General features: G+C 34.7%; 1 protein-coding gene across 1 annotated transcript; it reads left to right on the top strand.

The window, feature by feature from the left end:
• Positions 1-48779: 48779 nt before the first annotated feature.
• Positions 48780-52012, top strand: LOC149774251 (E3 SUMO-protein ligase ZBED1-like). The gene is made up of 2 exons (XM_089945558.1): positions 48780-50123; positions 50790-52012. Exons 1-2 carry the CDS (start codon positions 48780-48782, stop codon positions 51285-51287), a joined length of 1842 nt encoding a protein of 613 aa, XP_089801684.1. The 3' UTR covers positions 51288-52012.
• The last annotated feature ends 20077 nt before the right edge of the window (positions 52013-72089 follow it).

Genomic DNA, 72089 nt, shown 5'->3' with positions numbered 1-72089 from the left:
GGAAAATAGAAAAGATAAATCGGACATTGGTAATATTGCATTTCGAGGAGTAGAATCTAATACTTTGGATGAATGTGTCAATCTATGGAAACTATATTTTTCTGAATTAAGTGGTACAACAGATGAGGAACATAATGATTGTGTCAAAATGAAGAATATGTACGAAGAAAGCAAACTAGAGACTGATAACATAAAATGTAATAATATTACAGAGGAAGAAGTGTTGCAGCATATCAAGTCTCTAAAAACAAAAAAATCACCAGGCATTGATTGCATATCGAATGAACACTTAAAGTATGGTGGAAAATATTTAATCAGACATTTAACTGCCCTTTTTAATTACATGATCCAGTATGAGTATTTGCCTAATGTATATAGATGTGGGATGATTATACCGATATACAAACAAAATGGTAAAGATAAAAAGGATCCAGTGAATTATCGTGGTATAACATTGACATCTTGTCTGGGAAAATTGTTTGAAAAAATATTGATGACTAGAATTCAAAAGTATTTAGACAAAATAAGCTTTCCACATCCTTATCAATTTGGATTTCGTAAGGAGGCTGGATCTATCTCCGCTGCTTTTACTCTTCAAGAATGTTTGATGTACTTCAATAATCATAACTCTAATGTATATGCTGTTTTTCTGGATAACGAAAAGGCATTCGATAGACTGTGGCATTGTGGACTATTAAAAAAACTAAAAATATTAGGAATTCATGCAAAAATATGGAGAATAATCGCCCATTCCTACACACAGTCAAGTGCCTGTGTAGCGTGTAGAGGATGTATATCTAACACATTTCCATTACGGAGAGGCCTTGGTCAAGGGCGTGTAATGTCGGCTTTTTTATTTCTCGTGTACATAAATGACCTATTGAATGAGCTAGTAATGACTAATTGCGGGATAACAGTGAATCAGATGAACATACCTGGCATGCTTTTGGCAGACGACACTACTCTACTAAGCTCTACGCTGAATGGATTGCAAATACTCGTGAATACAGCTTATCAGTATGCACAGAAGTGGAAATTGAAATATAACTCTAACAAATGAATTACTCTGGGATCACAGAATATTCCTAGAGCAAAAAAAGTGAAATATGCAGGAGTTACCTTTTCGCAATCAATGAAAACTAATGATCGTATAATCTATTCCTACGATAAAGCTAAACGTGTAACAAACTCACTATACTCAACTGGATTAAATGCAAATGGAATGAATCCTATAGTCTCTGTGAAAGTCTGGGAAAGAGTTATATTGCCATCTGCTTTGTATGGCTCAGAACTCTGGTTTAATATGTCATATCAAGGCATTGAATCAATGGAGAAAATACAACGATATTTCGCCCGGAGAGTACAAGGTTTCCCTCAAAGATCGCCTACTGGATCTACGACATCGTGCTTGGGGATGATATCAATGGAAGCTCGCATAGATAAGCAAAAACTCGTATTCCTTGGTCGCATGTGTAGAACATCAGCACATTTAACGGCTAAAAAGGTTTTCCTCTGGGCTGTTGGAAATTTTATTTTTGACCCCCAACATAGCTACAACTCTTTTATATATGATGTAAATACTGTACTAAAAAAGTATGATTTAGAAGACTATCTCAACGACTTTATTTTCACTGGAAAATTTCCAGACAAAATAACATGGAAAAACTTAATTGGGACAAGAATACAGATATTAGAGGAGAGAAAACATGAAATGAGTATCAGAAATCCATCAGAGGGATTTGGTAGATTTTTAAAAATTAATCCAGGATTAAAAATGCATCATCTATGGAAAATAGCTTACACTGACTCAAGCAGAAAAATGGAATATGGGACATTAATTCGTATTGGAGGAATGCAAGCAAGACCTGGACTGTGTCCCCTATGTGGCAAAATGAGTCATGACCGTATTTTGCACATTTCGATGAATTGTGCCTTAACCTCAGACGACAGAAACCACTTGATGGAAAGTCTATTTTCGTATATGCCTCCAGTGATTTACCGTGATTTCTGTGATCAGATCGATGATGTTATACTGATTATACTACTTGGTGGTTTAAATGATATATCAGAACGTTTAGAATTTGAGGCATGGTTAAATATGATCAGACTATCTACCAAGTATTTCATTAAGATAAAGGATATTATATATTCGATTCAATAGAGAACTCACTCAAAATATAAGGAAAGAAATACTTGTACTGGATTGCAAAGAGAGTAGGAAACTATTTTTGTTTTGAGGATACATTTTCAAATGTTTTATCGTATATATATCTCTATCTAGATTAGTAATGATTTTAATTTATTTATTCGTTTGCTATTGGAAATAATTCAATAAGTAACGAATCTACTATTTTTGTGATTCTATGTATTTAAATGCATTTCTTTTTTGTCTTAAAATCTTCAGAAAATGGAGGAATAAAAGAATATCATCATCATCTCTCTCTCTCTCTCTCTCTCTCTCTCTCGCTCTTTCTCTCTCTCTCTCTATGTATTAATTTATTTTGCTGTCGTTGTTCGTTTTTCATTTCTTGTTGGCTGTACTTTTATAGGGAACTTCATGAAAGACAACTGGGAACTTTTCAGTCATGAATTTGATTACATTGTTAAAGATCAAACGTAAGAAGAAAAATAATATTTCTGGTAATAATAAACAAATACATTGTTGTGTATTGTTCATATTCTAAGCATCCTTTGAGCGCTGACGTAGTAGTAATGGTAATGGTGATTGTTACATTAGTTGAAGTAATAGCAAATGATATACCAGTTGTACCTGATATTTCTGTTGGTATTGTAGTGGTAGTAGCATTTCACTCATATCTAAATGTTTCTCACGTTAACAATCAATACAACATTGTAGACATAAAGGTATATATTGTCTACAACCTTCTTATATTTTCCGTTATCGCAACATTATATTCATATAACCCAGAACAAAATTTTTGAATTTTTGAAATCTATTTGAGCAAGATAAAATCACAATCAAGTTTTCCTTCACACATTTCGCTGAATATGTGTATCTTTCTACTAAAAGGTCTAGTTGAAAATAAAATAAAACTGGTTCAGTATTAATAATTTATTATTATCTATTGATTTCCAAGGGACCATTTACTTTGGCTGCGTATTCACATAAACACTTTTAGTCCTTATGCCTCTTCTTGTAGAAGCTGGTGTTGCGAGGGTTATTTGAAAAGGTTCTGCATTACTGGTAATTACGCGTTTGTGTGTGTTCGTGTATGAGTGTGTTACAACCTGTCAATATATAAAATGATGATCGATAGACTAAATAAAATTATCTGCAGATGTATGTGCAACAAGCCAGAAATGTGGCGTAAGAAAGGTAAACGACTGTGACATAAATATTGGAACAAATTCATGTACCTGTGTTACGTCACGTTTGCTCTGCTCGATGAGCATATTGTAAATTTCTGCTCTCTTATGGTACCCCTTGGACTGATATCAAAGCCGACTTGAATGGCGTTTAATAAATGCAATTATCTGTCATATATTACACTTTTAGACGCGGCTTCATTACATGACCCACGGTCTGTTTACACAGTTGTCTGTGATTAGGGAGCGGGAAATTGCCGCTCGGAAACGGAAATGTATTAAGATGCTCGATATAGAGCGAAACATGTGTATATTATCACAGATATTAATTTGTCAGCTGTTGAATTTGCATTTGCATTTCTTTACAGCTGATTAAAAAGGCACTCGGGCTGAAACTGACAAATAGCTCATCTCCATAATATGACAAGAGTGGCGAGGAACGATTGACTGATATCATTACAGGTGATTACACATGGATTTACCTTTCTGAAACTGCATAAAGAGAAAATAATAAAGTTCGGATTGGATATTGTGAAAAAATCTCTCGACGCGATCAGATTCTCTCGATATTTAATGCGTATTATTCTTTGATGTAAAATGCCCGGTCGTCCTGTTGCGTGTGTCTGACGCTCATAATTTCACTGTACATTGAGTTGCCTATAAAGTGTTGGCAAAAGATATGGAACACTACCAAACTACCCTTCCTCGCACCGGTGCCCAAGGTATCGGTCTACACAGTGGCAACGCACCGGCGGATAAATCAGCCGTTTTGATAGACTTCATGAATGGGAAAACACTCGATCTTTTCCGTATTCTCGATAATGAACATAGCTTGCACAATTGTTTTGTTTGTTTGTTTCCTTCTTTCTTTACAGAGTGATGCACAATTTCAATAACAAAAATAGATAATAATGGCGGCATCTCATACCTTTATATTTCGTCATCTGACGTATATGTCAGACAATGCAAACGTCGCCAGAGCATTTATATTTAGGAAACGTTCGTGGGCATTAATTGAGTGAAAGTGGTACATAAGATTTTACTAAATATTCATATTAACCTTCTAAATATTTGTATTCGATATATTTATGTATTTTATAATGGAATTTGTCCAAGAAGTCGACAAGTTTTGTCTGTGTAGCATGTTGTTTCATTTATGTATTGTCTAAACCCGAATCCTTATGTGATCATATACATACATGTATATAGCGTACGAAATGATTAACCAAATAATCAGATGTTACACGTTGAAAGTAATTCACCAGAATAAGCCACGATATCATATGCTAGCGGAAAACAAGTGCTTTTGTTCCTTTTCATAATAAATTCCTGTGAGGTTTCAGATATCAATTTCGATTTCCTTCCGCCAGTAATATGGCTAAACTAATGCACGATAGTACGATCATATCAATATGAAACTCACTCTTTTATCAAATACGCATATGTTAAGCAAAACTATTTTTCGCGTCCAGTTCCTCAAACGTAAACATATCTTAACCAGTTATGATGACTTTACTTCTTGTTTACTTACACGGGATATGCATATAATATACTTCTTGTGCCAACGGTTTTGGATCGAAACATAATGATTAAAATGCTTTGAAACTACTCTAGACAATTTAGTAAACTATCCCACTCTCGGGTATTCTAAATATTGATCATGAATATCATTTATGAAATGAGAGAGAGAGAGAGAGGGAGGAGAGGTTTACGGTATCATCGGTATACTAGTTTAATACGTTTTGTTGTTGTTGTTGTTGTTGTTGTTGTTTTCTATTCCAGGTGGTACTTGATACCGTACTATTGCACTTCACCATTTCTTTGGTAGTTTCCATCGCAAAGGAATGTTCGGAAATTCCCGAGCAATCATGTTACTAATTTATTGATCATTCATATCCTATGACAAAATGACTGTAACATTTGTCTTTTTACAAATAGCTATATTTGTCACAGAATATTAGAAATATAATGATATTTGTGAACCTCAAGGTTCCCTGCCTATTCTTTCAATATATCAATTTGTAAGATACAGGCTTCAGTTTAAGCACTTCCTTTGTCTATCAGCAAGCGCTATGATTTCAGCACACTATATTATTAGGATGTCACCTATAGTGTCACCGTATTAGTCCAACCTTAGAGTGTTTAGATGACAACTTAAATAAATAACAATTAACATACAAACAGCAAATGCGCCTACTATAGGGTAATGACCATTCGATTTGTTTTCTTGGGAGAAGAGGACTGCTATTTCCTTTCCAGATTAGATTGTTCAGTTTCTTTATCGTAAAACAATTATTCTTTCAAATACTATAATCAATAAATTATGGCTTTCTTTTGCTACAAATCAGAGCAATATATTTTCCAGCATTATAAGACTCGGAAATTGCCTCGCAAATATAAATTGATGGTCACTAATATGATTGATTTATCCATGGTACAAATCGCAGAATGTTCAGATATAGAGCTGTACAAACCTTTATGTGGTGCCTAACGCTAATAGATATTCTCTTCAAAAATGTATTACGCCCTTCTTAGTATTGCACTTTACTACAAGGTGACACAACCAACTAAATGTTCTTTTTTAGAATACATACTGGAACGAAAAAGTGTGTCAAAAGTAAATTGACAGACTCACGTGTGACATGTGCATTTTTTGTTAAGGATGTGGTGTGGGGGCATATTTTAGATTTGTTTTCTTCACTTACAAATGATAAGGGGTAGGTGTTGTTTTATTTTCTTTTCTGGTGGATATGCTGTAGATATTCGAATAAAAACACAACAACCAAGGTTTAATATAGGAAAGAAACATAAAAATAGCTGGCAAATTTAAAACTGTCCTTGTATGATGTGATTACATATCCTCAAAAAAGGGCTGACATTACTCAGAACCACATACGTCATCTATATGCAATATTTTGTTCCAGGATTACTATTACTACTACTACTCTCTCTCTCTCTCTCTCTCAAATAAAATGTATTATTGGACCCAATAAATCAAATCCTAGTAATAATCGCATCTAGTTGTCCTACATTTTAAGGACACGGATTGCTAGATGAATAAAAGATTTATAATATATTATAGACACACACACACACACACACACACATATGTAATGTATATATATATATATATATATATATATATATATATATATATATATATATATATATATATATATATATATATATATATATATATATATATATATATATATATATATATATATATTATATATTGATTCGAAAAGTGTTTTTAGTACTAATTTATATACACTTGTGACTCATTGCAAGTAAATATCCTGTTATTAATGTTCGCAAATGTTTTGTGGAGTTAGGACGCGACAAATATTTAACTATAACAGACCACAATCAAGCTCCGTTTTGATGTCCACGTCAAATTCTTTGAGACGATTATAATGAAAGAAATTCCATGAACTATCACATGTACACTGGATTTACATTTTTCCAATAGGCATACTTTGTGACAGATTACCTTTTAGTATACTGTCTTTTGCAGCTAAGTCAAAACTACTCTAACATACACTAAAATCTAGCAACGGTACAGATAGACAGACCCGTACCTATGCATTGTACATATATTACGTCATTGGATAAAATTATATACCAATGTCTCTTAAATGTCATATGAAAGTTTGGCACATATTCAAACAAGTAGTGAATAACATACGAAGGTCACGTCGTACCGAGTAAGGGATAGACAGGTATTAATCTGGCCTTCTCTTTTTTGACATTTACGCTATCAAAGAAACCGTTTTGTGAGTTTCATTGGCTCGGGTAATATTAATAGATATATAGATGGATAGATATCATATATATATATATATATATATATATATATATATATATATATATATATATATATATATATATATATATATATATACAGAGAGATAGATAGATAGATAGATAGATAGATAGATAGATAAATAGATAGATAGATAGATAGATAGATAGATAGATAGATAGATAGATAGATAGATGGATACATGGATAGATAGATATATATTAGCAGAACCAGAGCTATTATTTAATGTTATATTCGCTGTTATATTACTGTAATATCAGAATCTGGCACCTTTATAAACAAACAAACACGGTGGTTGAGCTTACTGCAGTTTCTTTTGTACTTGTGTAGGGATCACAATGTGGACACTGTATTCATGGTAAGCCAAATGTATTTGCCGGCATCTACCCATTCTACTAATTCAACTAGGAACAACTTGACTTGATCGAACACTCTCTTGTAGACCTGTTCTTCAAAGCACCTGTCGCGGAAGTCACAGCAGACAAATACAGAAACACATGCGTTCTTGCAACTTCTCCTAAACTATTTTTGTGTATTAGCAGATAATGGGAATTCGGTCCCCGGTGACTGTCGCTAACCTAATCCACACTCCTAGCTCAAAAGAGACTAAATTAATGATTTGTGGTCACCTGTCCATTGTGCATGTTATGGTTTGGGAACACATTCCAAAGCTTCAAGCAAATAAATTTCCTCCGACGCTAATTTAGAGGCATTCAACTCTTTACACATAGTCTCGTTTGAATAATGAAACATTACCAGTAGGCATATTCGGGCATCGCCCCATATGTTCCTTCGAAAGCCTCGCTCGATAGCACCAACTATACGTCCAAGGCCTACCTCCGACAATTCGACATTTCTACGCTCATACCTAAACCAATTCTTGCAACAGCAATATTGTGGTCCGTATCGCCGATGGTACGCAAAACGATGGCGATGAGCCTCTTAGCCAGACTCAGTCTGTTGATATATTGTTCAGGATAATGTTCGTAACGTAACCCATCCCACAATGCCAAAGAGTTTTGCCTAGAAAAGAGATGCAGACAGAATTGATAAGCTTTGCGTTCTCATAGCTGTAAACATCATAACAGACATCTTAAAACTGATTCACAAGATCGTGTATTTGACAGACCTTACCGAACCGAAACACGTTGCTAAGAATAATTATGCAGATAGTCACACGATCGCGGCCACGAACGATTCCACAAACAGCCGTTTAAAAGCAACGTCGGCCTTGCCCCGCTCCTCATAGTCCGCAATATCCCGTTTTTAATAGCCTAAGTTTGATGATAAAAAATCTGGATTCACAAACACATACGCACACACGCACGCACGCACACGCACGCACACACACACACATATATATATATATACTCTTCAGGTGAATACAACATTCCTTAACAATATTTCAGTAAATAAACAATTTAACACCATTCTAATATGAAAAAGCGTCATTGCTAATACGGCGAGAAATTAACAACTTCCTGTATCTATATGCCACACTTGTATACACAAATTAAATCAGTAATGTTGAAATATCATGAATGTGCGTTAAAGTATCGATACAGTGAAACATATTATTCATACAAGTTAAAACATCTAAACAGTTATTATGTCGTTATGATATGAAAATGTTGTTACGTATGTCTGATTTAATATATATATATATATATATATATATATATATATATATATATATATATATATATATATATATATATATATATATTTCTTTGCTTGTTTGTCAGTTTTAAATTTTTATTTTTCTTACATACTATTGTAATATAAATTTATTCACTAGAGATGATACTTTTTCAGAAAATTGTTTGACCTTGACTGTTAGTTTATAAACAACAGGTGTTGATCTAAATTCTGACCTGGGTTTAGAATTAGTAAACAAAGTTCCATTTATTTTAAAATGATTGGTTGGTGTCAATGTCATGATGGGACTACGTGGGTTAAGAAGTAAACACGTTTTTAATTTTTTATTCTGGGAATAAAATCATTGGTCTAATCAAGGCCATATTCTGTACATGTGATATAAACATGATCATGTGACCCCCTGCTGATTTCACAACTTGGGGAATTTCGAAACTGCGCCTTATGACACAATATACTCTTTGTTTTGAGAGAGATTTCTCAGTTTTTGGACTTTTCTCACTGATGTCAAGTTAATCTTTTAGTAGCTAGATTTAAGCTATAATAATTTAGAGGCGTGCTCATACATACATTTTGGAAAGACATTGCTTACAAATTTAATTTGAATTTCCAACACCCGAGTGTCATTATTTTTATTTCTACAAGGTACTGTAGATAAGCACAGTACTGACTACAACATACGTCATCGTCATCAATCATAAATCCATTTTTGAATTGAAATTCATGTCTTGTTTAACTTTAAATAGCTTACCATTTTAAAATTGTATTTAGTTTTCTTCTGTTAAATATTTGAAGAAATTCTGCATCTACTCCTGCAACTTTTTGCGGCTCGGTCCTCTATTTCAATTAGGTTAAAATTAGATCCGGTAAGAATTTGTTTCAGATTTTTGGGTTGTATTTTACAATGAATTATTTTCCTTATTTCCAAGACATTTTTATTTTGTCACTACATTTGTGTAATCGTTCAAATATTCTTAACATCTGTATGATATGTGTATTCCGTGGATTATATATTGTAATTAAAGGGATTGGTTTATGTTGACACGGATATTTCAATTAATTGGTCCAGTTCTTTCGCTTTGATTATTCCTTGATTCATAATTTCCTCTGCGTAGTTTTGATTCCGAAGATATTGCTCTAACTATGCCAGTCTTTGTTTTAGTGTATGTGTGTTCTTTACAATTGGAATCACCATTGGTGCATGGATAAAAGAAATGTTCATTTGTATATGTTTTGCACGTCTTAATTTAAAATTGAGAACATTATTGACATCATATGGTTTACAGTGTATATCAGTAGTAATACTTTGAAGAGAATGTCAAGAAAATGAATGCACATCAAAGATTCAATATGACTTAATAGTTTCTATACGGGAAAGACTTGGAAGTTTCATCCTGAACAGTTATTTATATTATATTTATTTACTTTGAACAACCTAAGTTCTTCTGGTATTTTCTCTGTCTATGTACTGTCATTCTTTTTCGTATATATATATATATATATATATATATATATATATATATATATATATATATATATATATATATATATATATATATATATATATATATATATATGTGTGTGTGTGTGTGTGTGTGTGTGTGTGTGTGTGTGTGTGCGTGTGTCATCGGGAAGGATTGGTTGGAACGTCTGTGTATCACTCTTAGGAATTAGGACTATGCTACGTACAAAATCTGGCTCGGAGTGGTCGAGTGGTCGAAAGAGCATGCCTTTACCGATTACTGCCATCTCATCTCTTTCTGTGTGGGTTCTAGTCTTGGACTCGGCCAGTGTAGGTATATGAGAAAACCGCTAGTAGCATCACGTAGGTGGTTAATTCCTGCCGAGGATTCCATCGGGTTCTTTCTCCACAATTTATACCGGCCGCCATATATAGCCTATCTTGCGCCGAGAAATACGTTAACCCACAAAACAACAACTTCGTAAGAAATCACCATCCCGGTTTTTATAACGTGCCATCAACATTCTACGTATCTGGAGCTGCAAAATGAACTATAGTTTTATTGAGCATACTGAAGGCACTTCCACCAGCCTTTCACACTATCAGTCATATTCATTACTCCAAACCTTAATGGGATTCTCAAACCCCACCACCGGCTAGCTTTGACTACATTATTCAGTAGTGTAAAAGATGACCCGCTAGATAAAGGGGGCCAATCGTATCTTTAATACAACAATGCCTTTCGACATCTTTGGGCGCACTTTTATTTCTCAAGTAACACAATTAAAGCCGAACTACCAGCTTTGTTTAACCGCGACATAAACGCAAACCCATATGACGTGATCGTTATCTGTGAAGTCGCAGTATAGCTATAAAGTTCGGGCATAGTCGTTTCTGCTACCCTCACCAAACCAGCCAGTTTGTAACTGATGGCATCGTCGTGACAATTGACGGCGATGGCACAGAGAGAAACTATGACTTGTCCTGGGAATTTCGCAAACACTATTCCGACGCCGGTCTCGTATCGAGAGTCTCAAATGTCGGCTAAACGATCTAAGGTGCACCTGTGATGGGAAACCAAGCTTACCTCAATATACCGCCTTTTAAAAACCGGGTAATAAAACTACCAGTCCATTATGAATCCAGGTCGTATGTTCCAAAATCTTGTTTGACCCGTCGCTTAAATTCTCGACTTGGAAGCATGGGTTTCTCGCTAACGATACATTTGGATTCATCGATAACTATCGTTATATATACAAGGGTGTTACGCATTAGTGGGTACCACGGTTGTGTACTTAGTAGCTGATATTATAACACCATTCAGTGGGATTGCATCATTAAATGAGTCCGGTTCATATTGGTAGAATGTGAAGCAAATCTTTCAGAACGTTGGTGCTTATTTGCTCGGCAGCGGTAACGACACTACCATCGTCCCTGGCGCCCGTTTTTATTTCATTAACCTCCACGGAAGCTGCGGTGACGGGACGTGGGCATCGCCTTCAGTCCATCAACGGGATTATCAACCACCCTATCTCGTAATTAAAATCCACTTAACCTAATCTAAATCCATGGGGAGCAAGCGACCTATGACATGAATCATTGGTGCTGCCTGACGATGGAGTATTGAACCTGGTCGCAAACAAGCACATGTCAACAACACTGAATACAATCCACTGAAGGAAGAGTATGCGCACACTTGGGGTTGACACGAACCGATTCAGATTAAAAATTAATCTCGATGTAAAGGATATATACATCTGGTATTGAGCTCACCCATATCACGCTAAGTGGGCCAGTGTTCATCTTTGGGTAATTTCGGTTCTACTGTCGGCACAGCTGTCTTTGAGTGGTTGCGGTTGAGATTGCTACTGTAATGCCGGAGTGGCATTCGGCGAAACTTCCTCGATGACAACATTTTCTGAATGGTATGCTGCGTCTTCTTGTAAAAAAGGAATCCTTTGTCGCGTTACTAAAGCATACAAAAAACAAAAACAGTCAACAGAAAATCTGAAAAATTGCAAACTCTTGGCGATCATGCTAACGGATGTTGTGAAGACCGTGCCATTTTCGAATTTAGTGATGTTAAGGAAAATTATATTTTTGGGCATCATTGCCATCTTACCAGTGCAATACTGTCTACCCATTCCTCCCCCTAATCAAACATATATACTACGATCATTAAAGATGAATTATGATATTATCAAGATACCAAAAGCACCATGACCAAAGCGATATTCGCCTAATAAAGCATCTACATAGCTGACATTCATTATGGGCAAACAAACAGAAACACACTACCACGGAAGGTACATGTGCACAGTAAATGTTGAGGATGGTATTGACACCACAATAACGGCTGTTTGTCTGAGCACCGGTCTTACGGAAATACGAATACAATCAACATTTATTGCTCACCCTATTGTCAGCGTTGGTCTGCTTTCCATTACAGAAGATTTATTACTAAGCAGCGAACAAAGAAAGTTAAAAAGCACAATGGAAATTGTGTCTTGCAAGAGACAAAATGAAAAATTATTAACCATATTTCTAAGCCTTTGCATGACAACTCCATCTCAAGAAAATAGTTTAACCTCATGTGTGATGAAGTAAACATATATCCAATCAAATACGGACTATACCACACAAAGCATGCACTTCATTTATAATTGACGAAGTTGAACAAGTAGAATAATAACTTGCGATAGAGTCTAAGCTCAGACATCATGAAAATCTCTCTGGTAAATTACACCGATCATTTAGGCATTGGTTAAATTAGAGAAGCAGCAGAAACATCAAAGCAACCGCTTTTCAGCTCAAGACCTATTCACAACGCTTCACCGTCACACGATCACTACCGGCTGAACAAACAATGAGGCGGCAAATCAATTTAATTCTATGCCAGCATTGTTGCGAGGAACTGTAGCCGCCTCATGGGTTATCGACTTTATTCGATATGACAAACATGCCAGTAAAACTTCGTAGGCTACTAGTACTGCTGTTGGAAATACACCTACAACCGAGTACACCGAAAAATCCCTAAAGGCATTAAGGCATCAATGCCTTGATTTTACATATAATTTGAAAAATATATAGGCAAAATCAGTTCTGAAAAACGACTTCTTGGATGGACCTTAATACAATATTAGATCATGTGGATAAGAAGGACGCGACCTGAACTTCAAGGAAAAGACCATAGATGTTTAAAATTTACGGAAAATATGGTCTTATCAACATATGAGGTAATTTATTGAGAAGGAAATACAATTTACAAGGCACCCTATTTTTGGAAGATTTGATAAGTTTAATGTTCTTGGCAGGCTGGTAAACTGTATCATCGGAATCAGAATCATACATTCTCTCTGATCCAATCACTATAGCGTTATCGTTTTCATTAATGATTTTTAAAGATACACGTGGTCCAGAATACATGAACTTAGATTATAATCTTCTTTTTGACCAAAGAATGGAAGCACACAATACTTTATAATGTGAACGTAACTATTCAAATACATGAAACATGGCAGCTGATGCTAGTGTAAATTGATCAAAAGTACTGTCAGGAACGAAAGCATTAAAGTTGCCTCCAGAAACGAGTAAAATTGGATGGGAAAGGAAATTGAAATGGAGCGAGATGGAAATATATTACTGTTATGTTATGAAACTAACATAAGCGTTACAGAAATTACAAAAAGCCCAACACTCCTCGGGAAAAACCACCAACCCACCGGAAGCTACTGGCAATATTTCTCAAATACACCGTTTTATTAAGTACGTGACTCTAATTCACAAAAGTAAAGTATTAGTAAAACTGAAAAAAAATAACAAAAATATATGCATGATAAAAAAACATTTTGAGAAAAAGGAACACAGTAAGACCTCTTTGTTTTGACTACCTTGGGCTCGAAATATGTAATGCTGTCGATATAATTAGCTGTCGAGGTAAGTGTGTGTGTATGTGTGTGCGGGGGAATATAAAAAAAATGTTCGCATGCACGTGACTGTGAGTCGCGACCTTCCATCAGTGAGTCGCATTTACTCTTTGAGAATATAAACAATAGAAAGTAAAGCCAAAATATAGTTCGAAATAAACGTGCGTATTGAAATATTTCACTTGTGTTATGTTTGTGTGTGATACAATCCATAATGCATTAACTAATGTGCACATATGACAGAGCATAGGAGACATGAGATAGAATTCATGCATTGGTGACATCGGGCTAGAAAATACATAAACACACACACACACACACACACACACACATATATATATATATATATATATATATATATATATGTATATATATATATATGTATGTATATATATATATATATATATATATATATATAGAGAGAGAGAGAGAGAGAACCCTGCGGGTTGGGGGTTGTAGATTTGGCCCGACGTGCCTCACTCAGTGTCGTAAGAGGCGACTAAGTAGAGGCAACGTGTTTGCCGTGGATTGAGTCCCAAGTCAGGGGAGGAAAGGATAATGGTAGCTGAGCAGAGGCTTTCCTATGCAATCCACTACTTCTTCTAGACGGGTGGTCGGGATGGGCCCGGTCTCGACAAAACGGCTGGTCACGCCGAGCCCTAGGATGTCTTTATTTACTCCGTCACCTTCTTTATCTTTCTCATTGTATCTCTCTTGATAGAGACGGGTGTGCCCCAGGCCAGTATTTTATCTGTGACGCTTTTCAAAATCCAAATCAGTAGCATCACAAAGTGTTTGACTCCTGGTGTGGACTGCTCGTTATATGTTTATGATTTTCTAATATGTTATCGATCAAAGCACATGCATACAATTGAAATAGGTCCACAGGAAAATATAAACAAAATTCAAACGTGGGCCAGTACTAAATTATTCAAATTCTCGAAATCAAAAACGGTATGCATGCATTTCTGTCAGTTGCGATGACATCACGATGAACCTAAACTCACGCTGGACGGAGCATCTATTCTAGTTGTTGAGGAAACAAAGTTTTTAGGTATTATCTTCGACAGAAAACTGACTTTTATTCGACTCCTAAAGAACGTGAAAGCTAAATGCTTAAAATCTCTAGATCTACTGAACGTAGTAGCGCAAACTGACTGGGTGCTGATATAAAAATCATACTCAATCTATATAGAACGTTTATTCGCTCGAAACTGGACTATGGTTGCATTCTTTATGGCTCAGGAAGAAAGTCATATTTGAAAATGCTTGATCCAATTCATCGTCAAGGAATAAGACTCGCTCTGAGAGCATTTAAGACATCCCCGTGTGAATGCCTCCTCGTTGAAGCGACCGAACCACCTTTATCACATCGAAGAGAAATATTTTCTGCACAGTATGCTCTCAAATTAAACTCAGTCCCTCTGAACCCTGCTTTTTCGGCTGTTTTTCAACAAAATACAAAACCTTATACGACTTTAAACAAAACGCCATACCTTTCTTTGGCATTAGAATATCACCCGGCCTTGACAGTACAAAAATTTAAATTTAAAAAGTTCAGAAAACGTCCATCTCCGAAACATCACCGTGGCTACTTAAACAACCAAAAAGTAATTTTTTACGCTACACGATGGAAACAAGTCTGAGTCAAATTCTTCCATCTTCCACAATTATTATAATGAACTCCTCCTTAAATTTAAAAACCACACAAGAATTTATACCAACGGATCAAAGGAAGAAGAAAAGGCTGCTGCAGCTTTCGTTTGCGGAAATCACACAACACAAGTTCGCTTACCAAATGGCACTTCCATTTTTCTCAGCCGAAATCATAGCAATATACCTTGTACTGGAATATGTCAAAAACAAACTTATTTTAAACAGCAGCATCTTCTCCGACTCGCTATTAGTACTTCAGTCACTATACAATAGAAAACTAGAGAACCCACTGTTGACCGATGTTCTCGACAAAAATCCTAAGCTGCGTACCTCACACACTATCGTATACTGCTGGTTACCTAGTCATGGTGGTATTAAAGGTAATGGAAAAGGAGATCGCGCTGCAAAAATGGCCCTATATAAGAACCAACTGATTTTAAAATACCGTATACTGATTTTAAACCTATTATCAGAGAGACTCTACGTCAGAAGTGGCAGGTATCATGGAATGATGCAGTGGATAATAAACTTTAAGCTATCAAGCCAACCCTAGGAGAATGGATTCCTAAGGAGGAGGTAGTAATTGCAAGAATCTGAATCGGTCATACTTATAAATCCCACTCCCACATGCTAAAAGATGAAAAATCACCAAAGTGCGTTTCGTGCAATGAACCCTTCACTGTTAAGCACTGTATGATAAAGTGTTTCGGCCTGCTACCTATCGCGATCAGTATTACAATGTGTATGACATGAAGGAACTTTTTGATACAATAAACATTACTTCTGTTATAGATTTCCTGAAAGCAGTGAACATGTACAATACCTTTTCATCTCTGTTCATTAACATATGCTGTTTACATCCCCCGTTGATCGGGAAGCTTTATTTTGTTCCCGTTACCATCTTATCGTTTTAATTTCAAATATTTGGTTTTGATATCTCTGGTCGATATTATACTTTTTATGATTTCTAAACGATTATACATATAACATTTTGTATGGCCCAATATAGCCTACTAGTGCTAGTGCGCCTTTAAAATATATATATATATGTGTGTGTGTGTGTGTATGTATGAATATGGCTTTAGATTGATCTGTATGTTGCTGGTGCATAGTTGAAGAGTTCTTTTTTGCATGCTACATGTACATCAATTGGCCCATATTTTGGTATATACGAACCAACAAACTTAATCATTTTTCTCGGGCTGCCGAGGGGTTAATGCGGATATTCATAGGGAAATCAAAATCTATCGGCAAGTGAAACATTTTCAGTCGTCAATGACGGTTGCTCAATCGTCGACTTCCTTTGGAGCGAAACATTTAGTTGCATGAAATTGTAAATTTAGTTTGCGTTTTACGCGGAAATATGTAGCCATCGCACGCGTTAAGTTACATTTGGCCTACAACAATGAAACATTCACAGCAAAATAAACGTATTCAAATCACCGATCACTTTGAACATTGCACAATTCGATCAGACTTAGTTGTTTTTAATCAGCCTTAAAATAATTGTTGACCAAAACATATCGCAACTCGCAGTTTTGTTGACATAAATGATTAGAAACCGATTGGTTTGATTTTGGAACCTAGTGTTTCTGTCGACATATACAGTTATATTTGATCTTAACTGAGGCATATACATGACACGTTTGGAAGAAAATATTATATACTCTGGATCATAGAACTTGCGTCTTCGTCGACATAGGCGGCTTGTCGACACACATCTATATTAGTAGGTACAACTGGACTACGAAAATCTACACCGCAATGAAAACATCCATCCAGCAGCCTATGATTTATTTTATTTAATATGCAAACAATCTCACTGAGTATAAAAATTTATCGTAACAAGCTATATTATCACTCAGAGAATGATTTACAACATTCATATGCTTGCATAACAACAAAAGTGAAGTCCATGTTATATTTACCTGAACGTTTACCAAATAGTTTGGCTGAACTTGAATTATTCTCTACCTGCAACATCGATATCGTGTTTGTTTAGGTCAATGAAGACAATATTAAAAGATTTATGTCGACGACGGCATTATGAAGTGACCGTCGATCACAGACGATTCATGAGAACGTTTTCAAGAAGGCCATTCAAGAAGGCTGAATGATCATCCGTATATCATAAATAGTTTTCGCGTAACAACCCGATGTTCATATGACTATATATCCAGATTATTTAGTGATAATACAGTATCCTCATTTTAGCAACCATATTGGAGTCAGGACAACATAATTTTAATTTATTAACAAAATTATATCACAAGTCTTCTGATGAATATGCAGTGTTGACATAACTTTCCATAAATTACGAGTTGTGGCAAGATTTGAAAAATGGATGCTATGGCACCAATATTGAATATCCAATCAGACAAAGTTTTATTTTTTAAGATCGACTAGGATGGCAAGTCTTCCGGTGAAGATCTAAACGGAGAGTATTTCTATTTTTGGGTAGCGGTAACAAGATTTTCAATATTATTGTACGAGTATCCATTGTAGAAGAATATCGATAACATGAGTTTCAAGATGGCTACTGTAGTAGTACCTATTTGACATTTGAGCCAAGTTATTTTCATTCAGGACCAACTAGATCAGATAAGAAGGCATCTTTGGGTTCAGAAGGAGAACCATACCGATGTTATATACGACTGCAACGATGGTCACAGCAAAGATTAGATCAGTACAATTTCCATCTAGGTTGAACCAGACAATATAAGAAGTGTTTCAGGTAAATCCAATATTGATATCATCATCCATTCAAGGGGAGCAGCAATTTCAACGTTTATATGACAGCCACTGTGTTCATTTAGAACCAACTACACTTTCTAATGTTTATGTGCATTAAGTTGTCAGGTGAAATAGCGAAACAAAGTTGTTCTAACGGATTGTGTGTATGTGTGATTTGGAATTTTAACGGAGTTTTAACAATTTTGCAGTCATATCGCTACGATGTCTGCAGTGTGACAGTTTATAGTGATGTCTAGCACTGGGGTATCATGCCGCAGACATGTAGCATGATGTCCCACGCAGTAACATAATCCTGACACCAAGCCGACCAGTCGTAACACTAACCTCTTAATGCTGAGCGACAAGCAAGGCAGCTGTTAGTACCATTTTTGTAAGTCTTTAGTATGACTCGGCTGAGGATCGAACCACGACCTCCCGCATCCGAGGCGGGCGCTCTAACCACTAGGCCACCCGAACGGTCGCTAACGGATTAATGTTGAATGACAAATAATGGACGACAGATAGCAATGGCCAGAGAGGTATCAGAAAAAGGACAACAGAGAACATGCTATCCCGTAAGCTTGTATAGTCCAAGACCTTCTGTGTTAATAAAACAAATAAAACAATGCTTTCATTCGATATGAAAATACCATTGTTCAGTTGTTTTTCTTCTCATTCAAGTAACTTCGCATGTTTACGTCTTATCCATCCAACACTGTTTGTACAAAACTCAAAAGATTCCAAAAACGATACAAAGTTCTTTATGAAAACATAGTGCTTATGAAAATAACATACATTATTAGTATAACTGGAATTGAAAAGTAATTTTAATTTAATTTGTTTCAAAAACATTTCTTCTGCTGGTCATCTTCAGCAGTAAGAACATTTCAAATAATATGCGCTATTAGTATGCAAGGAATTAAAAAGTGATTTGAATTTGTTTTTAAAATCATTTTTTTTTTTGCTAATCATTTTCAGCAGTAAGAACATTTAAAAAACTGCACACATGAACATACTGCACATTTGGTTGAGATAATTATAATTTTGGACACATCAGACATCATTATAAGTGACTTGGTGAAAACGCCATGTCAAAATGATTATCCATTGATAGCAAGTCTTTTCCAAGATTACCATGACAGCTAGTGTTTTGGTGTATTACTGGCAAAATTTTAATTTAAGATCAACCTGGCATCTTAAGAAGGCTGCCGGTGAAAACATCCTGATATGAATATAAATTCAGGAATACAGATAATAAGATGTTTGAGGTTGCCAATGTGTTGTGCTTATGCTGTGTGTCAAATTCGCACCATTTTCAGTACAAACGAACTGGATATCATAACAAGTTTTCTGGTGAAATCCCAACTTCAGTATGATGCATTGTACAGGTTGAGTTTTGATAAGAGTTTCAAGATGGTGGCAATATTGTACGTCATATCAGTATACCATTGTTTTAGAACTAAATAGACAACACAGGTCTTTCAGTGAAAACTCCATGCCGAAGCATCAATTGAGGAATAATATTGATAAGAATATTTTCAAGATTGCGGCCGAGGCGGCCAATTTAGATATTAGATTGGCACTATTTTGATTTAAGACCTGCATAAGAAGTCTTTCAGCAAAAATCTCATTTTTACATGAACATCTATTCAGGAAGAATAATTTCAAGATGGATGCTAAGACTATGCTTGAAAACAGTGCCAATTTGAAATCTAATATGGCTGCTATGCTAGACATACTGGATTTTAGATTGGTACAATTTTCGTTTAGAAACAACTTCATATCATAAGATGTCTTTGAGTGAAACCATTGCTGATATGACAATCCTTGAAAAAATAGTAACAATACCTTATTTGATGTCACAGCAGGACAATTTTTATTTAGTAAACACTGAATGTGCGAGTAAAGTTGCATGGCATACCTCAAGGCAGTTTGCTAAATGGGGCGATAACTAACTTGTGCTAAAGAATGCCTGGTCGACTGACCATCATATACATAAACCCATCTGGTCAGTGACCAATTGAGTTAAAAGGAATTTGCACATTTGAAAGAAATGAAGACTGCACGATTATTGAAACTTTGCACTAATTCCTTACGTTTTACAATATCATTCCTTCACAGAATAAAATCTTTGTGCAAATATCCACCTTTTGCTAAAAATAATAATAATGATTAATAATAAAAATACAGCATAAACTGTCGTGAAAGACCACCGTGTCTGCTATATAATAAATACATTTTTGCATGGAGATTCTAGTCTCTCAAATCAGGTGGTCTCACATGGCACTGATATCTCTAGACAGGTATAATAATAATATTTGATGCACATTTCTAATCGGTATGAGGAGAAAAACATTTCTAAAGAGATCAGGTATGCTTGTTTTCATCAGGATATATCCCAAGAATGACCATGATATGGAGGACTCAGACATGCACCAAACCGTTCTACTGTTTTAAAGTGATTTTCAAAGATGGAATTGTATGTGACATGTTACAATATGTGCATGTTTTAATTGTTCTAAAGTTTAAAAGTGGAATATCAATCAACTTTTAAAAAAAATGCCACTAGATTTTTTTATTTGAACCAAAACTTCTTGTAAGGACTATAATTAGATTTGTGTGATACATTAAGTATAAAGTCGTTTCCGTTTTGGCACTTACAAATAAGGATGTGGTTAAATAATTGATTCTGAAAATAGTGAAGTTTGAAAATTCTCGTACGAAATATTTGGAACTCAGAGTTCGATACATTTCATTTCGTTAAATATTATAAAATATTATAACTACACATTACCATTTGGATATCAGTTATCAATTTTATGTAATTATATTAGGCACAATTATCCAATAGGAAATTTGTGAATCAGCATGGTGATGTACCATTTCGATATTCAAATGGACTCAATCCTCTTCATGGAATAAAACATATTGGCGCCTTCCCCACTACCAGTCAGATTTATAAATCTTAATGAGTCATATAAGAATCAACAATACACAAACACACACACACATAAAAGAAAAAACATTGTAATACCATGTCCAACTTTGATGTTATATATCAGCAGTTATGACCATGTAAACCTATCTTGCACACAATATGATGTCGAGGTCTAACGGCAAAACAATTAAGATATTCTCATACTGTGCATTTATGTATACAAATCTAATCCCCTAAAGACCCCGATACTACTTATTAGGATTATGTCAGTGAAAATGAAGAAATAATAAGAAGAAACTGTTCCTTGGATTTCTGAGCTTCATTGATAAGTGTGTGGTGCTATATTTTCCAAATCTGTATAAGATTATGCCTATTAAATTATGAAAATTCGAAACAAAACAAAGACTGTTTAAAACAGAACATACCCCAGAACGTTAATTATTATCATTATTATTGTTATTATTATTATTAGTAGTAGTAGTAGTAGCAGTAGTAGTAGTAGTAGTAGTAGTAGTAGTAGTAGTAGTATTGGTGGTAACAACAGCTGTACACTTAGAAGTAGTGTTGGTACGGATAGCAGCAGTAACAGTTAATGTGGTAGTTGAATTCATAGGAAAAAATTGTAATTTAAGTTGCTTTGGCTATATCACTTGAAGTAGTAATAATGATCTTGTTTACGTTTTTGTTGTTAAGTTGTATACAGATAAAAAGCAAACGCTCGATTTGGTTTTAATTTATTGGAATACAATCTCTTTCGGTAATCGATCAGTATATCAAAAGCTCATCCCACATCTATAGTAACAGTCTAATTATTTCTCACAGTATAAAGTACATGCCTCCGGTGATGTTAAAGGAGATATGACCGATTAGCGAATGCAAGCGCGGACAGGCAAATTTCGGATTCCGGGATTTTTGTTCTGAAAACCCACATAAATTAGTTCGTGTGTATTCAAAAGTTTTTGTTCCTGTACGTAACACTGTATACTCATGAACTACGATGTATTCTTGTTACATGAGAAATTTCTGCAGTCTTGAATAAAATATCCTTAGGAAAACTGTTTAACTAGATGCAGAATTTGAAAGAAAGGGTCTCCGTTCAATAATCTGGCAAACTACCCATACTGTTCTAATAAAATATTTTTAACTGATTTATACTGGTAGACTAAGCATCTTCCGATGTATATATAGATATATATCACACGCTTAACATATTGGTGCTGCAAAGATGTAAAATAAAATCATGATCAATCAACCTTCTCTGGCTGCGGAAATATGCAAATTTGGCTACGTGCTCAGGCGTAGATCCATTGACCTCAAACTGTAACTGGAGACGACTATACTAGTCAATGAGTAGGTGTTAGGCAATAGGCACAACGAGAGGCGCTGCTTTATAAGTGGAAAGGGGGCTTCATCCTTTCATTCTAACAATGGTGGGCAAAGTCATGCCTTGCAGTCTCCACTTCCTGCTCTGCTGTCTCAAGCCAAGCTAACTCTGCGCTGGTCGCCTGTTGTCCGGTTGGCGTTCGAGCTTATTTGTATTGGTCGTGTCTTGCGCGTTCTTGCTTTGAGTATGATTTTGTCTTTAGCTGTAGTAAACCCAACTTTTGTATTCGTAAATACAATATCCGTAGAAAATAATAGAGTGTTTTAAGTACGCACACTTTTTCATAATGTTTTTAATGGGTATATATATATATATATATATATATATATATATATATATATATATATATATATATATATATATATATATATATATATATATATATATATATATATATATATATATATACAGAAGAATGCTGCTATCGGGGGACTTACATGCATAACACCAATCATTTGGGGACATTTCCTTTTTAGATGGTTGAAACATAATTATCAAATGTTTATCTGGTGGCTGCCTTTTCACTTATATAGTTGAAGAACAAAATTAAACCTCACTGATATTTGTTTTCATAATATTTCATATATATATATATATATATATATATATATATGTCCCCTGATAGTTGTCCCCCGATAGTCAAATCCTTTTTGTCCATGCTCACTACTGATCTTTAGGGTACAATGTATATATTATACATATACGATGTCATTGGGAGCCTTATTATATACATATCCAACTATTTGGGTACATTCACAAATATACAGAGGGTATTTGCTTGAAAGGAGTTTATACCAGATATATTTCATAGAGTGGGTGAAAAATTCAGTATTTTAATGAGCAAATGCTCCTTTTATTTTATGTCATATTGTCTAATAACTTTATCAACACACTGAAGTAGCAGATTTCTTACAGCATCCCGCTTGATGTCAGTGGTTTACCATTTCCTGCACTGTTGTGTGTATATTTACACATAAAAAAAATCATTATTTACAAAACAGCAGATAAAAACAAAATGAAGAAAACAAACATGTTTATCATTGGTTGCATTTAAACCCCAGTCATTTAGCTTTCCAGATGGCCATCTTTACATTTACGTTACACATCGCAAAACATTGAAATTTCTTGAATATAATATCTGGGGCCCCAAGTGGCCGAGTGGTCTAAAGCGCTCTCCATTATGGATCACTGCCATCTCACCTATCTCTGCGTGAGTTCGAGTATCGGATTCGGCTAATGGGGTATGTGAGAAGCTTATCAGTAGCTTCTCGTGGGTCGGTGGTTCTTTTCGGGTGCTTCCTCCACCATTAATACTGGCCGTCATGTATAGCCTATCGTGTGTTGAAAAATGGCGTTAAACCCTACATCAACAACAACAATATAATATCTATTGACGGCCAGTGAAAAGATATGTTTTCTTTCTCACCCTATCACAGTTATTTCAGTCGGAAAATTCAGTAACTTACTGCCCAGCATAAAATAAATATATATATTTATTATGTATATATACCGACAACTAGCTTACTCCCCTTTACAAAGTCCCTTATTCATTTGTGGTAAACAAATATGCTATCCTTTCTAAGACCCTATATAGTGTTATAAACCTTTAGGTTATCCTTCATGTTACTGTACAAGTTTTCTGTCTCATCACAGATACGCAATGAATCAGTATATTTATTTTTTCAAACCTGTTTTAGTAAAACTTACACATTAGCCATTTAGATAACTCTTACACTTTAAATGCATTGCAAATTGGTTTGGATATTTTAATTTTCATGTTTTGAAACTGAACACTAAATCAGTGTTAATAATTATTTCCCTGTGCAAATGGTAAATCCTTCTGGAGTTTGAAAATACATTTTTAATCTTTATAGTGAAAATAAGGAGGAAAGAAAGGGGAAGAAACAAAGAAAGTTAGAAAAGAGGCAGATTTAAAATGAACAGTATAGAGTGAGTTACATCACTGACATTGTATGTAGATGTTCAGATAGATAGGTAGACACACATAAACACATTATTTTGCATCAAGTTTTCCTGGCTTTATATATATATATATATATATATATATATATATATATATATATATATATATATATATATATATATATATATATAACTATACTCATATGAGTCTTAGGTACATGTCATTACACACATTTCAACAAAGCAATAAAAAAACACACATTCAAATTAAGATTGTTTAATCAGCATGTTTCATCCACAACCATATATGTGAACCTCATGGCCAGGTGAGCTAAAAATGTAAATGTACAATATGAATTTCTGCTCAAGGTACACAACTTATAACTGTCAATGCACAACAAATGCAGAACCACAATAAAAACTCAATTTTAAGAAAGCAATAGGATACTGTCAATATATTTAAATTTGTGGTTTAGGGAAAAATAAAATTTTCATGAATACCTAATTTGGGGAACTGAGTAAATTACATTTTCATGGATACTAAATTTTGTGTACTGGGTAAGGGGTCCCATAATTTTCACAAAATAAAAGGCCTCTATCTGCACATAGTCAAAGTTAGACATAAAAATTAAAACTAAATGGTGTGTGTGAGAAGAATGTGTATTTGTAATTAGTGAGTAGGACTGATTTTACATAGCAGAATCCAGTATATAAGACACAAAACATTTGCCAATTTCTGTGATCCTAGCACGAACCATGCTAGAGGTAAGAGGCTCATGTGGGTCTCAGGTCACTCACCTGTCTGACAAAATAATTAGGATACAAGGTTAGCTAGGGATAACTTTTTGAATCATATTCTGTAACTAGAGGAAGGAGTGATACAACAAAAAAAAAAGGTGTCAGTACAGTTTTTTTGTGAGGTATACAAGTGTTTAAATGATACTATGAATCATGAAGCCCAATGTCTAATAGGTGTGTACTTTTGTCACAGTTAATATCAAACATAAGAGGGTCACTGCCACTGCAACACACCTAATTTTTTGGGGGATTCTACAAATAAATGACAATTCAAAAAGTAAACAAGAGCTTCTCAAATTAACTGATGATATACTGGTCAAAAGTAATGTTCAGGACATCAATTGAAGAGCATTTTTTCTTTTTAACCAATAAGTGTTGAAATCATTGCTGTTATTCTTGAGCAATAAGATTTTCAAACTAGTTGCTGTGACAGCCATATTGGGCACAAGATTGTCAACATTTACATTGTGGACCAACTAGATATCATCTGAAGTCTTTTGGTGAAAACCCCTTGTCAACATGACCATCATTTCAGTAGGAGTAGCTATAACAAGATTGCCAATATGGACGTCATACTTGATATAAGATTGGCACAATTTTCATTTAGGACCAATAAGATATAGTAAGAAGTCTTTAAGTGAAAACCCCATGTTGATATGGCCATCCATTCAGGAGTGGAGATAAGATTTTTAAGATGGCCATTGTTGGTGACCATATCCGATGTCAGATCATCAACATTTTCATTCAGGACCTACAAGACATCATCAGAAATCTTCTACTAAATCCTCCATGCTGATATTGCTATCCATTTTGTAGAAGAGGCAATAAAAAGATTTTCAAGATGGTGTCAAGTTTCAAGTCAATCCTCCAAGTAGTTTATGAGTAACGATAATAAATTTGTGCTCACAGATGGGCAATGGACAACAGGCCATCCCAGAAGGTCTTTTGTTTTATGACCAGTAGAGCTAAAAATCAAAGGCCTTCCAAAAATATATATGTACATAATAAGATCAGTATAGATCCTTCGAGTCAAATAAATGAATCAGAGACTCCTTTTCGTCGACAATTACATACATTACTGTCATTCAACCCCCACCCACCTCAGTCTTGATCTTTGTCCGAGTGCCCTCATTCAACTTTATTGGAATACACTAAATGCAAACTCTGCTCAAAATTCTCATTTGCATATGTAAGTAGGATTAATATATCATAAATATTGTAAAAACTATTGGTCAAACTAATATTTCCTAGTGAAGCTGGACAACATAAGTAGCATATTGAACCTTTGACACACACAACAAAGTTTTGTTTCCCCTCTCGCATCATGTAAAAGAAAAATATTATCCTCATCATTTCTGTAAAAGCAAAACTCAAGGAATTTTGTTATCATTCAACATATTCTTTTACGAGAATATTAATACTCAAATGAAACCTATGGATCAAGCTTAAAGCATCTGGAACTCATCAGAGTTTATCAAGAATCAATTAAGCTGACCAGTGCTTTCAAACTTCACAATATGGTAATTAGCTTGCCATTATAAGATTAAATAAAATAAAAATGTTGTCTCTGGCATTTTTTTTGACAATAATGTACTTTTTTGTTTCAATGCTCCAATTTTATAAAATGTGTATAATGGTGTCTCCTGCAGGTGTAAATTTTGATTAATGCCCATACTGAATTGCAAGTCCACATGCCACATTTTTACTCAAGTGTGAAAAAATATCAAAGTCATACACTCTGCATTTTCCTACAAAAGAAAATGGCCAAGTTCAGTGTTGTGTTTTCCATATGAAAAAACTAGAATTCCCCAGGGACTGATGTTCTACTGGCCAAAAATAATTTCCAGGATTTCAAGAGAAGAACATTTCATAATAATTTGAACTGCTGAGTATTGAAAACCATCTCTAATATTCTTCGGCAATAACAAGATTTTCAAATTAGCTGTTGTGGTGGACATACTGTTTGTCATATTTGCACCATTTAAATTTAGGACTAACAAGACATGATAAGAAGTTTTCTGGTGGAAACCTCAAGCTGACAAGACTTATTGTTCTTTCTGGAGTAATGATAACAAAATTTTCAAGATGGCTGCCATGATGGTTCAGATCAGCCAATCTTGAGACGGTAAGAAGTTGTTTAGTGAAAACCTAATGCCAATATGACCATTCATTCAGGAGTAGTGATAACACTATTTTTAAGATAGTAACTGCTGGAGCCATATAGGATATCTGAGCAGCAGCATTTTCATTTAGGACCAACTAGATATTATAAGAAGTCAATTAGTATAAAAACAAAAACAGGCTAATACGACCATCCATTCCGGAAGATCAGAGATAAGATTTGAAGAAGGCTTCTGTGGTTTCCATATTGGATGTACAAGTGACACCATTTTAATTTAAGACCAACTAGAAGATTTCTAGAGAAAATCCAATATAATATAACTTTTTGGTCAGAAGGAGTAGCAATAGCAAGATTTTCAAGATGGGTGTGGTAGTGGTCATAATGGACTCTAGATCGGCACCATTTTCATTTAGGTCCAACTAAGCATCATTAAGAAGATTTATAGTGAAAGCCGGTCCATCCATTCAGTAGGAGTAGCGATAAGATTTTTAACATGCCCATAGTGGTAGCCATACTGGATGTCCAAATGGCACCACTTTCATTTAGGACCAGCTAGTATGAGGGTTGAAGGTGTGTGTAAAGTTTCATGGCAATCCTGAAGTAGTTTAGGTGTAGCGATAACAAGCTTATGCTAATGGATGGACTGATGACATACCACCCCATGGAGGAAATGTGGCAATCCATATTGTATATGGAGATCTGCGCTATGGCAAGTACAAAAATACAAGATACGACCTTCACTGGAACCCAAGGTTAATTATGTCTGGTTTTCAAACTTCTTCACAAAAGTATGGACATAATTGTTTTCATATCTGCACCATATTTACACTATATGTACCAAACATTCACAGTGATGCATCCAAAACGGCAGGACAAGTCACATACATAAGAATCTGTCATTGTATGACAAAATAGGGCAATAATTCAACGACAACAATTGCAGGAGGTCAGTAATTTGGTGAAATGTGCATCTTCAAATTATCTTTCCTGGAGATGAACTTAAAACTTGGACAGTAGTTGCATTCAAAAGTTTCAATCATGCACTACCTCAAGCTGCAAGTAAAAGACAATAATTCAAGCAACTATTGCAGGAGTAAAGTAATTTGTTGACATGTGCATCTTCAGATGATGACTGTAATATGTATCAAGTTTCACAGTAATCCATCAGAAACAGACTGTTTGCATTTACAAGAGTATGACATACAATGTATTTAATTAATAAAAATGGCAATAACTGAAGAGCGAAGTTATGTGTTGATATGCACATGTCAAGTTGATGACAAAAACATTTACCAAGCTTCATGGCAATCCACTGAAAAATGTATGATAATTGTGTTTAGAATACTTTGCCATACATGGAATTAAATTGCAAGAAACTTATAAAAATGCGGAACAAAGTAATATATCTATCTGACCATCATTGAGTGATGCCTAGAATATTTACAAGATTTCATGGTCATTCATTGAAAACCAGGACTAGCTGAATTAATGAGTGTGTGCCAGATGGATGGATGGAAGGATGAATGGATTGACATGAGGGTTCCAAGAAGAGGCACTTTAAGGTACACCAATTTTCTGCAGCTGATGCTTGATTTTTTCTTGTTGAAGCCTCTTCATGTTCATTAGTTTTGTTCTGACTTTGTTGTAAGGTGCATGGATTTTGCATTTCAGTATCCATTGTTCCACTGCTCTTCTGCCTGAAAGATAGAGACCAGAGACTAATACTGCATCCCAATGCAATGCACTAGACAACAATCTTGCAGGTGTTGGCATGTTTTGCAGTGCTTCTACTGAGCAAGTACTCCAGACTGCCCACATATCTTGAAAGTTCTCTCTCTGTGATTAATTTTGGATTCATATTTAATCAGTTTTCTTTGTAGTTTGCATGAATGAATACTAAATTCTAAATGCTGAAACCAGTTTCCATGATTTGATAAATAACATAGGAAGAACATTATTTATGTTTTATTGTCATTTACGAACAACTTTATTTTAAATCTGTGAAGACCAATCGATTAGCAACAAAACTCTTGATCCCAATGTTAAATAACTTCAAGAATTCTTATAATTTCTTTGATATAACTTTATAAAAAGGCATGTTTTTTGTTCAGTGTTAGAAAATATATGGATACTCGATCATTCATTCACAAAACAAGCCTATGTCACACAATCAAATATGCCTTAATCCTAGGGAGTCCAATGAATGCCAGGATGAATGGATTGGATGAAAAAATGAACTACAGGGTATCATCATAAAAAAGTTGTATAACCAGATAGTATGTACACGAACATGTAGACTCACAGCACAGCATTTTATGTTCAGGTTTCAGCAATTTTTCAAACATTACATTGATCAATGCAATCCTTTTGAAAATGAAACAAACCAGCTGCAACAAAAGAATTAAAAAAAAAAAAAACAACTTCTGACAACTTTACATATGCAAACACTTTATGAATAGATCTGGTTCATGTGGCTGTTTGATTTAATTACCCTTTGCAGAGTTTTCCTGGTCACCACTGTTGCTCCCAGTAACCATCTGCCAAGTTCTGTTGATATAGGTGTGTACTTCATGCAGCACATTTGTTGTAGATAAAAAATTAATGTAGTTTCTGGATTAACAGTTTTCACTCATAGGCATCTATTTTCATCAACCAGGTCACTGACAATAATGTGCATTATTCACTGAACATTCTTTGCGAAGAGGAGTGTAACTCAGTAGCTACAACATGGATGCAAGTGATATATGGCCATACACTCTGTGCTCACTATGTAAATTAAACAGATCTCTTTTTTCTCCTTACTATCCAAATTTCTAAATAGTAATGACAAATTCATCTCACTGATTTGTTTTCCCCAATTCAAAAGAATGCAGATTTTTTTATATGGTTGGATCTTTATTTGTTGCTCATTCTGTGAATTAGGCATGTATAGATAAGCAAAATAGCGAGCAGGAGAGAAAACAAAGGAGTGTGAGCTTGTGTACTTTTTACTTTTAGTGATATAAAACAATTCTTTGTGTCATTGCTTAACAGCCAACACTAGATTTGTGTTTGCAAATTATGCCTGAACTATAAAAAGTCAAAGTCTAAAAAGTTTTAAAAAATGTATAAAAATGTGACAGAATGTTCCAATGGGCATACATATCAAACCAGGTTGTCTACATATGCTTACAAACATTTCATTAGTCTATCTTATGTGGTTTTAGTTTAACCTTGGTCAGAAATTTTTCATGGAAAAAGTCAAAGCCCATGGCAGCAGCTTACTTAGCAGTACCAGACTCATAATCCAAAGGTCACAGGTTTTGATAACAGCTGAGGCCAGTCTAGATCAGCTGCCTTGGTGTGTTCTTGGGAATGACACTTAGTTCCCATTTCCCTGGCATGCAATAACCAATAATGTCTTGAAAGAGCAGCTACAAGCCAATCAACGATCAAAAATGTATAAAATACTGACCTTATGACCCCAAAATCAATAGCTTTATTCCTTAACCCAGTACAAACCACCCATGTTTGGTTGAGGTATGTTGTGTAGAACTAATGTTTTTATGCAGAAACCCTTTTTTCAATTCTTTCGGTCAGTGACCTTGATCTTTTGAATAAAAAATCAGTATGTTTCTACCCCACCCCAAGTACAAACTATCCACAAAGTTTGGTAACTGTAGCTTGAATTATTGTGCAGAAACTGTTTTCCTTCTTTCAGTTAGTCACCTTGACCTCTGAACTTTTTACCCCAAAATCAGTAGAGTTCTTTCAGACTGTAAGTGGAAAACATCCACAAAGAATGGTAATTGTTGATTGTGGACAACTAAAGCTATTGTGCAAAATCCAAACTAGCCTTATGGCAGCCATACACAAATTGCTATAAGTTTCTATCTGAACCTTATCTATATAGCAACATGAGATGAGAAACAGACCCCGTCCATGTTAGTGATCTTTGTGTTGATTTCATCCCAGAAAGTCTTTCCAGAGACCTGCTGATACACGTGGGTCTGTATGATCACAAAATAACCAAACAACCAAATAAAACAGTGTATATGTATTTCATAGATTTCCCCTAGTTTGCATTACTGGGAGAAGGGCTAACAAGGAGCTACTATAACTATGCCTCAACACTTTAAACATCAAATCAGCATAACTGAAAAGGAGCTAAATTAGTCCAAGTGAGCAAATCCAGCAGACACAATATCATCCTTACATTATTTGCATACATCTTCTTCCTGAACAAAACTGAAGTAAAAAAAAACAACAAGATCCAGATGAATGTACCTAGATAATTTTACAAATCAATACAGGACCATTTCTGAATTTGCAATAAAACCAACCTGTTCACAGACATAGCTGCTGGGGGCACTGCAGTAGCTCTGCTTTAAGAATGGGTATTCAAAACCAAGAAAAAATAGTACAAACAATGTATGGAAGGTTGTACTGGACAAAATGTATACAATGTATGAGCAGTACCTGGAAGGCTGCAGCCATAAAGCATTTCAATCCAGTCAGTGAATGCATCTTTTAAAACTTTCGTTGTTAGGGCATCCTAGTGAAACCTTTGATCTGTAATAACAATTGAATATTTAAATATATTTCTTGCTGCGTACACGTACTTGGTAAAATTGTTATACAATGGTAGAAGTTAAATCAAATGAAACAAAATTAATTGTCAACCTTCTTCTTCATTTGTTAGTCTTTTGATCCAGATACACTAGAAGCATAAAAACCAAGGCAATTTAGTTGGCTTGCCATTGCAAATCCCTATTCTTTATAAAGCATATTCCATACCCTTCCCCATACTCACCCTCACCTGCAAACAGTGACCCAGACATTAAAATGCAAAATCTGTCACATACGTGACGTGTCTTCTTCCTATATATTCAGTTTGGTCAAATGTCACTGTATAGGCAATTTTTTGTATATTTTACCTCCATCGCTCCCTGGGACCCATTTAGAGGGAGGTAGGAATGATAGCCCTCTTGCTCAAAGTCATCATATGGGCAAGATAATTAATAAAGTGTGTGGATTTCCAAAGAGACATTAGGAAGAAAGTGCAGTTACAGATGGACTGACAGACAGGAAGGATAATATAATATATATGGCACTTTACAAAGCATATGGATATTAACAGATATTTCTCTTTAAAAGCATTGGGATATTAACAGATATTTCCCTTAACAGAAATTAGGGACATTGATTCATCACCACTCTACCATGTTTTGTTTTTCGTTGTGGGAATATAACTGGTATTTCCCTTAACATAAAATGGGGATACTAACCTATCACCACTCTACTATGCTCTGCTTTAGTTGTTGGGAAACCATTGAGATTTTTCAAGATTTATCATTAAAACCAATATAGCCATATCCTCTTGAAGTTGAAAGTAGCTTTAAGAAATCATGATGATCTACATTCAACCAGCAATATCTCACAAGTCTGGAGGAATTTAGACCAAATATCCCAAGAGGGTTAACTATGGTTGCTCTAAGTCGTGAAAAGATTCACATTATCCAACAAATAACAGTCTGCCATAGGAATATTCTGGGAAAGCTTATCAGATAATGTTGATGGCACATATTTTCATTTTTGCAGAAATGTAAACAAATGATAATACACTAATGTTCTAAAAATGTATGGCTTGTTAACATCGCATTGTATCTCTTATATTTCTTGCTGAAATTCAGTCTCCTTGAATTCCATAAACAGAGCTTTTTACATATTTTCTGTGTTTACCATGCACTCTGTATTGATACTGTGGCAGATTAGTGATAATGAGATGGGGACTGTCCAATTTGGAACTATTTAATTTTAAAGTGGATGGCCTGGAATTTTTTTTTTAAATAAAATATTTATGGGCCCCAAATAGCTTGAAAGAAATATTCCTGCTCTGATTTCATGAAAAAAAGAACTAATTATATCCATTATAGTAATGAAGAAAAAACAATCTTGAGGTAAAATACAAAAAATAGCCAGACTATAAAAAAAAAACTTAGCCCACCCACCCCCAATGAAAATTAAATGGTTGGTCCTTTATGGAAGCTACGTTCTTTCAACTATTTTCATAAATGTGCATCACTACTAAATCTATTTTGAAAGCATATCATACCTGCAACCCTAAAATGGCCACCAACAGGCCACCCCATTCTTCAGGCTTATGATATGATCTAAATACATGTAACTTGATGACTCTTTGCAACCCTACTAAGGACACTCCACGACAATGATTCATGACCTGAGGATGGGAACATCTGCCTTAAAACAATCATCCTATAATAGAAAATCATGTCTCTATTGACCTATTTTAATTCACATTATTACCACATGGTTATTGCTAATGTATTTATGTTTGTTTTCTACAATTTTGTTCAGCTATATGCATATTGAAAAAATCCATGATTGAGAAATCTTAAAATTCTATGAGAATAAATTGGCTGAAATTCATTTATTCGTAAATCAATGTTACTGAAAATGTCTGAAAAGTCTCATTTATGCAAGTCAAATAGAGTGAGTTAAGATTTCTGTTAGTTCTAAATTTATCAAAACCACAAATATTGCAGCTTTAATGCTGTTCTTAATCAGAACCCTGCTTTTGTGTATGTCAAGATAATTAATTAATTTCAAGCTCTCCTGTTCAGACTATACTTTCAATACTTCATCATCTGTAGCCTCTAAAGATGGGTTGTGGTTTCAAGTCATCATGGGTTCAACACCAACAGTGGGTCACTGACCTACTTTGCACAATTGGCTCCACATATTTTGCAAAACACGTGTGAAGATGATAGCATATATTGAAGTAAATAACTCTCCATCATGCATGCCATTAAGGGATCGTTATTACCTACTTTTTAGTGTAACAAATTTTACAACTTAAGGTAGGGCATTATTTGATTATTTGATAAAAGCTGGGGTATTGAGCAAGTTCTTCAGCTCTGTAATAACTCTTGTAATAATTAACAGCTTCCCAGCTAATATTTCAAGCAGAATTTTAACTTGTGCTCAAACATTTGTAGGGGAAACCTTCATTTTTATGTTATAGACAAGAACATGACTTTCTAGTATTATCTTAGTTCACTTTCATGTGCATACCATTAAAATACCCATACGTATAAACCAGTCATGGATATTTATCATGTACTGCAAAATATCATAATTTTATATCATATTTTAGTCAGCTGTCCATATCATTATATTCTTATTTTATACTGAACTTAATATCAAGAAAAACCAGATTAGATCACATTTAATGTTCATCTTCTTGTCAATATTTTACTATGTCATCTGGGGCCTCGAGTGGCTGGGTGGTCTAAAGCACTCTCCGTTAAGGATCACTGCCACCTCACCTCTGTCTGCGTGGGTTCGAGTCTCGGATTTGGCCAATGTGGGTATGCGAGAAAGCTTGCCAGTAGCTTCTTGAGGGTTGATGGTTCTTTCCGGGGATTTCCCAGGTTCCTCCTTCACCATTAATACTGGCCGCCATGTATAGCCTATTGTGTGCTGAAAAATGGCGTTAAACCCAACAACAACAACAACAACAACTACTACTATGTCATCATGTGGGACTAGTCTTCTTGGGTTGCAAGATATAGACAGCCCAGTTTTCTAGTTTCATAATATGTAATATTGTCTAAAAATAGCAAGCCACCTGTCACACTGACCCAGTTATTTGAAAATCATAGCAGCAAATTTCTCTGGAAGTGTGACAAATGTTTACATCAGGATTCACCCACCCTTAAATTTTAGTAGTAACAGGTTTAAAAGTTAAAATATAGTTCAAACAATTTATTTAAACTTAAAACATATACCTGCTTGATTGGTCATATTAGCTGTGTCACTGAGAGGGGCACTAGCAGTGTCAGCTGAAGCAGCTAGGTTCGCAGTCCCTGTCGGAATGGATGCCTCTTCACATGGGAGGGCACTGGTAATGCTATTTGTTGGACTGCTATTGGTGTCAATTGGAGGGGTATTCAAAGTGTCACGTAAGGGGTCAATTTCATTTGTAGGGGTATCAAATGCAGCAAAGTTGGTGACTGTATGAGACATACCTGTAAAACAAACCATAATGAAATGTTCAAGGTCCACAATCCATATATGCATTTGCAGACCAAACACTATACAAAGATGCCCTCCACTAACTTTGCTTGACAAAGTCTCTTGACAGGTAATTTTAAAGTAAATGGTACAAACAATAATATTACTGATAAATGATCTACCCTTTACCATAACACTACCAAAGTGCCAGTATTAAAACAAGAGCATGTAACTAATTATTAGTGGCACTTGAATTTATTCCAGAATACTACAACAATTACTTTAAAACACAGATATATACCATTGTCAAAGCTCTGCAAATGCAATCCCACTTTGGCGATAGTCATAACTGGCAATGGTCTTTTGGTAGACATTTTCATTTACTTCCTTTGCATGCCCCATGTGCTGGTAAAAATAGGTTCTATCTTCTGGTTTGACTTCAAGTGCTGCATGCATGGTACTTAACCTAGCTCTGTTGTTTGTGGCATTGATGTTTGAATTTTCAATTCCAGCCTTTTTACACATGCAATCTATGCAGTCCCATCCATTGACATGGTTTTGGTGAAGACTCAGTATTTGGAAAGATGAATTCATTTGTTGATAAAATACCGGCATCCATACGAATATTTCTGTCACAGAGGATCTCCATTGCTTTCTTGCAATCGCCAGGTATCAAACATGATACAAGTCGTGTCCCTTTTCCCTGTTGGAAAGTGATCTCCATGTCACAAAACACTTTCCTCTCAACTGGTGAAAGATAATCCAAATTCTTCATCTGGGACTCAATAATCCACTGATTTCTCTTGCACCATTGATCAATCTTCAATCGACTGGGTTCTCCACCTCGGCGAGCATTGAAAAGAGTTAGTCTGGAACTAACTGCATTACGCAGTTCTACAAAGTCATGTTTTCCAATGAAATCAAATTTGCCCTCAGTGTGCTTAGATATCACTTGCAGTGTGTATTTTCGAAGCTTTTCCACGGGTTCATCCTCTGGTAGTCTATCTGGCAATCGAAGCCTTTCTTGCCTACTTTGGGTAATCATGTATCTTGCATCACCAAAAACTGTTCGTCTGTTCAACTTTAAAACTGAGACAAAGTAGTCCAACTCTGTTGCTTTTACTTCTCCCTGTTTACCCTGTAATGCTTCTCCTTTCAAGATTTCTGCACTTGTCATCAGTAAATAGTAGATATTCTCCTTTAAGCCATACTTGATGCTGGAATTTTCTTTGTCTGTTATTTTGTAGATAGCTCTTTTAAGAGAACTAAATTTTTCACGGTTAAACATTTATACAGATTCTATGCATTCATTTTTCTCAAAAGATTTGAATTCTACATAAAGTCTTCCCAATGTTCTGATGTCTGAGCGAGCACTTTTTCTCACTTCCATTGTTTTTTCTGTTTTTGTTTTTTTTTTTTTTTTCCACAAACGTGCTCCTATCAGCTTTATAGTAAAATCTCTTTGACATACAGATCCTACTTCATCTGTCCTCAAAGACTTCAACAGGTCTTGAAAGCTGGTATCTACTGTATCACCTTCAGTAGCTAGCATTGCCATTGGAATGGGTTTTGAAAATGCACATTTGTCCAAGAGACATTTATCCCTATGCCTAAAGAAGAATTTCTTTGCATAAATTCCCTTACAATTTGGACAACAAACTATATTCCCCATACAATATTTCTGAGACTGAAATGATGGGTTTTCCTTTGTGCACTGCAGCTTGTTCTGTTCAAAGATACCCTCTTTTCTAATTGTGCTCATAGTTGCCCTTTGCTGACCAGGATTTTCTATTATAGGTTTCACTTCCTTACAATCTTTATGAACCTGGATTATATGTCTCTTCAGTTTTGAATAGAACTGTCCACATAATTTGCATAGCCTCTTTGGTTTGCAGTAAACAGTGGAAACTGAAAATGAACATGTGATCCCTTTAATATAATGTAAGCCCAAATACAAAGTCCAAATTCTTCACATAACCTCTAGAAATGTAACAAGCTCAGCTAATAGAAACTAAGGACGATTTAAACTACAACTTTCCCCAACAAATTCATGAGCATCAGTCATATTCTTGCTGATAGAAGCTACTTGTAAAGTTTGATCAAAATTTATTCATATATATGACAACAATAGTGCTAACAAGCTGCAGCAACCCAAGCCTAGATGCCGTCTTTTTTATCTTTTCTTGTTTCTACTGGACAACAGCTTTTTGGGGGAGTTCAGCAAATTATAACATATCAAAATCCTTATAGTTTTTATATGGAACTTATAGCATAATTTGCTGTCTATAAATCAATTTTTTCATGTACTATAAGTTTTTGGTATACCTATAACTTTTTTGTTGTCTACTGATTGACTGGCATATTTTATCTATTATAACCTCATGTAACATAAACATGATTTTTTGGGTGTATGGCATCTTCACAATTTTGTCTTTACATTTTTTCTGTGCCGACAAGTTTTGGGACACCACAACCTGTATATATTTTACCTGCATATAACCCTTAGGATGGATACATTTTTTGTGTTCAAGACTTATTGCTATTATGGTATCACATCATTAGAACTTGAAAAACTCTATGTAGTTTGGGGGTAGATGTATCAGTCAAAAATTTGATTGTTTCAAGTTTTGCAGGGTAAAAAAGTCATTGAGATACACCAGGACCAGAGCATCTGAAAAGTTTATATCACAGTTATCAAAATTTACAATGTACAACATAAAAATAAAATAACAAGAACACCACAAACAACATGCACACCTTGTGAGTTTTTTTCCCCAACTTTGAACTTTGAGCTAGGGATTAGACTCTGGTATGATACGGTGTGAACCTGGGTAAAGTTTCATCAGAATATCTGTAGGGGTTAAAAGTGACAGCCTGGAAACTAGCAACTAGCTTATATTATTATTTGTTATGACCTTGACTTTGAAAGGAAGAGTGGTATGACTGAATGCACAAGACAATGTAAGACCATTTTTATATAACAGGCTAAAATTACATTCAAATATCTTCAATGGTTCAACAGTTCTACCTATACATCAATACATGAAGACAGGTCATTAGTGTATATTCCCCCTTGCAGTAACCTTGACCTTGAGGTAGGGATCATTGCAATGGTATGTAACACAGTCTAGTCATAATATATAACATGTGAAAGGTTTTATTGCAATATCTTAAGTAGTTCAAAGTTATAGTGGGGACAAGGATACAAGTCAGAGTTGCATTTGATCTTTACCTGGAGTTAGAGGTCCTGGCTAAGGTGTGTGACATACCATCTATACATGATACATAACTGGCAAACATTTCATTATAATATATTCAGTGGCTACAAAGTTATATTCCAGACATAGATTATCAGTTGCAAATTTATATTTCCATTACAGTGAACTTGCCCTTGAGACAGGGGGCATGGCTATGGTACCTGACACACCATCTAGTTATGATATAAAATTGGCTAATTTCATTAAAATATATTCAGTGGTAGAAAAGCAGACCTGCCAAGACTAAATGTACCTCAGTAAGGCAGCTAATATTTTCTCCAAGTTAGACCAAGTTTTAGTAAGGTGCAACAAAGTATCATGTACTGCTACTGTCAATGTAGAAAATATGCTTTGGAAAAGTTGAGAAGTGAAGTCCAATGAAGGGAAAGCAATATTACATTAAACGCTTCAGCCTTAATGGCATTCAGTTCAGTTTCAGAAACTGCATCTACAAACCACATGGCAGTCAATGACTTCTTGATGGATCAACTTGATGTAATCTTTGTGTGTTTTTATTTTTCATTCTTGCAGCAGCAGTAATCATCTTTCCATCCATGCTTGACAAAGTATCTGAATATTATTTTCTATACTTTTGTCCCAAGTATTTGGACTTGTTAAGAGGTTGATTGTCCCATTCAAGTTCAACATGTTTTCACTCGATGGACAGCATACAAACCATGCTATAAAGTATATGAAAAAGTTTTGCTGGTTATGGGAATTTGGTTGATTAAAGTGTCTAAGATACACCATGTAAAGTTTAGTCTGTTTCACTGACCAAATCCAGTGTGATCTGGACCAAACCTAGACAAGCCAATATTTAGATTTGACTGCAACAAAACAGTATTTTAAACGTTTTGGCTATTGTTCCACAAATCTATAATTTTGGGGTATTTTCAGTAAACTGTATGTCAAAATCATATGCGTTGGCAGGTGTGCAAACGTTGAATTCTGGACAAAGATACAAAAAAGTTACAGAGTTACATTTTTCCTTGATCTTGACCTACAGGCTGGGCCTGACTATGGTACATGACACACAAAGTCTGACTGGTCAAGATATATACATGAGCAAAGCTTCAATAAAATTTATCCAACAGTTACAAAGTTATGGGCCAGACTAGCAAATATTAACAGATGGATAATCAGTGCCTTTAAGACAGGTGTAATCGAGTGATTTTGATTTTCTATGAACCAAGAAAGCACAAGGAATGCATATTAAGAAATAGCAATTAAGTTTTGATAAATGTTTAAAACATTATTGGTATCTTTCGGTGTTTCTGCAGTACAGTTTAGAAAAAGCTTTTCTCTGCTGCAAGCAAAATACACAATAAAATTCTACAAAATAAAATTACAACAAAGCATTTAAATCTTGTTCAAACAAGCTCAATTTTCAAATCTTACAGTACCTGTCCATCAACAAATTTCTTTTTGAAAAGTGCCTGATGTGCCCCAAAACCTTTTGTAAAGTGTATTGTCTTTATATAAAAAAATGATAATAAAAAAGAATAAGGAATTCAAACAAATTTTGTTAAATTTTCTTTTTCCTGTTGTTTTTATACATCTTACCAAGCATGCATTTCACAAAGAAGGGTTACCTAGCTGGAATGCCATTTAAACAGACACTGGTCCCTTGGACAAATACCTTGGAAAAAGTTTGCTTCTTAACCTCTTGAATATTTCATGTGAGCAAGCATGAAAATTGAACTGTGTGAAAGAAACCCAAACATCTGTCAATTCTACACATGTTCCTAAATGAGATAACAATGGTGGTAAAAAAAAAATTGTGCCTTATCAGTTTTTGTGTCAATTTGTCCATCTGTGTATAAAGCCACTAAAAAAAGCATTAGTTTAAGTTTATTGGCATATATCACGATCAGTCTCATAATTTTTTAATATCTGTATATAGAATTACAATTACAGTACTGTACTGGAGGTTGGTAGACATCGCAATTCAATATATATATATATATATATATATATATATATATATATATATATATATATATATTAGTCCGAATGATGTCATACGGGGACAAATGTGCGATCATTGGGGGACTATGTCCCCGAACCTTGAAATTTTTGGTGCCCTAATAGTCAAAACACATTTACGGGCAAGTAAATGGAAAAAACAACTTTGTTTATGTGTTAATTAACAAAACAGGCTTAATTAACTTCAGTTTATAAATATTTAGAGTTTAGTTAGTCACATTTGAAAAATAAATAGACTATTCGAAAAGCCGTATATATTTGCTTCTTCTAGAAATAGCGACCTTCGAGGTACCTTTAATTTTTTTAACATTTTCTGTTGTACAATCTATATATAATATGGTTAGAATTTTGTATCATAGTATATAAAGAAGACCTATATTTAAATCCAAAGTGACAATATAAAAATCTTCATTATAGAAGAACTGTTCAAAATATATTATTAGCCTCAACTTGATTTGTTGTGGTTGACGAGGTATGAGTAAGGGTACTAATACTGGTACTAGTTTAAAACATGTTCTAAAGTATTTTTGAAAATCACCATCTCTTTAATATAATTATTAAATTGAACTGCGAAATCCATTATAAAAGCGTCCTAACTTACGCGCCGGTAGCCGGGTAATTTACAAGCCTATATTTTAAACTATAGCAACCGGCTACTGTTGGAGAAACACCCACCTGTTACTTTCAAATCTGTATGTTATTTCCAATTTTATGGAATGACACGCGAGTTAAATTAATATTTGTTGTGTTGCCAGATAAGTGTTTACTGTATTCGAGTATAATAGTCGTACGAAGGAAAATGACACCTCTGGTAGTATCAGGTTGTATGATTTTAAATTGAATATGGCATCGCTAGGAAAAAGTACAGGAGTCTGACGTTTTATCAATAAAGTAGGGCGAAATCTCTGACAATATGAAATCACCTTATCGGTAATATAAATGAAAACAAGGACTGCAGGCGTGACCACAGTCCTTCGCTCCATTCGTCTTTTCTCACGCGTCTTTTATCGCTTCAGAATCGCAAAAAGACTGAAAAACTACACATAAACATTCAAAAAACAGTGACGTACCAACGCATAACTCTCGGACCACCATCACTCATATGAATCCAATCCGGCGAATTAACCTTTATTTTCACCATTACGGTTACAAACCCTTTCTAACATAAACCATCAGACGGAAGTAGCCCATTCTACCACAGAAAGTAGAAAGTAATTTCACAAGATAATATGTTTAGCTTGCTTTTTTATTTCAGATTGTATCATTTTATAATTTAATTAAATTTCCAAAACAGAAATATGTAGATAAAGTTCGGATAGTAGAAATACGGTGATGACATTATCATACTTCAAATATTAAAGACAGATGCTGGACCCAGTAGATTAAAACACGTGTTTGATCGACTTTCTAGAGCTTGCTACCTGATGAGATCATCTGTTGTTTGTACTTATGTTTTTTCATAACAAAAAATAAAAGTGAAGAAGAAAATATACTTGCATGAGAGATGAACTATTTATTATGATGATAAAAATAAATAAAAGTAGGAAAGGAGAAAAGCTGATACTTATACCACATATTAACCATTGATGATGATGGTGATTGTGTGTATGAGAGAGAGAGGGAGAGAAAATAGCTGTGATGGATATTATCAATACGTAATATGATAAAATTAATGATGGTGCAAGAGAGAACAAATGATTCTATTATGATTTACCAATGATGAGTGAGAGAACAAAGGCAGATGACAAATGAAAAAATTACTTATATTTAGCATTGGTAACACTGGCGTTAGAGAGGTACAAATGACACTTTACCTGATAATTATACCATGATGAGGTGAAAAACATGGTGATGATGAAGAATAAAAAAAAGGACAGTGAATGATACATTTATCACATATGACGACGAGACAGAAGACACACTTGTGAGTACAATATTGTTTACTAGAGATTTACCATAGTTAATAATGATGATGACAGTGAAGAAGGTGGAAAAGATAAACATGTTTCACTGTTTAATACCTTGCTTGTGCCAGTGATATAAAGATTTGTACTGAAATTGTTAATAGTTCATCTAATACCTGAAAATTTCTTTAAAAGGTCCGGAAAGTTTACAATATTCAATCTTAAAAACTACCGCCATCCTCTCTCTTTTTCTCTCAAATACACACGTATGTATGTATGTATGGATGGATGTATATATGGATGCATGTGTGTGTGTGGGTATGTATGTATGTATGCATGAATGTGCAGAGTGAGACCATTTTATTTCCAACTTTTGAAAATAGTAATAATGTAATGCTGTAAATATCATTGTCATGATGCGTTCATTATTCTGAGGAAATTCAACTAATCTATTGATACTTCGTTATTAAATTTCCCCAGTATTAAAAGATAACACAGATTCTGCGCTGTGTTCGGTATGATTATTAGACCCTAACACATATTTACTGCAGGGTAGAAACTGGTAGAATGGGCTGCTTCCATCTGGTGGATTATAAGGTTGGTTAAAATGCCTGTAAACTACATTCGACCTGTTTGTCTTTGAAAAAACATGTTCATAGACAGAACCACAGTCTGATGATCATGAATAGCATTTTATTATTTAAAAACACCATTTTAAGTTTGTAAGCCACTGAACAGTTCTTAGAATTATGTGCCTCTCCAGGGAACACATTGAAGGCTTTCAGGGATGTGAGCTTCCGCATCAAATGCACATCAGATTTTCCAAGGATGCACCTTTTGTCTGTGTAATGCATCCCCATGATGTGCCTCAGTTTCCATCATAATACTCCCCTTTTTATGTTTTTGTTAGCCATGGCCGATCTGCAGAATAGCTAATGATGAGACTTAGGTAAACAGGCATGAACCCAATTTGACTAACTAAGAGCTAATCCTTCTCTGATGTGACGACTGATAGTCTATTGAATGTGTATTTACATGTAAGCACCTGCATTTGTTTGGCACATAAAAGATGCCCCTCATTGTTTAAATCCTGTTTAAATTGGTATTGATGCATATATAAATCATGAAAGTGATCAAGGCTTTCTCTGAGTTTGAGTTGGACAGTACTGTCCAATCATTATTATGTGACAATAATAATAATAACTGCTACTTCAGTGACTTTAGACTAGGTCACTACAGCATCAGTAGGCACTTTTTAAAGGGTGCAGAAAAATGCTTTGACTCATAAAAATGAGTCACCAAAACCTTTTTTCATATTTAGGAAAATGAACTTAAATGAAAACGACACAAATGTTAATAACAGTCGTTAAATATACAAAAGTTACAGCACAATTAAGACAACAAAGAGAACTACAGGAATATTGAATGCAGACCCTGTCTCAACTATAGTAAAATATGCTGATGATACACCCTAATTGTGAAAAGGTGTCAAAAGGGGCTTTGTTATTCTGAAAGATAACATACATATGATCTAATTGGAGGAGTTAGATTTATTTGTTTTCCCACAGCCTACCATTTACACTCGCATATAAGCCCGTTCACGTATAAGCCAACCCCCTCAAAACTAAATAGGTAAAAACACTAAAAAGTGCATGACCCGCATATAAGCCGACCAACAATTCTGAGGCATCACATGATGCACGCGGCAAGTTCTAGATGCATTTATTTAGGCAAACTTATATTAACAAATATTATGCATATACTTATCTTGAGATTGGCATGTATGATTAATAAAAAGAAATGGTATAAACTTGTTTGAAAAGTAATTTCCTTAATTTTCTGTTGTTTTTTTTTTTTTTATTATTGTTTCTGCTTAATTTAGATTTTGTTTCAAATTTGATCGAACAATGACAAGAATTGTGCATTCACAAGTTGCAGTAACACGATATCTCTCTTTTGACTCAATTATTGTTTGTTTATGCATTATTGCATTGGATATTATATATCATTGCAGCAGTAACTGTGTTTTTATTTTGCCTTGAAATTGTAAATACCTAACTCATTAAAATGTGATCCCAGTATGACAGTACAATGAACAACACTACTGTTTGATTCAACGCTCGTAATTAGGCTGCTGAACGTATTTACATAATTGCACCACCGCATGTACATTGTAGGTTTGAACACGCGTTAATGAAGTACATTCTGTTTGATGTTGTACACCCCTTAGAGTAGAATCATGGGCACCACTGCACTAAACTTTAATGATATCGTCGCCAAAATTCAATAATCAGGTTTCAGAAATAATGCTTTAAAATTATGCTAATACCATAAAAGCTGAGTTGTAGTTTGCTTTAATGTAAGTGACATTGCGGCGGACATGACAACTTTAACGCCAATAGAGAAAAAAATCCTGTTCAATATGTTTTTTGATTTTCATTTCTCCTAAAGAATCAAAGTCCTATATATTTTGATATATCGTATGCAATCCATGAAAGCCATGTTCTATTGTATCACCTGTGAATATTGTTGTGATGAAATAATATATTACTTTACCAGAAAGAATTCGCTTCTTCACTAAATATAATGTTAAGTTTAAACATTTTTCACAGAAATTATCTCTACAACAATACAAAAATCTGAAATTTAATCAGAACAAAAAAATAAACCACAACAATAAAACTATATGCTATTGCGCCATTCCCATCGAAGAAACTTGTATGAGTGAACATCTGGCATTTTTGTACTGTATATACGAATGTTAATTACCATTAAGAAAAATAAAAGAAGGAATAAAAATACCTTCCACACATAAAACATGTGCTCAAAAAACTTTCAGAATACATGTTTTATAGTAAACAATAATAAATGCCTTACGAGTCGACAATAAGGAAATAAGGTCAGATATACAACCATTGAACAATAGTTGCCACATGTAAGGTTCTGTGAGGCTGCCTCCTCAGTAAAACAAAATCCTTTATTTGCCAGTCAGTTGCTGGTGCTTGCATAACAGACAGTAGTGTAGAACATGGTTTCTTTGAATTATGATGGAGGGCTAGTCGCTTTCACAATATAGTTGCATCGATAAGGATTAACTTTTAGTTATGTTGGCTTTCTTACTTGTTTATTTAAGACTAACCTTTAGTTATTATGCATTTTGGCCACAGCTGACCAGAATATGAAAATAGGGCACGTACTTGGGGAAAATAAGGCCCGTCACAGGGAGAAACTGCGCATCATTTGCGAATTTCACACATATTGGACCCAGAAGATCGGTTTTGGGTCCCAATATCCCTATATATTGTTCAATCTCCCTACTTGGCTTTTGAGAAGTTGACAGGTATGCATTACTCCCCATTTTACAAAACTACGGTAATCTCGCTAATATTATGGAATAAAAGGCAATTGCACATCAATGTACTCGTATAGTTGCCGGTTAAAATTCCATCTTAACATAAGCCAATTTCAGTGTTTTAATGATTAACTGACTAACAAAAGACAAATCCGCCAACTATCAACAAAGGAGACGCTGAAACATAGAGCTATCCTTTGTGTGGAAAGTTACGATGTTCAGCCAAAACACAAAACTAAAATAGATTGATGATCATTCTTAGTTGATCAATAATGAGCATTTTAGCCTTATTATTACCACTCTTTGTGAACTTGTAAATTATGCTGATTATGTGCCTTGTACAATTAAACCTGCATACCTTTTCATAAATATTACCTCCACTTGTAGGATCGCTTATATCATTGAAAATAAGTAGCTTTTATGGGTGTGAGTCAACACAAGTGAAACAGCTATTAAGGACTAGCTGTAATGTTATCTGGAAGAGTGCAGTTTGGTCGAAAAAAGGAATAAAGCAAAATCTGCATCTAATATACTTGGGAATAAAAGGGATTTAAGTGACGCTATGCACACTTTGCACTGTGTAAGTACTGTACATTATAGTTGAGCCTGGTCTCCTGGGTAAACTCAACTGGCCAGCAAATAATGAAGTCTGTATTTACCTTTATTTAATTTCTTGTTGGAGAAATCAGAAAATATGCACCTGCAAAGTAATAACAAAATCAATCATAGTACTTTATAACAGTTTAATAAGTGTCGGGACACCAAAAATTATTTTGTTACATGCATATGTCTTAGGACATGGAAAAGACTATTTTTACGTGTCTCATGATTTACGGCCATTACAGTAGTCAACAAAAAGACTTTAAATTTTTTTAGATTACACAATGGCCATTCGATTAGCCGACCCCCCTTTTTCTCATAAATTATTCAGCTTATACGCGAGTATATATGATAATTGAAACTTGTGTGTAATTGATAGCAATTACCACGTTTGTTTGCCCGAAAGTCTGTAAAAAAGCATGTTAAATCGATAATTTGGGAAGAAAAACATAAGAAGAAAACAGAAATATAAATTTTTAAAATAAAAATAAACATACCTTGAATATGTTTGGAGAACCCCTTTACCTCGGGCCTTGGTGTGTGTCTTTTTTATATGAAGCACTAGACCTGAGATTGCATCATTTTAAAGGTTATGCATTTACATTTAATGTTGGCTTGTTCCCCCTCCCCTTTAAAAAAATACATCATTCCCTCGATCTTGCAGACACTTTAGTGACTTAGCTGAAGGAGGGGTGTGGGATCAAAATTATAATGAGTCATATAGATATACAAAAAAAATGGATTCATGTATTAACTGAGCAATTCTTTTTCTTCGTCCAATTGTCCTGGACATGACGGTTTAGAAAATTCACTTGTCCCACCTACCTTTTCACTTGTCTCAAATTTAGATCACTTATCAAGATTTGATGAGATGTTTCCACTTTAATCCCTAGAGAGAACAAATGAACATTTCTTGAACTCTTCTGATGTATTATTGTTCTTGAATGGTACTTAATTTGTTCTTTATGGTATTCATGTTCAGTTCAAGAATAGTTCATAAAGTTCATAAATTGTTCATAATTTCAAGAACTCCATTTTGCAGGGGCCTGAGTCTCTTAGCCTAGTTTTGCAAATTAAATTTCATGACTGTGATTTAAAATGCCTATTATGTATATATATATATATATATATATATATATATATATATATATATATATATATATATATATATATATATATATATATATATATATATGTATATATATATATATATATATATATATATATATATATATATATATATATATATATATATATATATGTATATATATATATATATATATAAATTAGCATAAATTAACAAAGAAACTGTAATATAGATGACAGTAATTATAACAATTATAACTTATAATTAGGGGTGAAACGATTCATCGATACATCGATGCATCGATACTTTTGCCATTTCGATACACATATCGATACACAAGGTGAAGAATCGATACAAAACGATATCTACCTTATAATAGCTACATAAATCTTCAGCAGTTATGATAATTAAATTAGGAGCTCATTAGACCAAACTGCCGCGGTAGTTGTTTTGTATACACAGGAAGTATAGCGTGTGAGATTCAGTTAGTCATCTCCGTTCCCGCACCCTTACCAGTTCTATAGATAAGATTTTCCTTGTACTAGGAAATTACATTATGTTTTGTTTTTTAAATAATACCATACTTTAAAAATATAATCAAGGACATACATTAATAATAGTTTATGAAGGAAATTTTTTTTCTTAAAATTATTATAATAATGTAAGTGTCAATTCTTTTCTCTTTGCGTGGGACTAAACTATCGGTATGGGTGTGGAACCGGTGATAGAACTTATGATTATTCTTAATCACTAAGACGTTTGGGATGCTTTCATGCAATGAACTACAAACAGCGGGGTGACCAAGGTGATTCCAACATCCGGTCAAATGGAGCAGACGCAAAAGGCCGAAAAAATTGAACTCGAGTTACTTGCGATTAGAAGATCATCGGCCTGGAACTATTTTGGATATTCTGTGGAGTATGAGAATGGAGTAAGAAAAGTAGACAAGTCCAGGTGTGTTTGCAAACTGTGTTTTACAGCTCTTAGGAATACTGGAAACACCACAAATATGTCTACACATTTAAAACGGCACCACCCAACGATTGCCATTGGAATTCCTTTTAAAGATGACAAGATTTCAGCTCCCAAGGTCAGTGTTTCTCCTACTCCTAAGCCATCACATCCAACAACCACTGGTCAGCTCAGATTGACTGAAGTTTTTCAGTCTCCATTAATTCCATCATCACAAAGATCACAGACAATCGCTAAGCATATAGCGATGTTTATTGCACATGATATGCGCCCTTTCTCAGTGGTTGATTCGCTAGGTTTCAGAAATCTGATTCGTACCCTGGAACCTCGCTACATCATCCCATCAAGAACACACTTCGCAGAGAAAGTTATCCCAGACCTATACCTTCACACCAGACAAGAAGTGCAAAGCACCATATCAGAGGCAGAATCAGTGGCCATTGCTACAGATGGTTGGATTTCAAGGGCTACAGAGAGTTACATAACAATCACAGCTCACTTGATTGATAAGGAATGGTGCATGAAAAGCTTTGTTCTTCAGACGAGACCTTTACACGAGTCTCACACTGGTAAACATATAGGAGCAGTACTAGTTGATGCCAGTAAGGAATGGCAACTGGAAAGGCCCCACAAGTTACTCTCCATAGTAACAGATAATGCTGCCAACATGGATGTTGCTATTCAAGAGGCAAAGTTCACACCACATATCAAGTGCTTTGCACTTACTATAAATCTAGCAACCCAGAGGGGGTTGCAAGTTCATCAGATGTCACGCCTTCTTGGGAGGATCCGGCACATTGTCTCCTTTTTCCATCGCAGTACAACTGCTACTACCCTGCTGAAATCCAAACAAGAGCTGTTGCAGCTTCCTAAACACAAACTTATCAAAGATGTCCAGACACGTTGGAATAGTTCTTATGATATGATTGATCGATTTTTAGAGCAGCAGCCTGCCATTGTAGCTACTCTATTAAGTAAGGAAATCAGACAGAGGGAGACGGACTTAAACACTTTATCAGAGGATGATGTATCAAATGCAGATGATATTCTCAAACTGCTCAAACCAATGAAAACCATTACAACGATATTGTGCGATGAAGCAGCACCTACCATATCAATGATTTTTCCTCTTAAACATCGTATTATTAGTGCAATGGAAGTGCAAGAAAGTGGCTATGCACTTGTGAAGGCAGTCAAGGTGGCAATCTCCCAAGACCTAGACAAGAGATAAAATGACAAGGACACGCAGCAGTTTCTGTTGCAGAGTTGTGCCCTAGATCCAAGATTTAGGGCTCTAACTGATGTAGACGATGCTACAAGGATCCAAATATATGCTTCCATTGTCATGCAAACAGTGAAGGTCAATGAGGTAAGTCAAAAATTTACATATGAGTATCGTTGTGTTATCTACCTGCAGCAGCTGAAGTATAACATAATATTATTGTCCCCTTTCAAGATTTTAAGGATATATGAAATTTATTTTGGTAGTTAAAATTGGACACTTGTCCCCAAAGGTTACCCTAGATGCACCACTGATCTTGGTATGCCCCAGAGTCACCTTCAAAGTTCTTATGTCATCCGATTCTCTCCATCTCCCTCTGAAACACTGACACACACACACACACACACACACACACATAGAGCAAACACACAAACTATTACATAACTTCATTGTTTGAAGTTCATAACTTCATATACACAAATATTTCTTAATATTCAATATTGATCTTATATTGATAAAATCATGTTGTTTTATTTATATTAAATGCCAGTGAATAATTGCTAAAATGTTAATTAACATAAAATTGCGAGATTCGTATTAACTTAAGGAGTACATATTATATAATTTTGATTTGTATTACAGTGTGAAACAGTAGTGAAGACAGAGAAGACTGATGAACTCACTCATGTACTACCATCTAGTCTTCCCCCACTACCACAGCTTCCTGCAGTACAAGTTACAGAACGAGATAACAGACCAGCAGCAACAGCGAAGGTTGAAGTTGATGAGCCTCCAGTGAAAAAGTGTGCACTTGAAGATCTTTTTGGAGATGTGTACGTGGTCAAGGTGGAGCCATCAAAGTCCCTCTTTCAGAGGGCTGACACAGATATAACACGTTATAGGAATGAGACATCTAGTATACATATTGGTGACAACCCACTGATGTGGTGGAAATTCAACGAAACATCATTCCCTTTGCTGGCCAAACTAGCCAAGATGTTGTTGACTATTCCAGCAACATCAGTGCCATCTGAAAGAGTCTTTTCAACTGCTGGAGATGTTGTATCAGCACAAAGAGCCTCTCTGACTGGGGAGAATGTGGATATTTTGATGTTTTTGAAGAAGAATATGAAACTTTGAAAGTTGTGACGAGTAGTCTGACAGTCTTGTGCATATGTTATGCAGAATGATCTAATTCAGTTCATTTATGCCTTTTACAGAGTCATCACAATTGCCAGATAGTTTTAGAACAATGAGTTTGTGACTTAAGAAGACTCATTCATTTTCTGGAAAACACATTTATGTTGATGAGGATATCATTTTCAATCATCATGAACTTTTCTTTAATTCAGTTATTGAATTCAAATACACATGACAATTTATGTGAAATTACATTTAACACTGTTTGCAGTTAGGTGCTTGCGCGTTATAGACTGATATAGCATATATCAGGTTCAACATTATTTGCAGTTAGGTGCTGTGCATTATAGATTCATATAACAGATCTCAGGCTCAACGTTGTTTGCAGTTGGGTGCTTGTGTGATAAAGATGGATGTAGCAGATCTCAGGTTCAATACTGCAGTTAGGTGCTTGCAAGTTGTAAATTGATATAGCAGATCTCAGGTTTGACACTGCAGTTGGGTGCTTGTATGTGTTATAGATAGATATAACAGATCTCATTTTTTACACTGCAGTTGGGTGTTTGTGTGATATAGATTGATATAACAGATCTCAGGTTTAACACTGCATAATTATTATTTCTGAATCCCAATAATTTTAAATTTATTTTGTATTTTTGTATTACATGTACTTTTTAGTGTGTTATTGTGTTGCAGTATGTTATTGCATGATGAATCAGACACAAAACTTGCAATAGTCCTGTGCATCTGTTAGGCAGAATTATCTAATTCAGTTCATTTATGCCATTTACAGTCATCACAGTTGTCATCTAGTTTTAGAACACTGAGTTTGTGACTTAAGAAGATTTATTCATTTGCTGGAAGATGCATTTAAGTTGATGAGGATATAATCTTCAGTTATTAGGAACTTTCTTTCATTCATCTATACACTTCAATTACACACATGGCAATTTATGTGAAATTAATTAGTGTTTGCTGCAGTGAAGTTTATCATTTGTGTTTTCTAAGATGATCTTTCTTGAACTGAAGAAAGGAGGAAAGTATACAGCTTAGAAAAGGTTGCATAATTATGATTTCCTAATCCTAAGCATGTAACATTTTTGTTGTATTTTTGTGTTACGTGTACTTTTTAATATATTATTTTGTTCCAGTATGTTGTTGCATGATGAATCAGACACAAAACTTGTAACATTTCATTTTTATTGAATGAAGGATAAAGAAACACATCAAAGATTGTGCTATATTTTATTTGGTTACACAGAACAACAATGTTAGTAGTCGTGACATTGTATCTTGATTCAATTTTTTCTCTGTTATCATTATACATAACAGGTTAACAAGGTGACTCACTGCTGATACATTGCATATTTGACACTGTTTTAACTTGAAAATACCATTCAACATATACATTCACATGAATAATCAAATGTACAGTGATAATCCCATTTTCAGTTTGATACATGTATCGATATGTATCGTATCGTAGGCTGTGTATCGTGTATCGTATCGATACGTGGCACAGGCGTATCGTTTCACCCCTAGAATATACCATTCAACATATACATTCACATGATTAATCAAATGTACTGTGATAATCCCATTTTCAGTTTGATACATTTATCGATATGTATCGTATCGTAGGCTGTGTATCGTGTATCGTATCGATATGTGGCACAGGCGTATCGTTTCACCCCTAATTATAAGTCTGGTGAATGAATATAATTGGTCTCCTAGCAGGTCAGAAAGTAACTGTTTTTCTTTCTTCACATCCTGAATAATCGGTAGCAATAAAGACCATACATTAAACAGACTTCAGAAAGTAATACATATGAGTCAGAATTCAAAAGGTTGCAGAATCCATAAACATTGATTTATAAAAAAAATGATACATTAAATTTCACATTTTTATATTCTGTGTCTCTAGACTTGTATCTGCCATTTATAACAGACTCACGGAAAAGGCAGAACCATGGCAGCTGTGCTCACACGTGGAAAGAGAATGGTAAGAAAGACATGAATGGACAAACTATGTCAATGGGTTTGAAATTATATTGCGGTCTGTTTATGGTATGTGAAATTATTTTTCCTTATTACTAACATCATGTCCAGCATCATGATCTTTGCCATTTGAAAGAAATCTCTGGACAATGTGCACATTGCAGATTTTTGTAGAAAGAAAGGTCGCATCTATTTTCTTGTTTTTCAGTATAAGCAAATCAAGACTGATTGATTTTATATTATTTTAGAAATACTATAGGATTAAATGATTATGGGTGGATATTCATCAAAGTGTAAATTTTACCTAATCACTCACAAAATGAACATCACGTCCAGACTTTCTGTTAATTTTGTGAGTGAATAGGTACAAGTTACACATTGATAAATACCCACCCATGATCATTTAATAACTTAATTTCAATTTTCCTACTTTCTGTCATCAAATCACTCAATTCTATCAACAAAACATTTGATTTTAGGTAGTACACAGCTGACATGGATCAAGATTATCAAGCCTATCTTTGCAAACCAATGGTCATTAATCCAGTTAATTCATTGTCAGTGTGGAATTAATGTATCAATAAACCTTGGTTAGTGAATTATCCAGCCTGTAGGGCTTTACAAATCCACTTGCCTTACACCCAAGACAAGCTCAAATTTGGCTTGGGCAAGCTAAAGTTTCCAAAGTAAAAATATATGGAAAGAGAGAGGTCGTGTTCAATTAATAATGCTTTGTAACAATAGTTTTACACTCTGCAATCTCTCTGCAGTATCAGTACATATATCAACACCTTTGTTTGCAATGATATGTACTGCAGTCTTCAATAACATATCGAGCCATTAATTCACACAATATACTGTCAAAGTCCGTCATTTTCATCTTGTAGTCAATGTTAAGGTCAGCCTCACATTTTCAGACGCCTCATATGAATATTTACTATTTAAGGCAAGTTTTGACAATAGGAAATAAACATTGAGATTTTAACTTGTCAGTTATATTTCAGTTTTAATATTTGTAAGTATACAGATTTTCCGACTTTAAAGTCGTAACCTGGCCATTGGCAGTGTGAGTTCCAGGTGAAAGAATACTCACTCTAAACAGTCTGCTTGTCAAAGATTGTTTTAATGCATGTCACTAATTTGAAATTGATGAGGTGATTATTGTTAATAATATAACTCTTGAGATTTATGTCACAGTTGTGTTTGCAAATAAAAGACACTCATCTCTAATGATTATTCACTTTGAAGTCTAGAGCTCACCATCAGTATTTATTAATCTATTGTTTATGTGAATATTGTATATCACTGATGCATAGTTGCAGTTTGGCAAATAATGAAATGGATAAAAACAAATCTTTGCAAAGTTTGCTTGTCAAAGATTGTTTAGATACATGTCGCGAAATCAAGGTGAAAATTGGATGACCTGGAAGTGGAAGCAGACATATGAGTGGACACAACACTCCCCAGAAGAAAAACAAAGAGTTAATTCATTAATATTGGACTATATAATGAGGGACTCAGCTTTAGCTGTTTTCTTGCTGGATGGAAACATAAAGCTGAATGATCAGTTGATCTTTAAATGAAAAGTAGATACAGAAATATGTCATGATATATTGAAACATCATTAAAATTAAGTTCAAACGGTTTTGTTCTTTGCTGTTTAATTTTTAAGTTCGTTTTTTGTACCTAAACGTCTCTCTCTCTCTCTCTTAAAAATCTAGCCATTTCCAAAAGCATTATCTACCTATCCATTTATCTGTCTATGTTGATACATGTGTAAGTTTCTCTTTGCTTTTCTAACTATATCTGGATTCCCTTCCTTTTTATCCCCTCATTTATTTATCTATCTATATATGCTATTTCTTGGATAACTCTAATTATCGACATATGGTTTTAAGGTACAAGCAAAGATAAAAATCTAAACAAAAGTTCTATATTTGTGGGGAAGAGACATGCAATAGTCTGGGATTGAAGGGGTGTAGGAGGCTAAAAATGGGTCTTTATTCCAATGAAAAATGCTTATAAATGCAGAATTCCCAATTTTTTGCAATTTATCTACGATTACTCTCTTTCCAGTTTGTCCAATTTTTCATTAGATCAGATATCCTAAAAGTATTCTCTATGGTTTCCTCCTGGAAGAATTACAACAAAGTGTGGTTTACATGCTGTTCTACATGTATTGAATGCACAGGTTCCTTCTCCTGGAAATATATCATTACCAGTTATACACAATAGCAGCATAAAAAAATAGTGTTCTAAAGAACACTCTGTTCTTGTTATAATGTGTTTTTGTTATAAAAGTGTGATAAACAATTATCTCTAGTTCTTAGTTTTAACCTATTATTTTTGCTGGGTATGACTTTTTTCCATCTATTTCTTCAGCTTAGAGCCAGCCTCAAGAAACAAGAGGAAAAGAATGCATGTTCACCACAGGTACGTAACTTTACTTTCTATCATTAATTTATGTTGTATGGTGCTCTTCAAATATCATAGTGGTGTGATGTTTTCAGTTTGGGATCCAAGTAAATGACCACTTTGTGAAGGCATGGAATTTTTCTTTTAACATTTTTTGTATTATTAATATGGCAAGAAATGATGAAGTAAAAAGTCATGATCAGTTAATTAGAGAAGACTGGTATATCATGCAATAGGGAATCTGATATTACAACCCTTTACTTTTAGAGTTTAAGTTCAAGTAAGCATCACCTTCAGTGAGTTTAATGAGTAAAGTTGGTATTTCCCAGTTATCTAGTTGGCTGTCAAGCGTGTAAAGTTTGCTTATTTCTGTCAGTTAGGTTTTGCATTGATAACATAAACTAGATGATTACAATAATGTATTCATACAATTTTATGAGAAATATATGTACATTTGAATGAGTGATATGAGTTTTTGCTCTAACTGGTACATTTTCGTTGAGTTTAATAGAATGGACAGCACCTGCAACAATGCAGAGTGGAGGGTTTGTCACGTTTAAATTATTTTGATGTGAAAGATTATGTGCAGCTGAAACGAATCATGCCAGGTATTACTTAAATGCGTGCGTAAATATGGGTTCAAGATATTTTAGGTATTATATAGTTCGATTGCACCATCACTTTTCTTGCTTATGTTGGGCACTAACGTGGATGCTGCATGTAAAACAAATCATAATAGGTGATGTTGTATTTTTTGGAAATAATTGCATTTTAATTCAATGCCTTGAATTTTTACTGCAAGTGACCTTTCCAGAATGGGCCAAATCATCCCTTGTTCATTGATATCCTATTAGCTGTACTGGTCATAGAGTAGATTTTATGGGATGGCCTGTTGTTCATCATCTGTATGTCTGTTGGCACAAGTTATCACTACTTCTTCTAAACTACTTGGAAGATTACCATACAACGTTACACACACATTCACCCCAAGGTCTATCTGGTTGGTTCCAAATGAAAATGGTACTGCTGGAATGTCCCATATGGCAACCACAGCAACTATCTTGAAAATATTAATGTTACTTCTAGATGAATAGTCATAGTCAGCATGGGATTTCATTAAAAAGCTTTGTATGATGTCTAGTTGGTCTTAACTGAACATGGTGCAAATCTGACAACCAGTATGACCGTCACATCACTGATGTTCAGAATCGTGTTATTGCTGCTTCACCTGAACAGAAAGTCATATTGACATGGGGTTTTTACCAAAAGGCTTTGAATGATGTTTAGTTGGTCCAAAATTAAAATGGTGCAGATTTGACCTCAGATATGTCTTATGGCTGCCATGGTGGCCATTTTGAAATTTACATGTAAAGGGTTCAAAAAGCCCATAGTCTGCAGACTGAAGCATGCAATCACATAGAAATGCTAGCATTAAGTATAAAACATGCCCAATGCAAAACCCTAGTATTCATAGTGTAGTCATAATGCTTAGTGTACATTTTCCAATATAGCACCAGGGCAGCCATCTTGAAAATCTGGATTGGGCCTTGGACTCTATGGATTGTTATATTAGCATAGGGCTTTCAGTGCAAGCATTGTTAGTATGCCAATGACATATAAGTATGTGAGTCTTTGTATTGAGACTGCATGCAGCATACATTGATAGAGTAATGAATAACAATGTATATTTACATCTGATATAGTTTATGATCTATAATAATATACTTTTGATTGCAGAAAAGAAGCAAGTGTGTGGACCCAGGAAAAGATGCAGACTGGCGGTGCCATGTGGGACTGGACAAAGATGGCTGTAGCCTCAAATATATTTCTGTCTACAAAGGTAGCATTGCATAAATTAAGATTTAGGTAGATCCTTTTGTTATTTGTTTTGATGTAGAAGAGCAGGCTCCCTTAAATCCCGGTATTTGTCAGATATGTCCATTAGTTCAAAGGTTTTGACTAGCATATTCTCTGAGCAACCAGACATCGGTCATAGGATATCCCATAAAATCATATCAAACTGTCTTTGATTTGTTTGTCCATGAAACTTCCAAAAATACTTTTAAAAAATAAATGTCACTATGTATAGTTTACAGACTGTTTCTTTGTCAGACAAACATTAAAGGGGTCGACAACTAAACTTAATTTAAAGGTGAGCTTGTTACAGCTCAACTGTATCAAGGCTATATTACAGACATTTAGCTGGTTAAATGGAAGATAAGAAAGGCAACTTATACATTTAGTGAACAATAGTGTGGTAAAGTATTTGTTTGTTACTCTATAATTTTGTATTCATATGGATAGGCTTTACATGCCTAGATGAGACAATAATAAGTATCAGTCCTACTTTTACTGCTTGAGAGAGAGCACTGCTCACCATGTCAAAGCATAAGCATGATCATGATGAAAACTGTAACCCTTAGCCAGTTTTGCAAGACATTGGCAGACCTGCCAACTCTTACGATTCTGCTGTAAGTCTTACAAAAAATGCCCTTACAATACAGACTTACGGCATACTAGCAAAAACTATGGAAAAATGATCATTGCCGGAAAAATCCGGATAATAGGTTCATCCGTGTTTTATTGTGATCCAGGTTTCATCTTAGAATTAGTGAAATTAGTCAGGGAAAGAGACTAACTTTACTGTGGCACCTAGACGCTTTAAACTGCACCTATTTGTTCATGTGAAGCATCTGCATGGTCAAACTGTTGATTGTAGAATTTTTAAAAATGGCTTCCAGAAAGCGATGCATGTTAAAGGAAAAATAAGTGTCTCGAAAAGTGTTAATAATCAACACAGAAAAATAAAAGGAGAATTCAGATTCTTGTGAATAAACGCTAGAAAGGACACAATTATGTTTTTTGGACATCACTTGCCAATTTGAGTATGTCTCGTGGCGGGAGATATGATTGCTGTCGTCATGTGAAATGGAAAAAAATTCCAAGATTTATGTCAAGTTGAGAGATAGAAACAAGCAATTGAGCTGCATAGGGTTTGGAACTAGAATTTATGCAACTGTACTAGTGGTAAGTAAAGTATACACATACTTTGCAAAATTTCGGTTGAACATAACATTTATCATCGATGCGTCAAACTTTTAATTATGTTTTTCAGCTTTACAATAGCAGTACTGTTATTGATATTTTGTTACACCTTACTGAAAACTGGTCAATCTTACTGGAAAAAAATCAACTGCCTTACTGAGAAGGACATGTCAGGGTTGGCTGGTCTGCATTGGTTCTACATTACCATGAAGCAACATGTTGATGGATTTTTTTATATCATTGGAATCTTGGAGATACACACTATGTGGTGAAAAATTGCTAGCTACCAGCTTTGATTGAGACCCTTTATTGATTAGGACCTTTTATTGTGATGATCAATTGAGAAATCCCTGTGCCGGAACATAATAGTTAATTGATAATTTTGAAAAATAAACAAATTTGAGGGCTGAATGCAGTATGTAGTGAATCGATGATAGCAATAAACCTTCTACACTTAAAGTTTTACTGCTCTTGTGGCCTAGTGGCTATAACATCCGCCTTGGATGTGGGAGGTCGTGGGTTCGATCATTGGACAAGTCATACCAACAACTTATAAAAATGGTACTAACAGATGCCTCTCTTGGTGTTCAGCATTAAGAGGTTAGTGTTAGGACTGGTCAGCCTGGTATCAGAATAATGTGACTTGGTGAGATATCACTATAAACTGACACATTGGAGACATCATAACGATATGACTAACATTTTTTAAAGCTAAGTTAAAATCCAAATCACATCACATCTCATCATGCTAAAAGTTTTGCAAATATGTCTTTTAAAAATAAAATAAAATATGACCATTTTGAGTAAAGTAAAGCAGGTGGAAAAGAAATGTAAGTAATACAAGGGAGGGTAGGCAAACCACCATGGATTGGGTATAAACTTAAGTGAAATGTATATTTGTCACCAACATTGGTGGCCAAATGGTCAAAAGAGAAAGTCACTGTGATACAAAGAATGCCATCTATGGTACTCATATTAGGTACATTATATTCGGACTACTGTCGATGAAGAAAATTTCGGATTCTAGAAGGTCCCAGAGTGGGTTGGAAATTTGATTCCTGTTGCTACTTGCTTATTATTGCATTTCTATTGCTTAACAATACACTGGTATTGTTTTACTGAATTCTTGAAATGAAAATAAACATGTATTTGCATAAATTGCAGATTACCAAATAATAGCAGTCTATAAGTATATACATGAGCCTTTTGAAGACAAAACAGGAAGCAATCTAGATCCATTTGGTATTTTTCAGGTTATGGTGTTTTCACTGATGACAAATGGAAAAGAGGGGATTTTTTGCTAGAGTATTTTGGAGAGCGCATACATATCCAAGAGGCAGAAGAACGTGAGAGAAAATATGTTAAAGATGGGATAAAATGTTCTATATCTTTTTTAATCAGATTTGATGGAAAACAAGAGTGGTATGTTTATTAATATTGTGTTTATATGTTTAGAAATAAGATTCAGTAGCCAAAGTCTTTGAGATACACCCACATTGTGCAAGATTTTTGTACTTCATCTCTCTGTTTGGGCACACATTTTGTACATGCTTTCAAATCTTCTGGGCACGGACATTACACATTAAACACCTATGGCCAAATATTGAGGAGTATATGCTCAAATTAGGGGGTATATATTTATGACATTGATGTGTGTTGAAAACATATTTTGTCATTTACCATTTGTATTTGCATACTACATGATTAACCACACACAAAAACTGTTAAACAATGGAAACTTCTAGAGCTGAAACAAATACCACATTTTCCTATTTGAATATTCATTGAAGTATTTGGATATGATTTGAATTGACGTTAATGAAAGTATCAAATTCATTCTCTTTTCTTTGCCTACTTTGGTATTAATGGACAACCCCATCAATTCCACTCCCTATTTAAGCTGCATTGAAAACAATGTGAACTATGTCATCTAAATCTAATTAAATGACACTAGGCGTATTGAGAACATTTTTGAGGATGTAAAAATTGAATCGGTGGAAGTGTTATTTTTCCAGTTTATCTTCAAACTCAATATGAATGTTCCTTTTATGCTGAAGACAGAGGGTAAAGAGGTGAGACTTGATTACTTGTTCATTTAAATGCTGTGACTATCTCTAAAAACAGCAAAACAGAGTAGCAAGCTTTATTATAGCAGAAGCTTACAAATCTTACAGCATAAATGGTTCTGTTCCAAAGTCATATCACTTGACCCATGTATGTTTTAATGATACAGAGCTGACATATGCACTACTGAGTTTTAAGTAAATAATTAAAATGATGGTGTCAGATTTTAAGCATATTAATTCCTCGGCTACCTAATGACTTCAAAACTTTAAGAAGAAAAAACAAATGCAGAAATATATTGGAGTTAACTTTCCAAGGCACTTTGATCAGTTGTTGGTGGTGGTGGTAATAGTTTGCTACTTTTGACTACAGCTGGTCTGACAGAACAAATGGCCAAAAAAAGGAAAAATATTGGGGGGAGTTTGGTTTGATTGATGCATGAAAGCTTTGTAAACTCTATTATATACCATGTTCTTCACCAGCTTGCATGAATACATGATATCTTTTAAAGTGATGTTGTGAGTAATATGACTATTCTGAATGTTGACATGATTATCTTGCAAGTTTGAAATTGAGGTGATTTGGAAGGTATGAAATTAATCCCTTGTAAATTAATTCAACGTTGCATAGTTCACATTTCACCTTCTTTTGTTTCTTTTACAAAATTCTGCCAAACTTGCTAAGATAACAAAATAAATATTCTAATACCAGTTTTCTACTAAAACATTTGCTAAAATGTATTTTGTTTTGAAAGTTCAGATATTCGTTTCAGGTCTAGAAACTTGTCGAAGACATGACATGGGAATAATGTGTTATCTGATATTGGGCAGAATTTGCCTACTAATCTTGCATCTAGAATAGACCCTGGGTGATAACCACATGGAGGTGAAGGGAACTGATAGATTGCTTATGAAGTGATAAAGCATATAGTTTAATGATAAGCAGTGTTTAGTTTCTCTTTGTCAGAGTTTATGTAAAACATCTGGATGCATCTTGATCAATTTGTAATTATATGAAAAGTAGATTTCATACTGTGAACATGTCTTCATATTTTGCATCACTGAGTTTGGTTAAGTTTGTTTTGGTATTTAATATGTACTTGATACTTTGCCTATAAAACAGAATCTTTATGTGTTATAACTGATGAGTGCTACACAACAATATCAAAACCAGGTCACTTTGACCTGATTTGTATGTTTCAGTGCATTTGATTAGAATCTAAAGAATCAAATTTGCCACAATGTCCAGTGTATGTTCGTTCATCTGGAGTTTATGTCAGAAACAGAATATTCGTTAAACAAAAAAAAAAATAACATTATAACAAGAGTTGACATTTGTACTTTTATGTTGATTTTACACCACAGCCATAACATGGTGATCCATAACTTATTAACTGTGACCTTAAAATTGAATCCACATTAAAATGTTGACCCTCAGAGAAAAATTGCAAACATATCCTTGTTTATTACCGACTTACTTTAAAAAATATTGGCAAGATAGGATCTTCCATGGAACCTTTATTATTTGATAAAATAAAGTGGTATTTTGTGAATTTAGCCTCTGATTTCTATATTATAGCATAGATGCTACATGCACACAGGGCAGACTCTGTCAGTATGTAAATGACGCTTATCCAGAGCCACCAAACTGTGTCATGAAGTTGAAAAAGTTTCAGAATCAGAAGAAACCACGATTATGCCTTTTTGCTCTAAGGGATATAAAGAAATGAGAGGAACTGGTTTATGACTATGGGGATGAAACAAGAAATCTGTGGTGGAGGAAGAAGGTATGTTTTGAGGTTATCAATAATATTTATTATACAACAGTTAGTGCATATTAACATTCTTAAATTGCGAAAGCTGTTTTGTCAGGGCTTCACTTTGAGCCACATGTTGATGTACTTGCTTGAGTCCAAATAGTTTGTAAAAGCTTTTTCCCCTATGCTATCACTTCAACAGCAACGCTGATGATGGCGTCACCATTTTATCATCATTTTTAAAGTAACTGTATGTTTACATTCATTGATATAAAGTTACAATAAATGTTTTGCAAAAAATAAACTCTTACATGCCACATGAAAATCTCATTAATTTTCTAAAGTTTTAAGAAATTTCTGAGTGTATTTATAGTTGCAGAATGAAAGCCCAATATCATGTATGTCTTAAATCAAAACAACATAAATATTTTGTCTTGTTTTTGTTGGACAGTTTCATTGTATTTCCATTTTTTTATGCCTCACCATGAATGTGGAAGAAGCATATGGTGTTACCCATGTCTGTTCATCCTACCATCCATCTGTCAAACAATTGTTAAGTTTTGCACCTATGTCATTTCTCAAGGATTAGGGTCCAACAAAGAAGTGGTTTTACATTCATGTTCATTGAACATAATTGTATATGTTTTGTTGTTTTTCTAATGTAGAAAAACCGAGGAAAGATTGATGAGATGCTCTCATTTATAGGTAACTGCTGAAGCTTTTTGTCGAGCCACTTTGGCTGAAGCTTGAATAAGCATTCACTTTCGTGGCCATATGTCTGACCAGACCCTAGGTTAACCTCAATGTTAAAATATAGATTAACTTCACAATTAGTGGTTTTTTACATTGTTAAATAAAAGGTGAGCTCGACAAAAAGGGATCTCTTGGTTTTGTTTTTGTTGTTTTCTTTTTAATATTTATTTTTAAAATATTTGCAGCTGCACTGGTAAATACAAAACTTTATCAAAGATAGCTATTTGATTTACCACAAAGCAGTTTCTTCACTTTTTTGCTGTTGGCCGGATTGCAAAGCAGCTTCCAACCTACAGATTGATGGTATCTGTTAGTCTGACTCAATGGAACATTTTGCACTTCAAGTTCTATTTTGCTGATAAAATATATCTGTGAGTAATGCAACATCATCTTAAAAATAAGTCACATTGACCTATATTTCATGTTACACTGATAATGATTAACCTTTCTCTTAAATTTCATGTCTTGATTTGATATTTCATAATAACCAGTGGCATTAAAATGGCTTGGGGATGTGTTTATACAACATAGAATTGGTCACTCTGTAACCAATATTCAGACTTTTTTAACCCTGGTTTCTTGTTGTATTTAGTTTTTCTTTCCACTTTTTCAAGGTCATTTTAAAGGATGAGATTGTTCATTTCAATTACTTTAGAACATTTGATTATGATGAAACACACTTCGCAGTCCGACCATACAGCAATCAGTGGTTTTCTTTATTGTTCATGCCGTTAATTTTCTTTAATGGCAAATGTCACAGAAAGGTAGATCATGATATGCAGGTATCATTCTATTGTATTTCTTGCATTTGGTGGTACAAACTTGTTTCTATGCTTTTTGTTAAAGTAACCACCTTTAAGGCTGCCTTCCCTTGCAAAAGCTCTAAAATTATAATAATGATATGACATGATCATAATGGTGATCCCCATCAAGAATAATAAAAACATTCTAAAAGTGGCATTTATTGTCTGACTTCCAGCATGTACTATCATAAACACATAATCACACTGGCAAAACAGGCACTGCAGCATGGGAAAACAAGGTGTCAAGTTTATGCTATCACTTGCCCCAAAGTGTTAATTCAGGCAATTTTTTCGACCTAAAACCAGTTCTACCTTGGAAAATGTAATAGTCCCAATCCAAAGTAAGAGTACAGTGCATGTTTACAATCTGGGAAAAGGGAGTCTCGTTTTTTAAAATCTCCATGTAACTGAGTGTAATCAACACTATTTTTAGGCTAAAGTGGTCATTCCAAGTGGTTGTTGTTGTTGTTGTTGTGGGGTTTAACGCCATTTTTCAGCACATGATAGGCTATGTATGGCGGCCAGTATTAATGGTGGAGGAAGAATCTGGGAAAACCCTGGGAAGAACCACTGACCCACGAGAAGCTACTGGCAAGCTTTCTCACATACCCACATTGGTTGAATCCGAGACTTGAACCCACGCAGACAGAGGTGAGATGGCAGTGATCTGTAACGGAGAGCGCTTTAGACCACTCGGCCACTCTGGGCACCTATTCTAGGTGGGCTTTGGTGGTCAGGCATTCACTTTAAATATAAATGACCAACAAAGAACTTGATGGTCATATTAGTTTTAAATTTATGTACCACCAGAGAAAATCATAGCCTTAATGGGGGGAATGCAGTTTTTATTAGAAATATTGTAAGAATTTTATCATTTTTACCTTTGTCTTTTATTTTATATACCTTTTACAAAGTTTTAGTATTATCTTTTTATCTTTTATATTGTTTACATGTTTTCGGACAGGTTGGTCCAAGTTGTTTTATTTTATTTATTTTGTTGCAGTTCTTTATTTATTGTTATATAACTTTTAAATAGGAACCATGTGGTCAATATTGTGCTGACATGCCATAAACCATAAACAATACATACATAAATGCCTGACAGATGAGATGAATCTACAGCATTAATTAAATTTGACCTCAGGCTGGTACTCGCCATTTGCATTGCTTGGCACATGACTACCCAAATCTCACAGCCAATATGTCCATGGCATCAACATTTATTATGGTCATCTCGATACATACAGACATGCCTACCAAATTTTATTTGTTTATCTTAAGTGGGTTTTGCATGAGCTAATCAGTATATTATATGCCCAATTTTGAATTTTAAAAGAGATATTTATCTAGTGAGATGGATACCTCTTTTGAAGCCATTACTTTCTTAAATAGGTAATTAAAATAGTTTATATGCTGAGTTTGTTGACATAAAAGATGAAAACAAATTTGAAAATGATCCAATGGATATCTCTAATGTTCATTTAAAATGGTCAGCTTGGTGCTTAGTTTATGATATTGCAAGCAAGCGATTATTTTATTAATTTCCTTTAACTGCTTTAACAGATGTTTATTAAAAACATTTTGATCACTCTTATAATTGACTGATTACTTTTATGAATTTCAGTCTCTGATGATGATCCATTTGATCTTGACAAAACATATATTCCTGACGCAAGTAGTGGTAAGTTGGTTCTTCAGAGACAAGATATGTTCAGAAGTTTCAGTCTCTTAGTTTTTATAACTTTTCAGTATAAATAACTAATGAATGGTATTCTCAGCTGGTGTTGAAGCTATTTCTAATGCAGGGTCAAACCCATTTCAGTGCAGGAATACTTGTACAGAGCTAAAGTCACAACCTTTCATTTTAAAACTTGTAATAATTGTCAAGGCTTTTTTGTATACTACAAGACTGAATAAATGCCAGCCATTTCAATGAACATGAACATATGTCAGCAACACTGTACTCACAAGGGTATTACACACAGGAGAGTTTGAACTATTCAAGATCTAAGACAGGCCTAGCTGATTTGGGTCAGCTCAAGTTTTTTTATGCATGTGCATTAAGGCAGAGTGTATTATGTTATGATGTTATCCACCTGTTACAATTTTGGTTTCTGCACCATAAGTTTAGTTGTCCACATTCAAGAGCTGCCAAATTTTGTGAATAACTTATGCTTGGGGTAAGGGGGAACCCTATCGATTTCATGTTCAAAAGCTTAAATATCAAGATTACGGACTGAAAAAAGGAAAATGTTTTCTGAACAATAAGCCAAGTTCTCCAGTCGCCAGACTCTATGGATAGCTTGCACTTGGGATAAGAAAGAACTGGATCGATTTCAGGAACCAAAAGTCACGATCCTTTTGACTGAGACAAGAAAAATGGTTTCTGAACAGTTACTTAAGATCTCCATCATCTATGGTTACCAAACTTTGGGTATGGCTTGCACTTGGCATAAGGAAAAACCTATTAATTTTCAAACCAAAAGGACAAAAATCATGGTCACTGTGGCATGAAGAAGAAAATTATATTTTTTCATAGTAACATAGTAACATTAGTTCTAAATGACATACCTCAACAAAGTGTTTTGGACAGCTTGCACTTGGTGTAAGGAAGAATGTTATTGATTTTGGGGTCTAAAATTCAAAAGTCAGGGTCACTCTGACTAAAAAAGAAAAGTGGTTTCTGCACATATTTAAGTTATCGATATAGACTATTAAACATGGGGTGGGTACATAATGTGTTGTTCAAAGTACTCTTTTTAAATACTGTCAATGAGCATATAGTGTTATCCCTGTTTATCCCAAAGTATATATGTCCTGAATTTAACTTAAATAGGGTTGAAATATACTCATTTTGTGTAATATAGGGTGTAAAGATTTTTCGTTGATAGGTCTTGTTTAATAAACGATCTCTTGTACATTTCAGATTATGTTTCTGACAGCATTACATCAAGCAACCAATCAATGTGTATCAACATGTTAAGTAGTAAGTATAGAAACATTGCATAATTGATCAACATTTGAAAACTTGTTTTAAAAGCTTTTTTTCCACTTCAAGATCTATACAACATTTACACTTACTTTATTTCAGGGCGTACAATTTTATTCTCTCGAACTCAAAACACTATATGCTGGTACACACCTTATAAATATATGGCATAACACAGGGTCTGTTCTAGGATGTACAAATTGCAAGATTCATGCAAATTACAATGCATCATATCAAAAAATTAACTGAATGTGCAATAATTGTTCATTTTATTTTGCAAGGCATACCTTGTTTACTTAAATAAATATCTCCAATATTTACAAAATTACCCCATATATTTAAATTTGGATGGGGGTGTGTTCAAGCCAAACTTGTTAGTTATAGCATATTTAGAAACTATTTCTCTTACTTTGCAGTTTCCAAATTTCTCAAACGCTTGTTTCGTATATTAAAAAAATAAGGTTACATAATGTATCTTGATGCATCTTTGTATTATCTGAATATGACAGTAATGATGCCATCAGTCAGTAAGAGTGTGCAAATCATACAGAAATGACCATATATCATGCAGGTTGAATTTAGGTATGCATAGGAACCCCACATTAAAACTTGAATTTACACAAAACAACTCTTATTAGCCAATTATTTAAACATGGTCATAAACTTTAATTCATTACATGACATGGCATTATGAGAAATTTGTCTGATATTGTCTTCCCTCCTAGTAGATTATGCTTCGTAGAACCAGAAATCTATCAAAGAATAAACAGTTGGCTTTTGGCCTTGCATAAGGCAAATGAGCAAAGCCTAAATAAATAGTGGATCTTTAACATTTATTTACAGCTTACTGTCTAGATATGTCTGATGAAATCAGCATTTCTCCTCATTGGATCTCCAAAAGTGAAATAACCAGTGATATAGCCAACATACATACAAGGAATACACCAAATGCCCCTGCTCCCCCCATATGACATTACCACCACTACCCCAGAGAACATGGACATAACTGCTTCACTGGACACCAACCCAGCTGGTATGTTTGAACTTTAAATGATATCTGTAACTTCCTAGACTTTTTATGCACTGTTTTGGTATTGGAGTCAGTAAGACAATTTTCAGTTTTTCCAGCTGTCCATAGGGACCATTTCTAACATACCCTCAGTGAACCTGGGGTATGCTGAAAATCTTGAATACATTCAAGGCCACTAAATGACTAATCACATGTTCCTGTTGTAATACTGTTGCCTTGAGGGTATTATGTTGAAAGATTACATATTTATCAGTAGTAGTTTTGTTTTTACCAGTTACTTAAAAATTACCTGTCAAATTTAATATAGGGCATCTTTATCGTGTTTGGCTTGTAAAAACATATATGGATTGTGGACCTTGAGAATTTCATTATGGTTTGTTTTACAGGTATGTCTGATACAGTCACCATCTCTGCTGTTTCATACACCCCTACAAATGAAGTTGACCCCTTACGTGACCCTTCAAAAATCCCTCCAAGTGATACTGATAGCAGTCCAACAAATAACACTCCCAGTGCCCTCCCATGTGAAGAGGCATACATTCCAACAGGGACTGCTAACCAAGCTGCTTCAGCTGACACTGCTAGTGCCCCTCTCAGTGACATGGTTAATGTGACCAATGAAGCAGGTATATGTTTTAAGATTAAATAAATTGTTTTGATTATATTTTCACTGTTAAACCTGTACTAAGGTTTAAATGTGGATGAATCTTGAGGTAAACATTTGTCACACTTCCAGAGCTATTTACTGCTATAATTTCACTGTACCTGCTGGGAAATATTTTACAAACATGTCCGCTTTAGTTCAGGGTATTTATTTTATGGGCTGTCATTTTCCTTGAAGATCATGTTGATGTTGTAGGGCTTAACGCCATTTTTCAGCACAAGATAGGCTATACATGGCGTCCAGTATAATTGGTGGAGGAAGAACCCTGGAAAACCCCGGGAAGAACCACCGACCCACAAGAAGCTACTGGCAGGCTTTCTCACGTACCAATGTTAGCCGAGGCTGAGACTCGAACTCACGCAGACAGAGGTGAGATGGCAGTGATCTGTAACGGTGAGCACTTCAGACCTCTCGGCCACTTGGGGCCCCTTTCCTTGATGATGTAGTTTTCCTTTCATTCCATTCAGTTATTAAGTTCCACAGTTCTATCACTGAAGTGCTTGAGAATGCTCTTTGGCATAAATTTCAGCATCTGTAGGATGAGGGAGGTCAAATTATACCCCAGTTCTATTCAGTTATTAGACTTTTTTAGCAATATCACTGAAGTGCTTGAGAAGGCTTTATGGCACTAACTTTTAGCATCAGTAAGGTGAGCAAGGTCAAGCTTGCAAGTGTGATTCCATGATGAACTGTTGACAAGTAGATAAACTAATGTCTATGTGATATATGATCACTCTGAATAATAGATGAGATGGTCCTGATAGAAATGATTTTGGTATTTTACAACACAGAAACACAGGTTATTTACAGCTCAGGCAGTTGGAGTAAAGTTCCTAACCAGAGGACACCATGGTACTCAAACCTGAACCTGTTTGGTCGCCAGTCTGGCACACTAACGTTGTACTAATCACTGTAGCTCCTGCCTCATTCAGTCAACTCTGTTGACATACAGGAGGATGTATTGGGTATATTCTACATCTCTGAGCACACAAAGGGGATGGAGCCTAATAGAAATTAAAATATGCCAGTTTGTGAAAAATATGGTTTGGGTGCAGATGGGTCAGCTGATTAGAGGATCAGCAAGGCTAAAACCAACCAAACATATTTTGCAAAGTTCATCGAACTGCGTGTTAGACATTCCAGCTGTCAGTGTTAGGATGACAAATACTGGACAACTGGCTAAATTGATGGACAGGTCACTTTTGTACTGATCGACATCTGTCAGGGTAAACACGTTTGCATTCCATAACTGGGTCATGAAACTAAAATAACTAGGACTATCTACACGATTCACCCTGAGAAGATTAAGTCCTACATAGTAAAATATTGATCAAGAAAGGCCTAATTATTCTTTACAAACCTTTTAGTAAAAAATAATGTTGCCTTTGCTAACTCAAATCACGCTTCTGATCTTCTCAAATGCATGTTTTCCAAGTTGACTGTAATAGTACATGTTGTTTTGCTACACCTTATCGAAAATTCATCTGACTTAGCAGATAAATATTGACTGTCTACTGAAATGATTTTGTTTCAGGTCTGTTTGGTTAGAAAAAAAATGCAGCTCAGCAGCCCTGGTTGGTATCAGTTTCATTTTGGACATATGGCAATTTCTTTTAGTCAACATTAAAATAAAAATCCATGTTATGCCTGCAGAGGGAAAACAAAACCGTTATATAATACCCACCTACATTTCTCATGGCATTGGTTTTTCTTTTTCTTTTCAGATTTTCATTGTGTCCAATGTGATCGCAGATTTAAAACGAAAGGGGGTTTCTCCAATCATGTAAAGTCTCATACAAAAGGTAATTTTTAACAAACCTCTAATGAAATTGAAAAAAATGATAATTTTAACTTTTTAACCAAGGGTCAATGTTTTTTTTGTGGACGATAGGGAATATTTAATGGTACCTTTCCTTTTGTTCATTTCATTATTTTAACCGTCTGTACCAGTTTCATTTCTGTGCATTAATTTCCTTAATTGTGGCTGGAGCTTTAATTAATCTAGTAATTAGTTTGAAATTGATGGCCAGGTTAGATTTTCAGGTTACACATCCAAATTTAACATTTTTAAAGCCCCAGATTGTCTAACTCACCCACTTTCGCAAGATCTTCTGTTATCATCATTGGATTTAATTTAGATTAGGTGGGTATACAGTTTGATATTAATGAGACTTGGACTGGGTTTGATTGTCAGCTCTCTGTATTATTATTTGGTGAAGTGATAGCCACTGAGTATCTGACCTACCCACCTTTGTTTCTCAACAGTAACTCTTACTTATTATCCTTGGATCACAACCCAACTTGGTATACAGCATGATGCCAATCAGACTTGTAAAGAAATTTATTGTCAATGTTTTAACTTGTCATTCATTATTTTATAGTAGTTATTGCCACCTGTTTGTTTTGACCCAATATTACATTTAAGTCAGTTGTGATATTTAGCATTGTATCAAGAAGGTTTAAATGACCAGAGTACACTGTGTGTTATTCATAATTTAGCTTTATATAATCTAATTTGAAACAAGTGATCCTTGATAGAACTCTTTCCATTATGGCCTTTGAAAACGGGTATGTGTTTGGGGAGTAGGGGGACATCAGTTACTTGAATTTGATTGTTCCCATAGTTGGATAATTGAATGAGTACCTGTTCGTTGTTGCCCTATGTTAGTGTAGGACATTCCCTAAGCACCATTAGCCGAGTAATTTAACCACCTAAATCTGTCAGAGCAACCAGTTACCCTATACCCCTGTTGGGGGACAACCAAACCACTCATGTTATTTTAAAATCTTTATCTGCTACTTCCAGTTTTATGGAATGCCTTTTATATGTTTATGTACACCCTACCATATGCAGTGCACACCACACAAGAACGTTGCTTACGGTATGTGCTAAATTTTCATGAAAGAATGTGATCAAAGGGCAGGGTCATTGGTTCTCAATGGGTGAACCTGTACTAGAGTGCAAACCCTTCCTGTCTAGTGTCTACTGGCATTGGAATACATTTATGTCAAGTGTATCAACTTCCAACTGGCAAGGCAAGAGTTTTTATGTCAACTAAGATGAATAAATTTAATGGTGATGTATCACCAGAGACAATCATAGATGGGGGGCCGATATATAACAAGTTTTGATCCTATAATGTAAGGATTTCATAATTTAAAAAAATTCTTTATCTTTTGTTTACCTTTTACAGAGTTGTAACACTACTCTATATCTTTTATCTTGTTTACATGTGTTTGGACAGGTTTGTCTGTCATTTTATGTAATTTATATTTTGCAAGTCT

The sequence above is a fragment of the Sinohyriopsis cumingii genome, unplaced genomic scaffold, assembly GCF_028554795.1.
Source record: "Sinohyriopsis cumingii isolate HCF-2022 unplaced genomic scaffold, ASM2855479v2 utg000360l, whole genome shotgun sequence".
In the NCBI taxonomy this organism is placed as follows: domain Eukaryota; kingdom Metazoa; phylum Mollusca; class Bivalvia; order Unionida; family Unionidae; genus Sinohyriopsis; species Sinohyriopsis cumingii.
This window is presented reverse-complemented; position numbering and strand designations above follow the sequence as displayed.

What these genes read in the sequence shown, in the direction of transcription:
- LOC149774251 (XM_089945558.1), top strand. Translation starts at nt 48,780, where the DNA reads ATGGAGCAGACGCAAAAGGCCGAAAAAATTGAACTCGAGTTACTTGCG. An exon ending in CACTTGTGAAGGCAGTCAAG is followed by an intron (nt 50,124 to 50,789) that starts GTGGCAATCTCC and finishes TTTGTATTACAG; the next exon opens with TGTGAAACAGTAGTGAAGAC.